At 41.7% G+C, this 71336-nt stretch overlaps 3 protein-coding genes across 14 annotated transcripts in view; 1 reads left to right on the forward strand and 2 right to left on the reverse strand.

The window, feature by feature from the left end:
* Positions 1 to 12640: 12640 nt before the first annotated feature.
* CASP2 (caspase 2) lies at positions 12641 to 31163 on the reverse strand. Its single transcript, XM_041469486.1, has 10 exons — positions 30872 to 31163; positions 25347 to 25514; positions 23778 to 23853; positions 22329 to 22423; positions 20748 to 20924; positions 19507 to 19635; positions 18989 to 19079; positions 15360 to 15509; positions 15158 to 15267; positions 12641 to 14546 (listed from the first exon to the last, which is right to left on the reverse strand). Exons 1-10 carry the CDS (start codon positions 31019 to 31021, stop codon positions 14412 to 14414), a joined length of 1281 nt encoding a protein of 426 aa, XP_041325420.1. The 5' UTR covers positions 31022 to 31163; the 3' UTR covers positions 12641 to 14411.
* A 1486-nt stretch (positions 31164 to 32649) lies between these two features.
* Positions 32650 to 37431, reverse strand: TMEM139 (transmembrane protein 139). Of its 2 annotated transcripts, XM_041469488.1 has the most exons (4): positions 37335 to 37431; positions 36934 to 37019; positions 35679 to 35987; positions 32650 to 34367 (listed from the first exon to the last, which is right to left on the reverse strand). In XM_041469488.1, the coding sequence occupies exons 3-4, from the start codon at positions 35924 to 35926 to the stop codon at positions 33893 to 33895; spliced, it is 723 nt and encodes a 240-aa protein (XP_041325422.1). In that variant the 5' UTR covers positions 35927 to 35987; positions 36934 to 37019; positions 37335 to 37431; the 3' UTR covers positions 32650 to 33892. The 2 variants fall into 2 exon arrangements, with proteins under 2 accessions (XP_041325422.1, XP_041325421.1); XM_041469487.1 differs by lacking the exon at positions 37335 to 37431 and having other exon boundaries at positions 36934 to 37284.
* Positions 37432 to 55027: 17596 nt separating this feature from the next.
* LOC121354691 (rap1 GTPase-activating protein 1-like) overlaps positions 55028 to 71336 on the forward strand; it is a 41791-nt gene continuing 25482 nt past the window's right edge. For all 11 annotated transcript variants that reach the window (XR_005955320.1, XM_041469467.1, XM_041469469.1 and 8 more), the window contains exons 1-6: positions 55028 to 55206; positions 60352 to 60445; positions 60899 to 60934; positions 66116 to 66163; positions 67281 to 67319; positions 67439 to 67630. Coding sequence is in view for 10 of the 11 variants with exons in the window: in XM_041469467.1 (XP_041325401.1) it covers positions 55163 to 55206; positions 60352 to 60445; positions 60899 to 60934; positions 66116 to 66163; positions 67281 to 67319; positions 67439 to 67630 (453 nt within the window). In the remaining variant the exon portion in view is untranslated. The remainder of the gene's footprint in view (positions 55207 to 60351; positions 60446 to 60898; positions 60935 to 66115; positions 66164 to 67280; positions 67320 to 67438; positions 67631 to 71336) is intronic.

Below are 71336 nucleotides of genomic sequence, written 5' to 3' on the forward strand. Positions count from 1 at the left end.
CTGAAGTCAAACTCCTTGGAATTTAGATGCAGGCAAACAGTGTTAATTTGCTTTTCTGTAATAGAAGTAAATGCCAGTTTTGTGTGAGTCATTTAACAACAAGGGTAGATAAGAGAGTTCATTACAGACAAAGAATTAAAAATACATTCTGTGTCATATTTAGAAGACAATAATCTTGTAGACCAGTAGGTAATTTGCACTGCTGTTCTTCTGAGTACTTAAGTTAATCACAGAATTACAGAATATTTGAGCTTTGGATGGGACACCTGCTGTTTTGTCCAATGCCATGTTCAAGCTTTGTCAGCAGGAGAAAGTTGCCTTGGACTGTGTCCAGACAGCTTTTGGAAGTCTCCAAGGTTGCAACAATCACTCCAGGCAAACCTGTGGCAGTGCTCAGTCATGCAAAAGCCTCTTTCTTTATGACTAGACAGAAATTCCTGTGTTTCAATTTGTGCCCATTCCATCTTGTCCTGTGACTGGGCTCTGCTGAGAAGAGAATGGCTCCACCATCTTCAGTCTTCCATCAGATAATAAGACCTCCCCTGAGCCTTTGCTGAACAATCCCACCTCTTTCAGCCTTTCCTCAGATGTGAGATGCTCCTGTCCTTTCATCATCACTGTGGCCTTTTGCAGAACCCTCTCCAGTAACTCCATGGGTTTTATGAACTGGGAGCTCAGACTTGGGCACAGGACTCCAGGTTTACCCTCACCACAGCTAAGCAGAAGGATGTGCTGCTGATCACAACCTTTGGAGCCCTGCAGTTCATCCAGTTTTCAATCCACTCCAAGGTCCACTTGTCCAGCCTGTACTTAATCAGCTTACTATGAGGATGTGGTGGGAGACAAAAGCATTGCTAAAATAAACATAGTCCACTGCTCTTCCTTCATCCACCAGGCTGTCTCATCTGATCACTGAACTGTATGTTGGTTAAATGTGATTTTCCCTTCACAATTCCATGCTGGCCACTCCCAATCATCTTTCTGTCCTTCATGTGTTTGGAAATGGTTCTCAAGATGAGTTGCTCTATCGCCTTTACGGGCATTGAGCTGAAGTGGGTCAGCCTGCAGCGTGCTGAACTTCTTGCTCCTTTTGAAGATAGGAGTGACATTTGTTTTCTTCCTGTCCTCAATTACCACTCTGAATCCCTATGACCTTTGAAAGATCAAACAGAGAGTGGCCTTGCAATGAGATTGACCAACTCCCTCATGCTGGTAGGTGCATCCCATCAGGTTCCACTGACATCTGTGCATGCCCAATTTGTTTAAATGTTCTCTGACCTCATCCTCCTCCAGTGAGGGTCCTTGCTCTCCATCATCTTCTTTAGACTCAATTTGCCTTGATTCTTTAGAACAGGGCCCATGTTTTCTATTGCCTTAATTTTGCTGCTGATACACCTGTAGAAGCCTTTCTTGTTGTCCTTCATGTCCCTCACCAGTTTAAACTCCAGATGAGCTTTGGTTTTCTTAATCTCATTCTTTAACACATGGCTGGTGTCCCTAGATTCCTCCCAGGTCACCTGTCTGAGTTTAGTCAGGACCTCCTTCCTGATTTATGCAGGCCTCCAGCTGCCTTTGCTTGATTTCCTGCTCATAAGGATGGATCATTCCTGAGCTTGGAAGAGATGATCCCTGTACAACAACCAGCTCTCTCATAGCCCTCTTCCCTCCAGGGACATTTCATATGGGATTCTTCCAAGAAGATCCCCGAAGAGTAAAAGACTTCTCTCCTGAACTCAAGGATTGAGCCCTCCTCAGGTCCAGAAGCTGTCCTGGATGTTCAGGACATCCTAAACTTCCTCCTGTCCTTCCTCCTTTGTAAGTATCAGGTTCAGCAGAGCACCTCCTCTTGCTGTCTCTTTGATTATCTTGTTATGAACTTGTTGGCAATGCACTCCAGAAACCTTCTGGATTGCTTGTGCCCTGCTCTTAATGTTGCAGCAGGGACTATGAACATGACCTCTTCCAATGGTCTGAAGAAAGCATCATCTAATTCTGAAATCTGTTTGCAGGTCTGTGGTCAGTCCTGGGCTGACCACACACTCAAAAATGGATAGTTATTTTTCTGTAGCTGTTGAAAGCAGTGTACTCCTCCTCACAGTTAAATACTTTGTCAGCCTCTGTGACTGGTCTTCAGGCAAATTCTCTTCTCTTCAGTGTCCCAGTAGAGATGTGGGTAACTCCAAGCCTCAGGATATGGACATCCATAGTCACTCTAGTAGTTTACACGTAATCAAAGGATGTGTGTGCTAGACTATGCACAGGTAAGACTACTTGGACAAACATCCATCTGAAACAAACTTGGAGGTGCACAGAGTAATGTTTCCTCATGGCACCAAATCAGAAAACAACATACTGCATGTAATTTGTCAGACTTTTTAGAGCTACAGGTATTTGACTTCCTTTGAAAAAGTGTAAGTGCCACTCACACAATAGCACTGTGCAGTAGATGAAGGTGCTTTGTATTTTTAAGTGCTTCTACAATCCACTCTCAGTGCTGATAGATGATGGGCAAACATTCCTGATCCATGACCTTTTACAAATATATCATGGAAGTGGATGACTGTCAATCCCAACATCCACTTGGCTCCCTGACTAACAAGTAAGAATCAATTTCTTCACCAAGAGGCAGGAATTTGTTGAAGAGATAAATGCCTGCGTTTTAAAAACATGAGCAAATCCTTTAACCCCAACTATGTCCTTATCAAGGTCCAAAGACCAAAGTGTTTGTTGCAGTCACAATGGGTGGAGAATCTCTTTGCTGCCTCTATGTTCAGTACTGAGAATTGCCTGATTAACAAATGCAAAAACATGATATGCCTTCCCATGCAAAGAAACAGCAATGAAATCTGGTTCCACCAAGGAATTCTATGTCACTTAATAGTAAATATGAACACTTAAAATAAGCAGGTTCCAAGAAGGTAGTGTCCAGCATTATTAAACTTCTGTATTTCCTGCCTCTGCATTAACAAGTGAACAGTGATCATTTTATCTTACAGGTACATGGAAGCTGTTCCATCAATATTGACAGCAGCAACTGCCTGCTCCTTTGCTAAAGTAAACATTGACAAAATAACTTATTTTTTTGTCATGTTTACTGCCAGCTTCTCTTCTGCATGCCCAGTTCTCTGCTGTGATTTTGTGGAGATTCACAACAGTAGTTGACTTTACCTTGAGGATTTTTATTTGCTGTGCATTCCTGTATTGATGAATTATATCTACCATACTTTGTATGCCACCTGCTGTACAGCTGGGGCACAAATCTCTGTATTCCAGTTACACCTCTACTGCCATTGAACTATACTAGCAACAGGTCTGTCTTTTTTTAATGTCTGGAATTCTTGTACAAAGTCTTCCCACACATACCCCAAACTTGCCTGAAATAATTTAATCTGCTATATTGCCAAAGCAGTACACACCAGATATCAAAGCAATCATGTATTTTCTTTGTCCATATAAGAAAAGTTTATAGCATGCAGGTACCCTATTAGGTTTCACACAAATGTGGGATACCCCCATGTGCCATTTACACATGAACAAGGTTTTTTACATTTTACAGCACAAGATCAATGGCACATTTAGACTGATTGGCATGCTGCCAGCCATTAGAATTTATTTCTTTGAGCAGGAGATCTATACAATCCATGGAAATATAATTCTGGACACCTTCACAACAGAGCCCAATACCTGAATGATATTGGAAATGGGTTTTAAAAAATACTTTTCTGCAAGTAGCAGAAAAGGCCCCTTGCCCTCTCTGCCAGGATGGTGCAATCCAGGGTATGGTGTCTGCAGGTAACCTGCTCCTGTGGGGCTCTAACTGCTCCTGTAACCCAGTACCAGGACAATGTGGACAACATCCAGGCAAAGCAAAGCCTTTGGTACCATTTCTGTTGCATGCGCTACTGTTAAAGCCAGCTTTCTCCATGGGAAAGGTGTTTAAGTCAGGAATATACAGCACGGGTGTGCAGCTCAGGTGGGTGTCACCTCAGGAAGTCTTGCCTGGATGGTTGATTGGAGAAGCCGAAGGAGCAGAGCAGAGGCTGATTCACCCCAGAGAAGAGGCTGATTTGCAAACAGCAAACGCAAATACACCCAGAGGGAGGGTATAGACAAGGCAGCACCAGGCTCTCCTCTGAGAGGCACGAGGAAGATGCAAGAGGTAACAGCCATGACTTGAAACAAGGGAAATTCATAACCAAGCAGGAGGCTGGACAGGATGCTGCCTATGTTCCCTTCCATTCTAGATCCTTCTGTGATTCTTGGGTTTTTGCTTTGATGGCAACAAAACCAAAATACTGGCAGGCAAACTTCAATTATTAATAGAACGATGGAGACCAGGCCTGTTAGCAATGTAAATTGGAAATGAGAAAATTTCCTCAAGAAGCTGCTAGTTCTCACAGCAGAGCTTAAGACCACAGCAAAATATAGCAAAAATTCCTATCCCCATCTTCTAAACAGGTGGGGTAGCCCTGAACATCTCTCCCATGCAGAGGTAGACTGAAGAAAGAATTCCTTTTTTTTCTTTTCCATTGACATTGTCAGAAGCCTACGTCTTGCCACGTACAGCTTGGCCCCATGATCATCTGCATCTTTTGTCCTCTCCAGCTTTGGAATTGGCAATACAAATCTGCACAAGTGATCTTTTTCATGACCTCAGTTTCCCAGGTCTCTTCTACCTCCTAACATTACTTTCTGTATGATTGACAACACCTACAAAAATAAAAAGAGGAGAGGGGAGCTGGGGAGAATCCCCCCTCTGCCTTGGGACAGCACAGGGAAAGGGTCACATGGGATATTTTTAGAACAGAATCCAATGGCAGTGATGTGAGGAAGGCACAGAGAAAAACACAGCTGTGAAACCTAACACTTGGCCTCATGTGTACTGAGAGCAAGAGGAGCAGAGAAACAAATTGAGGAGGCCAGCAGAGCACAAGAGTGAGGAGAAGGTATGTGAGAGCAACAAGGGAATGGTAAAAGAGTAAATGACTAAGAGGCATGAACACCTGGGAAAGAAATAGTTAAAAGAAATTACTGGAAATGAAAAAAAAAAAAAAAACGAAAAGAAAAGAAAAAAAAAGAAAAAAAGCCAGGAGCAGAAAAAATTAGTAAGGTGGCCACAGTATATAAACAAACACAGATACTTCAATCATAGAAGGGATTTAAGGACAAGAAATGGTCAGCATTGACTCATCAGCACTCTCATGTGGATGGTTTGTGACCTTGAAGGCTGACCAGCAGCTACCTCATCTACCATCTCTCCTCATCCCAAGATATACAGGCTTCATAAGTGACTTCGCCCTTCGCCCATGGATTGTGACACTGCAATAGATTTTCTAAATCAGAGGAAAATAGCAGTCAGTCCTACAGTCTTTGGAGCCAGGCAATGACCTACTGTCTTGTCTTTTATGACCAACCACCATGCCCAGAGAGCAGCGGTAGCTTTATGTCTGAAAACTGATGTGTGCAGCATTAGTTCAGAAGCGCTCTCTGCTTCTGTTCACCCGCTAAACAAGAAGGAGCTAACATGACTGAGTACATGGAGTGAACAGATGTAATGCTGATATTTGAGAGGAGCCTGCTCCTAAAGATAGCATTTTAAGGTGTAAATTGCTAAGATACTCAAGTCCTGAGAGTGTCTGGCAAAAACACTTGAGGCAACAACATCCAGAATTACAGTCCTTTTTTCATTTGCTACATAATCCTTATAAATGTTCTTAATTTTGCTTGTTTTGAGAATTAATTTATCTTCAGTTGAGATTGGTGATTCAGTGCCTTCTTAGCACTAACGCCTGGATTAGATCCAGCAAACAGTTGCTCCAGTAACTAGCTGCTACTCTGCCTATGATCCCTAAAGACTCAAGTATACATGGTCATTCTCAAAGCATTCCTAACTTTAGAGTCATCTCTAATGAAACAGGTCCTAGCATTGCTGCCTCCTTATCATAAAGCTTATCAGGGATGGGGATGACTTGAGTTCAACAAAGAACTAGTCATTTGGGGTTTACCTATGCAGGTACTCAAGGAATCAGATATAATTTATTACACAATCCTGTCCCGTACAGAAACCTAGAAGAGCTCTCAGAGGTAAATATTTGGGATATATTTATTAATAAAACAATATAATGCAATGCATTATATTTCTTTCTCTCACAAATAGCTATTTAGTAATGGACAAAAATATTGTCAAAGATTTGCTTTAGCTCAGGTTATACAAATCATGCTCTTTGAACTCAAGAAATCTGGTGTTAGTTGTGTCTTCCCACAAGAATTCAAGAAAACTCTCCTTAGTCTATTTACTCTGACTAGTCTAATTTTACATTAAGAACCTAAAACTGAAAATTGTAGACATCCATGAGTTTGTTATAGCTGCAGAAGAAATATAGCCATTTTATCCAAGTAGCACACTCACTCCTTCTGCATCTTGTGCTGGTTCATGCTCTCTTCCTCACCACTGCTTTTGTTTGGGTTTGTAGTATTTCCTTACAGTTCAGTACCTCATGCCATCATTACTTGTCGGTTTATAGTGCAAACAGGTCATGGCAATCCCTTTATGTCCTATATTAGGCTCAGCCTTGATGCCTTACTGTTGATACTACTCACTTCTGACATGAGGATGTTTCTTTTTTATATTTGAATGCAGAAAATCAGACCAAGAGAGAGGAAATACATTCTAATCCTTCCACTGTACTGATTGGCTCCTTTGGCAATGTAAATAGTATGTGATAAATAGCATTCTCAATAAACCACTGTTGAGTTGAGGGTGTGTGCTTGTGATGTGCCTACGTGGATCACCAAGAAGTTTACATTCATTGTGCAAGTCTGGATTTGAAATTAAGATTTCAGTCATAAAGGGCTATATGGTCACACTGAATGAAGATCATGCAGTCTTCATTCATCTCTAAGGTACTCTGTCATACACACGAGCAGTATTCAGCAGCAGAATATATTTGACTGAAAGCCACTCTCCAGTTCTTCACCTCAGCCTACTGCTCCCAAAGACCATACCTTCCTCCTTCTTACCTTCTCCTTACTAAACTAGGTGCTCTAGAAAAAAAAACAAAAAACAAAAAACAACCAGAATGTGTGGCAACAGCCTGCATCCAAATACCTATAAAACACAGCAGTGCAAGACCCTACTCAGATGTGGTCAAGAGATGCCATAAAGCAGCAGGTTAAAGAGTCTCCATCTTTCTTTGCAGTAGCTCAAAGATGAGATTTATTTTTTTTCCTCAGCCCCAATAGAGTCTTACTTCTCTCTAAACACTGCTACCAAAACTTTGCATGCTCAGGCACAAAGAGGCTGCTATTCATTTTTAAAGGCTGAGATTTCATTCATTTTGTTCCTTAGGCAATCTGGACTGTATGATGCTATTTCTCACTTCAGGGACCAAAGCAAGAGGCTTTTCAGGCACAGGACAAACTTCTACCTCCACTTGTCCAGGAAAGTGTGAGGACTCACAGACATGCAATGAATCTCATTTCTGCTAGTTAACTCTTTAAAGTAGCTAAAGCAGAAAGAGGCTCAACAGTCTGCATCCAAATCCCTATGAAACAAAGCAGTGCAAGACCCCACTGGGATGGTCCCAAAGGATGCCACAGAGCAACATGCTCCATGTTCTCACAGCACCTGTAGGGACACCACTATGGCAGAATCCTAACTGCTTCTCGTGGGAGCTGTAACAAAGGGCAGGGAATGGTTTCAGTGCCTTATCTGTGGTTGTCTTGTTAAGAGAAACCTATTCACAACCAGCAGTTGCCTTTCTGTGTAGCTCTGCAGACTCAGCTCTGACTCATGCCAGCATTTTTTAACCTGCCTGCTGTTGTAAATTTTTCATCCATGGAGATTAGGAATTCAAGGAGAACATGGCCACATTCTCTCTTGAAGGAAGCCACTACTGGAGCATGTGCTCAGACAGACAGCCCAGGGAGTTTGTCTAATGCAAACAGGGAAGTATATTTGTAGGCAAAGAAAGTTTTCAGCCCCTTAAGCAGAGGAGGGAAGGCAGCTCTCAGGCAGGAAACATTCTGTGCTGCTGCAGGTATTGTACTCACCAGAGTTTCTTGGTACCGGAACGCTTTTGTTGGAGAGGCATCCCCAGTCATATCCCCAGAGACAACGTCCGGTGGAGCAGGGCTTGTTCAGGCCAATGTCTTCCCTTCTGCCCTCCCCAGCAAAATCATGGAGTGAAACAGGCACAAGGCTTCAGCTGAAGTCCCTCAGAGCACCCTGAGAGAGAAGGTTACTGGTGAGGGAAAGACACAGAGGGAGAGTGTAACCAGAGACTCCCTGCCCCCTCCTGTTCCGTCTGCTTCCCTGCTTTAATCTCTCTCTGCTGTCCTGGCAATGGGACAGCTCAGTAAATTAACAGGAGGTAACGTTTCCTCCTCCTCTCTCAGGCAGTGTCATTCTTCACTCCATTTGGAAAGGGTGGGGAGCCACAGAAAGAAGAGGTTCTGATGGCAGAGAGAGAGTAAGGAAGAAAAGCATGGAAATGACAAATTACCAAAATCAGAGACAAGAGAACCATCCTGCAACTTTGAAGAGGATTATTTCCACAACCTGTTTCAGGTACAATTTTGTGAAGTGTCAGCATCTGAGAGAGGAAGTTCTCTAGCAGGCCTTGGAAGACTATTCCTCATATGAATTACTGTTATGCTGTCCTCACATTTAACATCATTTTTCTTCAAGCATACCCATTATTCCTGGTTACCTCACCACAAATAAGCAGCCCTCCCTGCAGTCTTCATATCTTCATGGGTCTTCATCCACTGGCATGGCTAACACTCAGGATCTTTTATATACAGAATCACAGAATGGCTGATCTTGGAAGGGAGTCCTGGAAGTAATCTGGCCCAATGTCCCTGCTCAGCCAGCGCCTTCCATAGCCAGTTGCTCAGGACCACATTCAGATGGCTTCTGAGTATCTCCAAGCATGGAGACTCTGCAGCCTCTGGGCAACCTCCTCCAGTTCTCAGGCACCCTCATGGTAAAAAAGTGTTTCCTGATGTTCAGATGGAGCCTCCTGGGTTTCAGTTTGTGCCTTAACCTAATTTCTTACACATAAAACAAATTAAAGCTGCTCAACAGCATTGTCAGGAAGGGTTTGTGGGCTGTTGAGGATCCTGGAACATCTGCAGGGGTGCAAAGTATAGGGGGCAGGTGCCCCCTGCCCTTCTGTGTGTCCTGGGCCTTTGCCACAAGAAAAGCAAGGAGGAACTAACAGTGTAGAAAGGATAAAATCAGGGTGCTGCTGTGGGTTACTGCCTTGAGAAACGGAGCACTGAGCAGCTGTGGCAACAGCTACGTCCTCAGCTGAGTCACAGCTACTGTCTGCTGTACCCTGAGGCAGCAGCAAGCACAGAAGTTTGTGGGGAATGGAGCAGATAATATAGACCACAGTTCTTTTCACAGACAACTGCCTTTTTTTTTTTTTTTGTTTTTTTTTGTTTTTTTTTCCCTTCATCTGATATCTGTAAAGCTTTCATTGAGGGAAAAAGAAAAATTCTGTATTTACAAAGCGGTTACTTAGCACAACATCATCACTTCCTAAGCTGTTTCTCCCACTAAATAAAAATGAGTTATGTAAGAGCACATGAAAGGTGAAAGTGTTGCCTTTATTAAGGTTATCCAGTCAGGGAGCTTTTCAACGCAGAAGATGGGAAGCCAGAAATAAAACCACCCAGAACTCAGGGACCATGGGGGGCAGAGATCATGCAAAAAGCCAAATGTCTACAGTCATTGTTGGACAGGCCATTAAGAAAGTACATTCACAGCTTTGGAGAGGGCCAGCTTGGAGTTTGTAACTATTACAAAGGGGGAAACAAGGAACATAAGGATTTGAGCTACGTCTGTGGGACTATGCAAAACTTGTTAGGGAAGATGGCTGGGGAGGAATAATGAGGGAAATAGATGGAAAAGGACAGTTTTCATGAAAACCAAGGCTGGTCAGTGTCTGTCCTATCTTCATATTAAACGCTTTCTTCTTAACTATCTTTCCATGAAATCTCATTATCCCACGTATGTGAGTGGTGTAAGTTTGAGGTGCCAGCAGCTGTGAGAATGGCATGAGTGACTTTGGCCCAGCAATTGCAGCCAGATTGGGGTGCAGATTGGGGACGGGAGCTGAAGCAAGTGTGGCCTCAGCAACAGTAGCTGGAGCAGCCACAGCTCTCCAGACCAACTAAACGAGCATCTGGCATGCTGCAGTTCAGACCTGTGTGAGGGGACTTGGCACTAGGAACTGGTCACACCAGGGGTGTTGGCACCCTGGTCTTAAAAACAGGAGTGGAGGAGTGTCTGCTCCAGCCCTTAGGTTGGGACCAGCACATGTCCTGAGTCAGCTGCTAAGGCATGGAGCCCAGGGTTTCTGGGCTGGGCAGGAGGAATAACCAAGCCCGACTTGCAAGAGGCAGTGGCAGTTTATAAAATTCCTTAAGTGTTTATTTCTGTGTGAATCCATTTAGAAAACTCAAGCCTGTGCTCAGTGTGACCTTTCCCTCTCATCCTTTAAGTCACTTTACAAGTGACCGAATACCAACAGTTCGTGTTTTTCTTTACCACCTGTACCTAACAAATCCAAATCCAAGTATTTTATCAATGCAGTGTGAACTTTACCTTTGTCCAAACATGGTTTCTATGGAAGGTGTTACCGTTGCTCCTTTTTTTTTTTTGCAAATAAAAACTTAAAAACTTCTAGGAGTGCCAAAGAAAAATTAAAAATAAAATAAAAAATATCAGCCTAAACCACAGCAGTTCCAGCTACTTTTCTAAGTCAGAGAAATCTGAGTGCAACTCTGAGCTCTTTGAAATATGAAGTAAATTACACAGATGTCATCTTAAGAATTTGTGCATGCAGGCAAAACGGTTTGTGCGAAAATACAGTCTGAAGACCAAGTTATACATAGCAGTCCCACAAACAAATAACAAATGCAGATGAATGGAAACAAAAGAATATCAGACTTCAACAGAAAAAAATTCTATGAGAAGCAGCAAAATCAGCAACAGCAGGCCAAACAGCACTGAGTAGGACATAGCTCTCATTCCAAGTGAAACAGACTCACCAAAGCTGCTGATCCTGTGACAACGGTTGATTGTAACTTCCCTGGAGATTTCCATTTCATTCCCTTCCTTTTAAAGAAACTGTTCTCTGTATGCATACGCTGATGACATAATCTATTACATAACAGTATCTTCTTGCATTTCCTTCTCCTAACTTAATAATGTACTATTGTGATGTAGTGAAGAATTCTCATACCCTGAGGGGTAAGAGCAAATTATACAAGACAGGTACAGTCCATGTCAGGAGTCTCAGCTTGGCATAAATTTTATACGATGTATTACAGATGTTTAACCAAACCTTTTGATATTTTGGAAGCATATGCTCTCTTTCAATACCATTCTGTACAGCCTAATTTTTAAGGGGACCAATGACTATTTGTACAAAATCAAATCCTTTGACTATCTGTAGGTAGTCACAGATAGGGAAACAAAACCAGTTTAGAATTAAAATTGTATTAATTAACTGAATTGTTCTGTTAAGAAATGTGATTCTCATGCAACTCAAGATTTTTAGGATACATTGGGTTCACTGTTTTCACTCCCCATCTCAAACAAAACTCTTGACCTTATTCTTCTGGTTTCCAGATAAAATGTGAACCTGTTAACATTGCCCTGCTATCCTAGCTATAAAAAGTAATTCCTTAAACTATGCTAGTAGCTCTAAACTTATCTATGAAAATGCAAACATCTCGGTTGTTTCATCTTCTGGCCTACTAGAATCACTTTCTGCACGGGTAGATGTTGTTCATTCCAGTGCTAATATCATACTAGATTTCCTGTATCAGAATTCTATATTTTTAATAAACCAATGTACTCTTTCACTAAAAAGAGATCACAGAAGACAGAAAATAACTCTTCAAGGTGTCATGGATGAAACAGGGTAAATGGCAACCTCTAGTGGATCTGGAAGCTGGGGATTATTTTAAGAGCTTACAAGAAAAGAGCTTCTACCTTCTTATTTCACACTGACTTTCCCACAGGTGCATTACTTTGATTTTAGCTTCCCTGCCCAGCAGTAAGATCATGACTCGTTAGTGAAGGTGGAATAGAAAATTCTGTGTTGTACAGCTGCTCCTAGTTACAAGCCTTGGGCTTTATGCATCAAACTTCTAAGCATTCCCTGGGATTCCTTCCCATACAGCTCTCTGATCCCCTGGACCTTCTTCCACTTCCAGAATCTCTCTCTGACTGATGGTATCTTCACTTTCTTTTCAGTCTCTTCCTCAAAGACTCCTTTTTTCCAGGAACCGTTCATTTTTACATCAACTTTTCCTTCAAAAACACCAAGCCCAAAATTTTCCCAACGTCAGTATTTCATCTGCTGAAGCACAACATCAGCTCCTACTTGGTGGTTCTGCCTCATGTCTCTTTATTAATGTATCAGTTTTTGTTTGGCCCAGAAGTTACCAAAATTTACAAGCAGCTCATAGTGGTTGCAGCTTTAAGTAGCAGGCTTCTGCCTGAGAGTTCAAAACCCCCTCTGGGATGTGCTATCTCAAGAAATGACAAAATTCTGTTTATGTAAAGCCTCCATTTCTGCAGAGGTCTAATTCTACAAATGGAAGACACCGCACAGATTAATCAAACAAAAATTCTTTATTTTGACACCTCAAGGCAGTAAAATACAAGTGTACAAAAAGACATACAAAAGTGGCAGTGATAATGCAACTTGATGCAATCCTACAGAAATTTAATCCATCAGAATGGACTGCTTCATCAACAAACCTATCTGTAAAATATTGCACCACTTTGTAGAGGGAGCACTCAGGAAGACAGTGTTTATGCTCCAGGGAGGTACACGAGCCCCTAAACTGGTATTTTAGACTTCAGAGTAAGGCACCAATTGGCAAGTATGATTCTTGTTCTGTACATCACATTGTGTGTAGGACAAACACAAGACACATGTTAATGCTGCACCTTTGTCAGCTGGAGGAAACACAGCCTTCATTTACTAGGCAGAATAATAAAAAGAGCACATGCCTAGTTTTCCAGCCTCCCTCCATTTACCTTTGTGCTTCCCATTTATAATTCTATCCTGAAAAATATATTTTAAAAGCCATACTTACATTAAAAAAAAAAAAAGCCAGAAACTATGTCAACTTAGTGCTACCAAATGGAGAGACTGAGACTGAAGTGAGCCACCTGTAGTCCACATGTAATCCAGTATCTCAGTATTTAGGCTCTACCACAAAAAGAGAACAATGCCCATCTCCCACGTCACATCAAGTGGGAGTAACTGCAGTTGGACACAGCAAGACACAAATTACAGCATGAAGAGACTGTGGTAGAAATTTCCAAAAGAAGTGATAGATTATGCTTTTAAATGATCAAGGATTAAGAAAGAAAACGCACAGAACAGGATAATTATGTAAAACTCTTCCCTCTCATTTAAAACGGGAAAAAAAACTGCAGTGATAAATAATCCAAGCAACATGCTTAGACTGTGAAGAGCTGCCTTGAATATTTTTAATTAAAAAGACAAAAAGTCCTCTTGTACAAGGCTGTAGAGTTTCAGGGCTTCAGATGTACAGTGCAATTTATACAGTCCTGAGAAGTTGGAGTGAATGTCTGTTGCGACATGTAAATACTACGGCAAACAAATTCCTCAAAAGGAATATTCCATGCAGTTTCTCACTCTTGGGACTAAGGGAAGTTAATCTAGAATTTCTAGATTCAAAATATTTCTGGGGCATTTTATGCAGGCATATCTGTCTGGGGTTTGCTGATAATCTGGGATATCTTGTAATTCTCTTGATAACTGGGCTACAGAAGGAATATAGAAAAATAGACTTTTAAGTGATTAAAATGGAAAGTGTTGAGTACTGAGAACAATACCTTCCATTTTAGAGGGGGGAAAGATTCTCCTTCATAAGGAGCCCTTTTCTAATGCGCACAGGTATTGACTGTGCTGTATGAATAACCATGCAGAAAGTACTTAAAATTGTTGAAGTACAAGCACAAGGTAAGTAGCATCTTTTGACTGATTTTCCTTTCAAAAAGGCTTAACATAAAAATGGTAGTAGTAGTCCATTTCCATTTTCACATTCACTTTGTTCACAAATGTCCTTATGTCTCCTTCCAAAGGATGTTCCCACTTCTTTCCAGTTCCAGTGCTGATCCTCTTTCCATCACTTTCTATACATACAGAGCCAACCAGGATATTAGAATTTTAAACCCTGAACTGAGTCAGATTACAAGCAGAGTTGCCAGTTTATTTTAGAAAAGGACATAAAGAATTAGACTGGCACTCCTTGCTTGCACATCTGATGTCACAGCTCATAAGGGTGAAAACAGATATCCACAGTCAAAGTTCAGCTTTGGCAGTATCTCTCTTCAAAGAGAGCTGGCAAGGTTATTTTCCTGGTAGATAGCCAGGAAACAGGTAAAGGTCCCGGCAGAGCGTGCTACAATACTCTGACATTTCCTTGCAGCGGTGAAATTCGGTGCCCGGGGCATAACCTTCTCGTTGCTTGATTTGCCTGTTCACCTAGATGTGAGATCAAAAAAAAATTAAAGTAACTGGAAGGATTAAAGAGACTGAAGGAAGAAAAATGTAATTTTTTTCTGTACTCACAGATTTTTCTGGTTAATTCATTAAGTAGTCCCCTAATTATAAGAAGGATAGAGAACTAGGGTTCAGTTCCAAAGCAGCTCTAGTTGCTGTGGTCACACTGCTTTTTTTCACTCCCTCTTCCTCCACTTTCTCAAACTTTACCTTACATGAACACTGGTGCTTTTGCAGCTGTGTTGTGTGCATGTTCAGGGAATGAATTCCCCTGAAAAAAAAGCTATTTCTATAGAAGAAAAGTAATTCTTGGCAAGCAATGTGAACTCTACTCGCAAGTTCACCATGCGACCACACCAATGAAACAGAAGGAGTCAAAGAAACAGCATCATTACTTGGTTAAACTGCTATGGAAATGTATATAAATAAGTAACTAAGGAGGAAAGACTTTTCATTTTACTACAAGCAAGGCAAGAGTAAGTGCTTTAATAGTACTAGAGCAGTCTGAGCATTCTGAAGCAATGGAAGGCCTTTCAAAAACCAGGTAGGAGTGGGAGAATAAATGCCCTTTGAGGAGAAGAAATGCCCTTTACCTTCACCAGCATGTCAGCCACGTGGGTGTGTCGGGAGTCCTCTGCAAACACCGAGGTGAGCGCCTCGACGTACCAGGAGCCGCGCTTGGTGTTCCGCATGGCCGCGGTGCCTGCCGAGAGAGCGTCTGCCATGAAGGCTTTTGGGGAACACAGACACATGAAGCCTCCTTATGCCCAAACAATTAGGGGCCCAAACAATTACCTTTCAGACAGGCGTATCCACAGATCATATCCGAGCACGTCGGCAGCCGCAGCTTCAGGCTTTCCTCCTTGTTCGCATCGCTTTGCTCACAGCCTGGAGAATCTGACCATCCCTTGCCATCTCTCTGATCCACTCCCCGGTCCAACTCATCTGTGGTGGCAATAAATGAGGAGAGGGAGAAAGGGAGAAGAAATGATCCTGAATTACTGGATGTAGCATTCCTGTATTTAGTTTTGTGGTCTGCAATGCCACAATTACTGTCAAGCAGAAGGTTTTTGCATTAACTTGAGGCTTTCTCAGCTGTTCTAAACTCATCTGAAAGCTCTTCTGCACAAACTAATGCAGATACCAACAACTGCTGCACTTGCTTAACCTAACCTGACATGGTCTGAATGCTGATTTCTGCTCCCACCTCTTCCTGCAGAGATCATGGGATAACCATGAAAGCAGGGAAGTTTCTGGTAGTTCTCCACCATTCATGGAGGGATTTGATGCCTACCCATGAAGTTCTTATCTTCCGCTCATACCTACCTCAGAAATATCCAAAAATGTCTAGTGCACTTTGCAATGCTAACTGTCTATTTACTGCAGAACTCAAACAAGAGCTCTAATTTTGGTTGCTAAGATCTACACTCAGGACATGTAGAAAACCTGGACCACATATCTCACCTGTTTCTAAAACCTGATTACAATACTGCTTGTTTCAATTAAAAGCATAAATTGTGCAGCAGAAAAATGCAAAATAATCCGAACCCAAACATGAGAGAGACCTACAGTCTATGGAGATTAGTTTAAAACCTGGAGAGCATTTAACACCCTTTCAGGATTCATTAGTGTGAATTATGCACGTGTAGATATTCTCAATTGGTGCTCTAAATGATGCAGAATTTCCATTATAATCTCAACTAATTGCTTAGTGGTGGTAACTTGGATAGTCCAGCTGTGTTGCAAGAAAATTACAATTACATTTCACAAATTTTCCATATAATTTTGCTTTTTTGTTTTCTTTTGTTCTAAGATGAGAATCTATTATTCTTACTTCCTAACAGCAAAATCAGAGTCTAGTGTTACGAGGCTTAAGTGTCCACATCAGAGGCCTTCCTCCTAAGAGGTTTCTCAGTTTTTATTGCTAGCTCATGCCTAAATAATACATTTGGATTTCTAACCCTTTACCAGGCAGTGGCACAGGTGGCATCTCATAATTATGCTCAGAAAGCGGTCAGCTCATAAGTCAGCAACACTGTTCTTTTCCTCTAAGAAGAAAACAGCAGTGGGAGGGGTGTGATTGTCTGAAACAGCCTAGAATTCAAGTCTCCATAGCTCAGAATTTCATAATGGCTTCCATTAAGTTCCTTTCTCATCTCTTTAGGGTAGCAATGCATATTTTTTTCATTTTTAACCACACTTTTTTCATGTCTTTTATCACTTCTCCAAATCCTTCCAGTTCTGTCTCTTTAAAAATTTAGTGTACTGTTCACTGTGCACTTTATTTCAGAAGACTCAGGTAATTTTGCTGTCAACTCTATTATTCACACTGTCATCACCCCATTACGTATAAAATCAAAACTTTTTTGATTAAAGCTTCAGAATTACACATCTTCCTCATGCATATCTTCAAACACCACTCCAATCAACTTAACTAAAATGTGCAAAGCACTAACCCTTTGCATACTTAACCTCTAATTTACAGAAGCACTGCCAGAGATTGATCTAGTCTGTTTAAATTGTACTGAAGCTCCCAGACAGCTGTTCTGCCAATTAATTTAAGTAACTGCTAACCACCCAGTTGTTAGCATAATTTTTCACTCTTTTGAACTGAGTACATTAAACACAGATTCTAAGCAACTTCAAAGTTTCATTTTATGTCACACTGAAAATCTTCCCGTTGTTTTCTGTTGCCACTGGTTTTTGATCCATGACTGTAGGTGGACTACTTAACTTCTTTAGTAGGCTCCTGCCAAAAGCTCATTGGGAATTAGGACTGTACCAATATTTCTTTATCTACATTTTAAAAATGTGTCACTAATAGAAGATAGAGCAGGCCTACAATGTAAGAAGAATAACTTATGTATTTCTCATCTTGTTTCAACTAGTTCCAGCTAACTTGCATGGTACAGATAGATTGACTACTATTTCAAAGTTGACAATACTATTTATACAGCCCTTTTAAGGCTGTCTAAAGGATACACGTTTTTGTTGACAGCTCAATGACTTTGTAACTGCTTTCCCCTCCAACTATTAATCAAGGTTTAAAAGAGGTTAGACAAGGTAGGGGTTTGCCTTCTTTGCTGTTTTTGTATTAAACTGAGTTTTTTCTTCCAGTTTTTCAAGTATCTTAATCCTTTGACTATTGCAATATCCTAGTTCTAAAGCATTGTGCATAGCAAGCTTTACCACTCTTCCTTAACGGCAATTTTTTGGGGAATACAAAGGCCAAGCTTGATTTGTTAGTCTCAACAGACTCATTTTGGTAAAATTACAGTCAAATAAACATAATTACCTAATAAGGTCAGCTGAAAATTCTGGCTTATTACACTTAGTTCCACCCTGAGTCTGCACATTCACATTTATTCAAGAGTATCTAAATGTGCACTCACATAAGGAAAGCAATCAGATGCAATTCATATTGTAAACATGCATGTTACAATAGTCCCAAATGCTTAAAAGGATCAAGTATTTCTGATCACTGAAATACTTCATGTAGACTTTGGGCTTTTCCCTGCACTGGGATTAAAGAAGAGTAGAGACCAGAGGACAAACTGTAAAGCTTGCTAAAAGTGAGAAAGAAGGGAGACAACTGTGAGGAACAAGGGAAAAGCGGGGAAAAAAGCATACACATGAGGAAAACTCCTCTATCACAACGGGAAAAAAAGAAACTGTAAGACAGAGTTTCACTTTGGAATATCTGCAATTTCACAGACTCCAAACACTTGAGGGGAAAATGTGGTCATTAGCAGATCTGAAAGGTAGTTAGTTACAGATGTGTTTGTTAAGTTACAAAAGGAAGGAAAAGGAATAGCAGAATTAAAAAAAAGGTACACAAAGCACAGAAGAGGAAGAAATCTATAAGAATCTTCTGTACAACAGCATGTAAGAATTCAACAACAGTACCTGGAAAAGGGTACAAGGAAAGGTCATTTGAGGCTGAAAACAGGCTAAGTTAAAGGAAAAAGACAAAACCCTAAAAATAATTGGAACCAACTCTGACAGCTCAAGAGACCACCACACATCGAGGACCTAGAGGAAGACAGGACCTCAGCAAGACTCCAGTGCTAGTGTACTGCTCCATGCTGTGCTGCTATTTGTGCATCGTGTGCCCCACTCCCCCTACTGCAGGCACAGCACGAGGGAGCCTCGGGGTACGAGTGGGATATGACAGAGCTTGGTGTCACTGAGGTGCTCTGGGGTCTGCAAGGCAATGCACACACCTCATGCAGAGCTAAAGACACTTACAGAGCAACAGATGCAGTGGCAGCAGCAGGGCAGAGGGAGGTGAATATGGGTCCCACTTACACCTGAGAGAAGCAAAGAGGAAAGTTGACAGCAAGTTGAATGTGAGGGTGTGCATGTGTGCAAAATGAGCCTTAATGGCATGCCAAGTACATGGCTTTCAGTGTTTGGGCACTCACCTCCCCGGCAGGCCTGAATAAAGAACATTTTGGGCTTATTCTGGAGATTTGGGCAGTTTGCATTATCAAAGAGCCGGAAAGCCTCCTGCAACTGAGAGAAGAAAGAGAGGAAATTTCTTCACTGCAGCACTCTGTAAGCCAAACTCAGTCTCACCTTGCTTCCCTGTCTTTTGCTTATTACCTCACCAGTCTTGGTAATCCTCTCCTTTATCTGCAAACTCAGTGTGTGACGAACACATCCCTTCTCCACCCTCTCCCCAGGTTCATAAACTCATGCTTGGGTTCATGAACTCTACCCAGTATTTATACAGAGAGATAATTTCTCCTACTTGCCATTTTTCATTTTCTAGACCTCTCACAGATAGCCCCCTGCCCTTTTCTTCCCTCCAGCCCTTATTTTTTTCTGTTTTGAAATATGTGAATCCTCAGTCTTGCACAATTTTTTTTTTTTTTCTTTTTGAAGATGGTTTCTTTCCTAGAGATAACCTACAACAAGAGATCAGGACTCAGCAACACACCTGTAGTAGTTTGCCATCACTGCCATAAACCCCACCCTCCACACCATGGGAAAGCAGAGCTATAATGCAGGAATCCACATCTCGATGATCTCGCAGCTTGGAGAATCTCTCCAATGCATTCTGCATCTCCTAGAACAAGAAAAAAAAAATTCAATGCTTTCCAGACTTCCATAGGGAAAGTGAATCAATTTTCTGGGAAGAACACAAATGGCCCTCCCTGTTACAAAGAAAACCCCCACACACCTCAAATTTACATGAAGAAGACGTGTACTATTAAAAAAAAAAAAGGTAAAATATTCTTGCTATTTTATGCAATAGTCAGTCCTAAATATAACACTGTGAAGCAGGAATCACTTAGGCCACCAGAGGAAACCAAGTGATATTTTGCAGAGGTTTTACACTGACACTGGAATCTGGCTGGGACGTTGGAGCAACTTAACAGATACATACTCTGGGACTTCAGGCATTCAGACACTAGTGGTCAATTCAAAATTTAAACTGGAAAACTTCAGGAACTCTGACAATATGGCAGATGAAAATATCTTCTATCAAAGTTGGAAAAGCTCTGTTCTTGAATAAAACACTCTTTAAAAGGTCCTGTATCACTTGAATTCATAGGAATTTAAAAGGACTGAGGTCGAAAGATGCTGGAGAAGACAGCAACTGCATTCCTAGGGAGAGTGGCTTGATTAAGTTAGTCATGGAACACAACCAATTTTCCTAAGTGAAACACATACACATTTTTAGCAAAGACTGAAAGCATGGAACCGAACTGCATGGATAGACAGATGTATCGGATGCCAAGTGACTTCAATAGTGAAAGAACATGAAAACCTCACAATAGCAAAGACTACATCAAATATTTGCAAAGTTTAACTTTCAACAGAGTAGAACACTTGGAAAATCTACCTCGAGTAAATTGGAGACTTAATTCATTTGTGTTTTTAACACACATGCCAGGTGTGGTCTCTAAAGTCCTCCCTTGCACTAGGGTCAGACTAGAGTAGAACCTCTTGCAGTCCTTTGTGATACTACTATCCACTGGAAGAGCTCAGCCTTCCAAGCTTTCTCGTGTTGATTAGTATGAGAGCAGACATCATCATGTTCAGCCTCATTTTCTACTCTTAAGTGATAATTCATATCTTCAAAGCTCAGCTGTGTACCAAAGGGAACCTCTTGAGACAATTATGACACAAACTCGGATGCACACCAGTTGTGAAATACTGGGATCACCCCCTTACCTGTGCAGTTTGATCATGAAAAACAGTGACTTGATACCCGAGGTGCCTGAAGAGCATCTCCAGGGAAGCACAGTCCACATCTCCCCCTGAGCGATATTCCAGGTCCTTCTCGCTGCTGAAACGGACATTGCTGAGGATCAGCGCTAAGCCGCGGGGCTCTGATGTCAGCTTGTATGCCTGAAAGGAAGATTAAAAATGGGTAAATTTAGACTACACAAGGAAATACTGGTGTGTTAGAATAGAACAGCAATCATTCCACACCAACTTGATATGCCTGTGCTTGCCAGCCTCCACAACTGACAACGCCACACCACTATTATTAATCAGTTAGACTGCCTTGCCTTGTTCCTCATTGCAAAAGAAACACACCTTATCCATTTCAAACTGTGAATTAGATATTGCTAACTTGTTCCCCTTTCCTCACCCCAGCAAGGCCCCATATATTTGTGTCACCCCCATCAAAGGACACTATGCAAAATTTAGGTAATATTTCTTAATTGCCGTTGGGAGCACATAGACACGTAAAATAGCAATCAGTGTCATTGCAACAGCAGGGACTGTCTGGCATTGATCTTCAAAACTGTGCAACTGGCAAAAGAGGCTAATAGGAAAAGTACTAATTTAAGAGGGGTGCCTTCAGATTAAGTTCCCTCTCTGTCCCTATCACTCTAACAACAACAACAACAAATCAATAGTAATTCACTTACTAACACTCCTGTAAATTGGAAGTAAAATTTAATACCAAAGGAGAATATCAAATAAGGTGTATCCAGCACAGATATAAAAGGAGCCTAGTCAAGCTCACATTGGCACTGGTTATTAATCAAGTCATCCCCATAGACTATTCCAAAAAACCCCACAACAACAACCCCCCAAAACCAACACACAAGCAAAAACCAACACACAAAACCTGTTTCGTTATCCATAGAGCCTGACATTGCATAACCCTAATGAAGTGTTTATCCCACAACACAAACTAATCTTTCCTTAAGCCCACCCCACCACAATCTATTTACAGACAGAATCAACAAAAATTAGATGGCATATATAACTTCAAACACTGCAGCAGAAGATTAAAAATTCAGATTGTTCTACCCACAGGTAGAATTCTAGCACATCATCCTGATCTGGTTCTTAAGCCTAAGGATTCTATTACGTACAGCTGGCAATTAAAACAGGCAACTTACTAGCTGAAAACACAGTTCTACTATCTTACAGTCATTTAGAGGGTTTGTCATCTTACAGAAAATGAGGACATAGAAAAATAAACTTGAGACAATAATACTGACAGCACACAGAGAGCAATCAATAGTAGAGAAGTCATTCCACCAAGCTCTTCACGATCAAAAAAACCAGAAGCAGAGATTTGTTTAGAGTTACAGAAGTTCTCGGGATTTCTTGACACTTGTAAATGAGAACCACATCAAATGGAGCACGACTGGTAACACCTTTCAGTTACACAAATAGCACAAGTCTGATCTGCACCCCAGTGAAGCATTTCAACTCAATTTTAAGTGGCACATGTTCAGCTGATAGATCCAAACATCTCACATCTTAAGACTTTCTCTGCCAACAACTTACCAAGTGCTGATGATTGTGATAAAATTCAGGAGTGCAATATTTCACTGGAGGAATTGAGGGACCATCTCCGTTATCCAAGGAATGTTCCATTGGTTCTGTGTAAAACCAAATATATCAATAAAAATAAAAAAATTCAGACAAAGCCTCTGCATTAAGGTAGTAACTTGCGAATTCTGAACTATAGTCATTTATGCATATTTCATACCTTCAAAAATTTTGTTTGATCAGGGTCTACTGACACAAAATGAAACACAGAAGAGAAAAAAGTAATGGCATACTTGTTTTATTTATTTTAACTGACAGCTTTTATTTTTGCTTTTTTGTGGGTTAGCCTTATCTAAGGCCTAGTCTACAGAGTATGAAAACAGAATTCTCATCTAATTTAACATCCTTGTGCTTTCTGCTGTTTTGCACAGTATGTTCTTACTTTCAGACTTTGGCTGACAAAGTGTTGCTAGAAAATTTCAAACAGAATAGTTCTTTCCTGTCATAAAAGGCCTCCCATACTGAACACATGCATAAGTGATCAAACGAGACAATTTTAACTTTCATAAAGTGCAAAGCCCTTTTCTTTTTTTAATCTGCCTCTGAACACTTTCCTCTGGATAACAGCAGATGAGGGGAATGACAATCAACTATTTGCCATTAGCAGACAAACACTCACTCCTCTGTACCGAAGAAACTGAGCTAATGACATTCACGATCTCTTCTGAAATCCTCTTTCAGCCTTTTGAGGCATGGCTCTCCTGGTTGGAGTAACATATGCTCTAAAAAAATCAAAACAACCCAACCTAAAACCCTTGCACATAAATAAAAAAAGTTTCCAAAAATTAGACACTTGTTCTTTAACACCAGAGAGAGCTCCCAGTAACCAGCATAAGGGTAAACCTGTGGTTAGGGAAAAAGTACTCCAGGCAACATAAAACCCAGCAAGGAGACTCATTCCAACCAACGTTTATTAGACCAGTCCCCTGGTCTAAGTTGGAAATGTGTGTTAAGGAAAAAGTGATTTCCTGCACTTGATAGAAGCTGAAGAAAAGCAAGTTGGACCCAGATAATGCACATAAGGCCTTAAACTAACTTTTTAAGAAGGAAGTCTTGGTTAAGGAATACTGCCTGAAGTCAGAATCTGATCAGAGTGCTAGCTCAATGGAATTCTATTACAGATCTTAGAGAAAATCTCTGCAAAATCTAGAATTTTACTGACATGTACTGTTTTAAGCAACAAGGTGTCCCTTAAGAATAAATGAAGCTAACAAGAAACACGTATTGGTTATCTCTTCCCATACGCTATGAAGCACCCTCTTTGATCATAATATAGTCATTTTACTGTCAAGTTTGCATTCCTGGGATGAGCAAAGTGGTGGCAAGCTTATTTCTACAATCAAATTAAGGCAGTATTAAGAAATTGGCAGGAGCCAACCAGGTAGCAAATCGTGCGCAACTCACCAAGCCAACGGGGTCTCTTTGAATTACAGGACTCACTGGCAGGGTATGGAAGATCTGACTCATGACAGTGTTCAAGCTACAAGACATCAATAAATCCATGAAAAAGAGTAGCACAAAATAGCTTTTTTTTTTCTCTACAGTACAAAGCTGAAGGTATAATGGAAGAAAAGATACATGCATTTATATACACACATAAAAATGACTGAAATATAATATTATGGTCACTTCCAAAAGAAACATCATGGCAAGACAGCAGCAGCACTTTCTCTCAATGCAAGACTCCTCCCCTTCTTTGATCATCTGCACTTCTACCCAAATCCTCAGTTTAGAATCTTTACACTGGGGTCATCTTAGATTTCTCAATTTTAATAAAAATTTGATTGTCTAGTGATTCCTGTATTTTTGTTTGCTGTCAACATTTCCTTGTTTGTATAGTAAAGAAAAATTGAAAACAAAAAATTAAAAGGGTAGTCTGATAAATTTTACATTTTAATAAGGGAACACTTGTTCAGAAGTATTTGGTCTCCCTTCCTTCGTATAAAATATGTTTACTGAGATTTTCCATCCTTGCCAATGCATTAAGAACATGGAATCTTTCCAAAACTCTTCCTTTAGTACAACACTAACTACATATAGTGAAAAGGTGAAAAAAATAACAAAACAAAGAAGTACAAATATTTGTTTCCTTAAGAGTCTACTCAGACAATCACTGAAAACTAAACCAAAAAAGTTCAAGAAAAAAATACTTTCCTTTCAATTTCTGGATTATTGATTACACATCCATTAAGAACTTGTTGGATGCAAGAACAGTGCAGGAACCTTGTACAGTTCAACAAAAAGAAATGCAAGGTCCTGTTCCTGGGGTACCAATATATCCTGGGGGCCACCCAGCTGGGAAGCAGCCTGGCAGGAAAGGACTTGGGTGTTGCCAAGCCAAAGAGGAGCCAGCAATGTACCCTTGGCACAAGGGCAGCTGGTACCCTGGGCTGCCTTAGGAGGAGGGATGCCAGCAGAAGAGATGAAGGCAGGTGATCCCCCATCCCCCTCAAGGGGAATTTATCAATGTGCAGGAATACCTGAAAGGAGGACGCAAAGAGGACAGAGCCAGGCTCTTTTCTGTGGTGCCCAGTGACAGACCCAGAGGCCATGGGCACAAACACAAGAGACTCCCTCCTGAACACCAGGAAATGCTTTTTTATTGGGAGGTGCCTGAGCACTGGAGGAGGTTGCCCAGAGAGGCTGCAGTCTCCATCCCTGCAGATATTCAGAAGCTGCCCAGATGTGACCCTGGAAGCCTACTGAAGGTAATACTTAAGCAGGGAAGTTGGAAGAGATGACTTCCAGAGGCCCTTTCCAACCTCTAACACCTTGTGATTTTTATAAAAATTCTCTTCTTCCCAAGTTTCTTCCTCTCTGCTTTCACTAAGGCTACTACAAATTTCAACTTGCAACAAAACCATTCTATCTTATGTAAACAATTGAGTTTTTCCCATTTGATAAAGCTCCTTTTGTGCCCAAACCCAATCTGAAATGCAAACCATCCGCCCTATTTTTTTAAAAGTGCTGTACCCTTGCAATCTCATGGCTCAGGCTGGACATTGTCTTCAGGATCATTGCCTCCAGATGCTGCTGTTGGGTTTCTCGCAGAGCTTCACAGAAGGCTGAGAAGGCATTAGGGCCTCTCTTGGGCAGCAGATTGAGGAATTCCACATTTCGGTCGAAGCTCCCAGACTTGGCCTGAACCCAGAGGAAAAATAAACCAAAATCCATAACCAATAACACCCGACATAATTAACTTTCAATGAATCATCAGAACAACTTTCTTTTTTTTTTCATTTCAGAAAAACATTCCACCACTATGCTTAGCTGTGCTAGAACCACTATTATACTCTTCCTAGTTGATTTCATTCACACTCCTCTGCTCCTATTTGCTCAAGAGTGTATGACAACACAACAAGGCAACAATTCATACATGACCACAGACAGTAATACTCCATACTCTCTCTAAAATTTTACTTCCAGTTACTGCTGGAATAGTATCTACTTCTCCTCACTGAATACACAAAGTCAAAAATGTGCTTCCACTACTACCCAATAGTTTATGGTCTCACGCAGACAGTCAAATCCTCCAGAAAACATTAAGTAAAATACTACATACAGTCAGTTCCAGAATGGTGTTTTCTATGTACAGAAGAATACTTAGACCAATGAAGCAATATACACTAATATATGTGGAAAAGTAACCATCAAAAAAATGAAACAGTGTCAAGAAGTTCTAACTGTTAAAATATTAACAGGTATTTGCCAACAAAATGTATAATTTATACAATAATACCCTTCCCTGTGAAATCTAAACCACACCAAAAATCACGTACCAAAACACCAGGTATCAGAAATAAATTTTATTTATTTCTAATTAATCCTATATTGTTTTAATTATCACTTAGATTCGAGATCTCTCCTTTTGGTGGACAATTGGGAACAGCTGATGAGTTACACACAATTAAGGCTTAAAAATACAGCAACCACAGGAAAATCAGGGAATAAAAAGAAGCCTTGAGTGACAAACGTGTGAATCTTCTGCTACAGAAGACATCATATCATCTGGTTTCATTCATAATTATCAAGCTCAGTGTCAAACATAGTTTGGTTTTTGCCCCAACACATTGTTTGGGAGGATATTGCAAAATCTTGTTGATCCAATATTTATGAACCTATTTAGAATTTCAGAGCTACATTCATTCATTCATGACTAAAAGCATTTATTTTTAACAATGATGTTCCTTCACTTCAGTGTGCTGTCCTTTCCCTTATTCATCAAATTTCTTTCTATAAACTGGTCTTGATTTGCTACAGGAAACAAGTCACTTTCATCCATAAATAGCCTCTTTCCCTTAACAGTGTATGTACCTTTTCCTATTCCCACAGGATCCTGAATTCTCACAATACTATTGACTAGAATTGTCAATAATAATGTCTTACTTGTGTCTTCCCAGAAGAATGAAGGTTCCTTTCTCCTGGTAACACTGCTCCATTAGTCCAACAAAAATAATCACCTCCATAGATTTGTATCTTGCTGTAAGCTCGCTGAATTTTATTGTAACTAATAAAGTAAGCTGAGACTTGATTTCTTAAGTATCTAATGAATTTTTCTTCCTTTCTGCAGCTGCTTTGAGACAAGCTAAAGGTCATTCATCTTTTTCACAGTCTGTGACTCTAAGCCATGAATTATAGTTAAGAATACAAGCTGATCTCCAGAACCAGAACGTTAGTTTTACTGAAAAGTTAAGAGATTTCCAGAATGTTCATATTCTGCACTTTGTATGCACAGCAGTCAGCTTTTGGCAGACTTCTTCCTTAATGCTTCCTTAAACACTCAAAGGGCTGTGCTTCCTGGTATGACTTCATCTTCAACATCACATTTAGGTTATGCTAAATAATAGGCAGCAAACATTCAGAAGTTAGTAAGACACATTTTATTTCCCAATACATCCTAATTTATTTCTTTCTCCTCACAGATGAGTTTGATAATCTGCATAACAGCAATTAATTGGAAATAAATTCTGAAGTCCTGTCAAAATTCCATATTAGTCTTATTATACACCTGCAGAATCCATAGAAGAAGCATATAAAATTGACAAACATCCTAATCAAATTTATGTCACTTGTCAAAACCAGTGATCCCTTCATTACTGTCTAGTGATAACAGAGTATTTAAATCTCTGTATATATACAATCTCAGTCTTTGATTACAGTACTGAGCACAACTTGTTTAAAAAGCAAGAAAGCTCTTGCTACCATATCTGCAATTTCAAAAGTCCATCCCAGAGCTCTGGAAGAACATGTGATGCTCCAACACGAAGGCATTTATGCAAGTAGATGCTGGAGCTTGCCTTAAAAACAGCTGTTTCCACTGTCCCACTTTATTTCCACAATAATTTTTCCCCTGAGTTTTAAACCCCGGTCTTCTGGGTTTTCACCTAGATAATTGTAACATCATTTTCACTACAAAGTACACACAATTTATTTTTTTTTTTTTACACCTTATTGAAAATGTATACTGTGGAAAAAACTCACATGGTTTAATATCTTTCTGAAAGACCCAATTTAAATTCAATGCTGTCAGATCCTACTATCTCCCCACATTTCAGACATCAAAGGAAGCAGCTTCTATTTGCTAATTCTTCTCCAATGTTGTACACCTATAAACTCTCTACTTAATCTCTGTATTTCTTGTGAGCTCCTCATCCAGTTCAACCATCTTTGCCTTCAGTGGCTGTACCTGGAACACACTCCCCCTCCCATCTTTTCCTTACTTGGGGTAAAGTTTCAGTACTGGTTTGACACCTCACACTTGGAAAAAATGTCATGGTTCATCTCCCTGAGCTCCTTGATTTATTTCACTTTCCTTAGATTACAGAAATTTATTTAAGCTCTCTATTTCCAGAACCATTTTCTTATTTTGTTTAGCTTAAATAAAGCCAACAGGACCAGAGTAACTGTTGTCTTTTTAAGAAAAGATTATTTAGAACATAACTATTTATCCAGATCTTGGTTTCCTGACTTATTGGGGGTGCAGGAGGATATATATAGAGCCAGTCAGTTATAATATCCAGCAGAATCTATTCTCTTTCATCAGACAATGGCATTTGGCTCCTCCTGTTTCCATTAAGGTACCTGGCAATCAGCATCACAATACATTTACAATAACAGGCTACTTAACAGCACTTCTAAGACCTGTACTCACATTTGCCAGAGACAGGAAGAATATTAAAAATTCACAGACCTACTACAGGAAGATCAAAGATAAGACAAAGTGTTCTCCACTCGAGTGATTTTTTTAAAATGCACTTTACTTTTTCTCCATAGCACTGTTATGTCTAGGACTATTCAGTAAACATTCCCTTCATTTTTATCCTTCTAGTACAATGCATATTCTGCAGATCCAGCTTTCCTTCTACCTCTGCCATATTTCTATTTTTGTTGCAATTTCCAGATCAATGCCCTGCAACAGTAGTTCAAGTCACTCTGTTCTCTTGCTCAGGCTACTACTGCTATTTATACACATTTAAGCACTTAGTCAGGTGTGCTTATTGTATTAGACATAATTTTTCCACTAGGCTATTACTCTTTACCTGACTTATCCATCATAACACCTTTCTCCTTACTGGTAATCCATTACTAAGTATTGTTGCATTCCCTTTTACTCAATTACATCTGGAGGGGAAGATTCCTTTAGGCTTCTTCCTTTCTGTCTCAGTTTAATACTTTTTACCTACAACAGCACCTTGCTGAAAAGAGTACTTTCTCTGTCATAACCTTATGTTTGAGAGGATTTTTTTTCCCTTTTCTTCCCTTCTCCCCCTTAGTGACAAAGTGCAGGCCATCAAAAGCCCACCCCTACTCACCCTTCACACTTCAGCAATGCTGTTGCTTAACCCCTGTGGGCTGCTAAGCATCAGACACTGTTACCTCCTCCCCAAGTGGAATGGCAGGGAGAATCCAAAGAATAAAAGTAAGAAAAGTAGAGATAAATATGGTTTAATAGGTAAAGCCACACACAAAAAGCAAACCTGGCAGGCAGGAATTCAGCCATTCCAGGGACAGCAGGGCTCCATCACTCACAGCGGTGACTTAGACTCACGGAATATTCTGAGTGGGAAGGGACCCACAAGGACCATTGAGTCCAACTCTGAAGTGAATGGCCCATACAGGGATTAACCCAAGACCGTGGCATCATCAGCACCATGCTCTGTCACTCAGAGTTTCCCCTTCCTTCTCCTTCCCCTACCTTTACATGCTGACCATGACACAAACAGAGTGGGATATTCCTTGGGTCACTTGGGGTCAGCTGTCTTGGATGTGGCCTCTCCCAACTTCCTGTGCCCCTCCAGCATTGCTGGTGGGGTGGTGTGAGAAGAAAAGGCCCTGGATCTGGGTCAGCACTGCTCAACAATAACTAAAACGCCTCGACATTAACCACACTGCTTCCAGCACAAATCCAAAACACAGCCCCATACCAGCTACTATGAAGAAATTAACTACTCCAGCCCAGACCTGGAGAAGTCCTTGATTCATTCTCTGGCTTGCACTGTTTAATGGTATCTTTGCTCTCTTCCATTAGGGATTGGAGCTATTTCAGGTGAGACTGCCTGGAGCTCCCACAGTTCAGCACTGAGATCCCTGACAGGCCCCATGAGGCATCTAATATTATCTTTGACACTGCGTCAAAGTATGCAAAGTGATTCACATTATCTTTGACAATGACTCAAAATTAATCAGGAAGTTATCTTTTCACTGCTATCAAAACCTTATCAGTCTGAGGTTTACATTTTCTACACTCATACCCAGAATATAGCTCATAATCCTATTTTTCAGTATCCGTTCTTTATTACGGGTCCATGAACTTTGCTAGGGGACTATAAACTCCCTCAGTTCCTTACTTGAGCCCTGACACACACTTGATGTGCAATTTCAACCACTTCCCTTCCAGCCTGCTTTCTCTGAAGACCTGCAGTTCATCCTGCACAGTGTTCTGTGCATTACCATCCCTCTGGCAGAAATCCCAAGCTATTTTCAATGACTTCTCTCCACAGAACCCACTGCACGTGGGAAGTAACACAAGCCTACAAACAGCATTTGTTATTTGTTAGACAGTGAGCCTTGAAATGCAATCCACAAAAACATACAGGAAGCACCAATCCTTTATGCAAAAGGTGCCACAACAAACTGGTATATAACATATTCATTTACTTATGTTCTCAGTATTAGAAGTACATATTACTCCTGCTTCTAGGCATGGAAGGAAAAAGACAAGCACAAAATTACAATTTACCACCCGATGCACTAAGTGCAGCCTGCTGCAACTGCACACCAGAACACAGGGAAGTCTTCAGAGGAAATGCACTTTTCCTTTCTACGAAAGCACCTCATGGCTGTCCTGCACGCTGCAACCAAAGCCCTGCGGGTCCTGGGAGCGCAATCCCACTGAAAGGTGCAGGTAACAGGTGAGTTTTTTCCACGCTGCCACTGCAAGGAAGGACACCGAGCTCAGCCAGGGACAAAGCTCAGGGCGCAGGCGACAAGCCGCGTACCTGGATCATTTCCACCATCTCCGCGGTGATGATGTCTTTCTCTACCATGTGCTCCACCAGCACATTCAACACCAGCTGCTTGGCCAGCATCACCCGGTTTTTCTTGAGCGCTTCCTGGTGGCACCGCTGCATGCCGCACGCCGCCAGCATCCTGGGAGGAGCGGGGACACCACGGGCGAGCGCCGCGCCAAGGAGCCAGCCGTGCCCTCTCCCGACTTTCGGCTCGGGAGGAACCGCCGGGACCCCTCGGGCCCGGCCGCCGCCTGACGACGGGCGGGCGGAAAGGAATGCCCCTCCCGCCTTCTCCCGGCGGCCCCCGCGATTCAAACGGCGGGACGCGCTTCCCGCCGTCACGTGACCGCCGCTGGAGCGGGAGCGCTTTCCCGCCTCTTCCTGCGCGCTCTGGCGGGCGGCCCCTCAGGCGTGCGGAGGAGCCGGGGCTACCGGGCGGAGTAGCGGGGCTGCGGCATTCCTGAGAGGCGTACCGACTCTGGGCTTTTAAAAAATCTTTTCTTTTTAACCTCTTGTAGTTTCTCTGCCTGTGCTGAGATGGGTTTCTGCGGCAGTCAGCTGCAGTCAGATATGATAACGTGCTGCAATTAACAGGGAGGGAGGAATGGTGCGGAGAAACACGCAGGGAAATACGAAGGGAGAATCAAGTGAGCACCCTAGCGAAAGCAAATTCGCAGCTCTCGTTACAGAATCACAGAATCAATTGGAAAAATCAGTTGGAAAAGACCTCTGAGATCACCAAGTCCAACCTTTGACCAAACAGCACCATGGCAACTAGACCATAGCACTGAGTGCCACGTCCAGCCTTCCCTCAAACACCTCCAGGGACGGTGACTCCACCACCTCTCTGGGCAGCCCATTCCAATGCTGGACAACCCTCCCGAGAAGAAACTCCTCCTGGTATCCAGCCTGAGCCTCCCCTGGCACAGCTTGAGGTCAATTCCTCTGGCCCTGTCGCTGTTTGCCTAGGAGAAGAGCCCAAACCCCACCTGGCTACCATCTGCTTTCAGGGAGTTGTAGAGAGTGATAAGGTCTCCCCTGAGCCTTCTCCAGGTTAAACAACCCCACCTCCCACAGCTGCTCCCTATACAACTTATAAAAAAGTCACTTAAAGCTTCAGATGGCTTCTGCACATTATTCTTTAGCACATAGATTTCCTGTGTCCTGGTGCACAGGAATTCTATCTGCTAAAGCTTAGCACAACTCCAAAGGCTTGACAAGCTTTACAAATGTTGAAAATAAAATTGTACTGATCACAACTGGTGACATTTTTGGTCTTTGTTTTGGCTAGTTTTTCCTCTGTGCCGGTCACCTGAATTTTTTCCTGACTCCTGGAAATTTGGTGCACTCAAGGCAAGTCCCAAGTTGCCCTTTTTAAGACTTAAAGTTTCTACGCCTGCGTCATACACCTGTGACACCTTTTGGTGAGGTTTCTTTCTTTTCTGTTAGCAGATACAGGAGGGAAATGCAAGTAGTGATAGACATTAAAGAAATCACATTGCCTTGATCAGCAAGTTTGTCTCTCCTAATACTTGCGTGATAGAGGTATCATAATTGCTTCTTCAATGATGATAATAAAGTGATTCAGCTGTTGATTCAGAAATGAAGCTCCTCTCTCTTTTCTAAGCCAAGATTATCAAATAAGCAGAATGCAAGCAAAAGCATGGCTTTGTGGAGTGTTTCTTTTGAGAGGAAAAATTAATGATGCCACCAGGAATTTTTAATGCAGTCCTATTTATTTATAAACAACATAAAAGGTTTATTTTTTCTCCTTTGAACTATAAAGAATCAAACAGTAAGAAATAATTTATTTGCTTCTAGCCTATGGTTTAATGGTTCCTCGTATGAATTAAAGATGCAGTCATGAGCATGGCTGGGATGATTGTGGCTCTCCTTCACAGGAGATTCGGACCACCATTTTTATTTTTTAATTTGGACATTAACCAGATGCAAATGCATCTCTTTGCATACTGCAGAGCCGATCAGTTTAGCTCACCCTTTTAAAAAGGCACAGCATCACTGATCAGTGAGAGCTAGGACCTGCCTATAGCCTAGAACCGTCACGATGAAGGCCAAACGTGTCTTGGGACTGTTGTCCTCCGGCGCTCGGCTGCCTTGCCAGACAGACTGGACCTTTCCAGAGCCCACAGAGAACTGGAGGAGCTTTGGCCTTTCTGTGCATGATGACAGTAAAATGTCTCAGGCCATCTGTTAGAGTACACCTGTAACACAGCAGACATAAACCCTGCTGTAGAGCTGTCAAGTCCAAGCAGAGGATGCTTACATGTGTATGTATCCCATCGCTGGCCTCTCTTGCAGGGGGAAAACTTATCTCCCTCTTGTCCACCACTGGCTGTGTGGGATGAGAACTTTGTGAACGACAGAAGTCATTTGATGCATACTATTAGCTTTTCAACCCTAAGTGACAGGTATCAGGTGGTACCAGCTTCCAGATGCAGTCAGACGCTCCACCCTCAGTCACACTCCCATGTAGCACAGTTGAGGATGTGGAGCAGGTGTGGCAGAGGGATAGTAACAAACAGTTCAGACTATAAATTTGTGTTGCTGCAAAACAGCAAGGTGGGGAGCACAGGTTTGTTCTCTCTGGAGAGATTTCAGGGTGGCTGAAGTCACACAGCGCTCAGCAATATTGCTGTTTGCAATGCACAGGCAGAATATGCTTAGTGTTGTTTCTATTCCTCCCCTTTTCCAGGCAGATTCTTCTGGCTGCATCCTACAGTCCTTCTTCAGGGTTTTTCTGGCAATCTTATCTCTTCTCAGGATTTACTTCTCCTCTCCCATAAAGGGGTATCTCCACTTTGAGAATGTTGCCTAATAACACAGCTTTCCTCACAGTGGTTTTATTTATCTGCCAAGTTAAAACAGCGTGGTATTGCATTGATTTCTATTTTGTGCAAAAATATTCTGGTAACATCAGAAGCTGTGTCTGTAGTTCAATTCTAGTTCAAAGAATAGTGAGACAAATGTTTAGGCAAAACATTACCAGCTCTAGGAACATCCTGTATTGGGGTGAGGGTTTGGTTCTGTATTCATGGAAGGTGAAATCAGTCCTAACACAGAGGGCTGGTGAGTATTTGCAAAGACCTCATCACTGATGGCAGTCTCATAAGCAGGTGGTGGAGTGAGTGGCTCCAGTGGTTCAAACCTTTCTTCAACGTCTTTGTCCTCATGGATGTCCGAAACAAAGCGCTGCAGTCGCGGGGGCAGCACCAGCTGCAGCTGCGTCCTGGAGCCCGTGTCTGTCTCAGAGGTGTGCACTGTGTCGGGTGGCACAGGCCCCCGGAGAGCCTCCACCATCATCTCTTGTTGGGCAGAGGATTCAATAACCACGTTGTACGGGGGAGGCTCGCTCAGCGGCGAGGGCACGGAGCCTGGGTTGGATGTAATTGTCCATATTGCCGGAGCTGGAGCTGACATGGTCATCACCTCCTCATAGGTGGGAGCTTCATAGGCAGCATTCACCCTGTGCCAGAGAGCAATGCCAGACACACTCGTTATTTTAGCGCATAATTTATGTTTATAGTACGCATCATGGACTATAAGGGACCATGCTACAACCAAGAAATGGGACTGAGACAGGGTACCTCACGTGGTATTGCTGTGTAGGATATTCTGCCCCTGGATCAGCTCACCTCTCCAGCCAACTGAATGTCTTTCTTACTGGTATACAAAATAGCTCGTCTGACCATTTCCCACACTCCCCAGAGTTAGGGAAGCTACCCACACTGTTCAGTTCGGTGTCCTAGGCTTAACCCGGTGTCCTCCTACAGTTGAAATTTATCACTAAGGATTGCTAACTACTAGTTATCTCATGGAATAAAGAACCTAAAACAGGACCTGTTTTTTTTTAATATATTAGCTCAATGTCCATCCATTTTTAAGAAGTGGAGAAAATTAAGTTGTTTCATTTAGTTTAAACAAGGACTATATATTCCTTGTTTAAAATAACTGTCTGCAAAGAAAAAAATGTTGCACTGGAGACATTTTCCTTTTCAGGTTGTACTTTTAAATAAAAGCATACTACTTTTCTGTAAGTATGCCCTCAAACTAGCAAGGCCCAATATAGACTTCTTTTTTAATATAGTCTTTCTAAAAATAAACATTGTATTTGGGAACGTCAAGTCATTTATGCAAGTGGATAATGATTATCTCGATTATACAAGGGAGCAAGGCTACAAATGGAGTTAACCTCTTCAATGACAGCAAGAAAACGGGGGTTAAATTAGGTGATGCTGAGAACCTGCAAATGAACGTGAAGCCAAGAAAACGTGGTAGTATTCAGAGTCTCTAAAAACCAGGGGTTTTATTAGTGTCAAGCAGGAATTTTAAGAGTGGAAACACACCCAGTTACAGGTTTCTCTTAAAGTTTGCCAAGAAACTGTTGCTCTAGAGATAAGGTTTATAGAGCTAAACCCAAATAAGATTTGGTATTGCTTCAACATTTTTTTCTTTTTCCTTGTCTGACTCATTGTTTGGCAAGCCTCGATTACTCAAAGAAAAATAAAATGGGCCGGGATTGGTTTAACATTGGCAAGTTTTAGTGGATCAGTTCCCAGGGGGAAAAAAATATGTATTATAAAAGGTACAGGACATGCATGGCATTGACATTTGCAACCTCCACATCCGTAATGAGGGAAAACAATCTGAAAAGAACTTTCATCTTTGGGAACCAAGTCTATGTTTGGTGCCTCAGGGGAAGGGCAGCAAAAGAGTGTTTAAAATGGCCATGAGTGAGCTGAGAGAGTTAAAGAGGAGCAACCGGGTTGCTGCTTACCCTGCTTGGCTTTGCCTGTTTGGAGGTATTTCATTTGCGTCACGCCGGTGTTGATTCCTCAGGTAACACTCGACAAACACACTCAGCAAATAGCCGACCAGGCACACTCCCCCTACCCCGAGGAAGAAATAGCCTACTGGGTTGATGTTAGAGGAGATGGCCAGCATGGTGACCCCGATGAGAAGAGCAGCGGTGAAGAGCAGCAGCAAGGTTTGGCGGATGTTCTTCCAGCGTGTCTCTAACAACATGGCAGAAGGGATGGTGGTGGCAGGCACTTGAGAACAGATGGGCACTTGAAGGGACAGACATCTGTGGAAGATGGAGCAGTTTTTTCAACGTGAAACATGAGCATATAAACACATTTCTAAGTATTGTGACCAAAGTAAAAACACAGACACTCGAGTATGTGCACGTACATAACAAGCCTGGGAAATCTGTGCACACCAATGTAAACATATTAGAATTCCCTGTGTGCGTGCATATTGAATATTTGGAATACTTGGACACAGTTGCAAAACATAAAATGAATAAATGGACCATCAGTACTTATTACCAGACGTATCTAAAAAGGCCTGGCTTAACAGGAATGCAGATTGAGGTTACTGCAAAAGCAAGACACGGAATAACTATAAGGGTTAATTCTAGGACATTTGTGCCTTGCATAATCAACATTCAAATACTCGTTCAAATCCCGGAAGAAAAGCAGCATTATTTAATAGGCCTGTCTGCCCCGGTAAATTGAGCATCTTACTTCAGTGTAGCACTAGAACAGTAATGTAACTTTAGGTTCTGGATGTAGCTAGGGTATGTGTGCTTTTGTAAAATGTAGGTGTTTATTTCATTATTTGCCTGTATTGTCAGTTCTTTCTCGATTGATGTGCTTTTTTTTTTTCTGTTCTCAGACATGAGTCTTTCCTGTCCCCCATTCCAAACCCCATTTCTGTGAAAGAGACAGCAGTTGTCACTGTGTGCAGTCAATACGGAATGAATACCAGGGATCTGTGGTATTCAAGAATACCATAATTAAGGAGCTGTCTTGCCCATGTTATACTAACTTACTAACTTATCTATCCCACTGTTTTGGTGAAGACCTCTTTGAAGGAAAAAAGCATGACACAATGGGCATAATCTTTATGAATACGCTTCTCCAAACAAATAAACAGTTTTATATAGATCCATGTTACATTGTGTGCTTTCCCCTTATTAAAGCAGAAATATACGCAAAAGAAACATAATTGTTTTAGCATCTACTTACCAGAAAGGGGTTTCGGTAGGTACAAGCAGTCATGTTTTAACTTCTCTCTTCATCACAAGGAAAAATGTGCACTGCTGCTTTCCGTTCTGACCCGAGAATAGAACACCAGTTAAAACTCTCCCTTCCTCCTTTTGACTTTTTTGGTAGGGAAACTATGAAGATTTCTTTTGAAAATAAAAGTCAGAAACTAGTGAATATGGGAAGATAGCAATTGATGGGAAGATCCCATTGTACAAGTTTTGGATGGGAAAGTAGAATCTCTGTTTTCCAGGTTCTGAATCTAAAGCAGTTTCTAGACGGTCACACACCTTCTACTCTTTTGCAGCTCTTCTCGGTCTGTCCCACAAAAGCAGGAAACTCATTAGGAAAGAGGGCGGAGTGAGCAGTGGGGGAGTGCTTACCTGCGTCGAATCTCTTTGGTCTGCTTCACTTCAATGAGAGAAACTGCCCTGAAATTTCTGGGTTTTTCCCCACGCAGCAAAGGAATCTTGATCTCTGCCTCACAAAGCAGGAACAACTGCCTGCCCAGCCCACATCACGTGGCCCACATATAAATCTATTTATGACTTCTGTAAAATGTAAATTCATACATTTGTCCTGATCGAGTTCTGTTTGTCAAATGTTGTTTTATGTCCTCTTTGATTTTACAAACAGAAGGGGAAAAAAAGGGGGTAAAAGGTTATTGTTTCACAGAGGGTTGAGTTAAAAACATTTTTACTCCCAGATATATCTGGGAATGGAATGAGAGGTAATGATAAGAAACAGAACTGAATTAGGCACTGAATTACTTCTGTTATCTGAAGCTTTAGTGTGTGTCTGAAAACTGGAATGGAATAGAATAGAATAGAATAGAATAGAATAGAATAGAATAGAATAATTTCAGTTGGAAGGGACCTACACCTTCCCCAACTCCCCACCTGCTTCAGGGCTGACCAGAAGCTAAAGCATGTTATTAAGGCCATTGTCCAAATGCCTTTTAAACACTGACAGACAATCAAGGGGTGGGATTATTCTGAGCAGCACTTGTCAGGACACACATGAAATATTGTGTACAGTTTTGGTCCCCCTAGTTTCAATGTGCTCTGAAAAACTGGATATGGTCTGGTGAATGCCTTGAGGGTTGGAGAACTTTGACAGCTTAAGAGGCTGGATTCATACAGCTGAGAAGAGAGAAGGCTTGGGCAGGTGGTGAGTGTCTACTCAGTTTTCCAGTAGCAGTAGCTAGTTACAGCTAGGAGGGAGGGAGCTTTCCTGAGGGTACATGGTGACAGGATAAGAGGCAGCAGGAAAAAGGGTAAGTGCCTCTAGATATAACCAAAACAGTCTTTAATGTGAAAACAGCAAAATGCTATTACTTGCTCAGAGAAATGGAGGAATCCTCTTGGCTGGAAATATTCAAGACACAGCTGAGTTCAGGGCCCAGTTTTCAGTAAGAGGTTGGACCAGATCATCTGCTCTTCCAGCCTAGACTTGTCAATGTTTCTGCGTTTTGAATATTTTCTCCGTATAATTGCCCTTCTGGCTGCTGACAGATAAAGAACTTTAAGCTTTGATTGTTATCCATTCTTTGCTTTCAAGAGAATTCTTTTGAATATGGCAGACTAAACACCCACATAAAGAGGAGAAAGTCAGGATTCTGTTGTGTAGCATGTCATTTTGCAAGGCTACTATTTAGATTGAAAATATGACCTGCATTTTGGGGTTGCCTGGTGTTGAGAACACCTTAACTGCTAAGGAAGATTTGAGAAAACTGTTTTGACAGCCTCTTTACACAGGCATCATGACTGACCCATGGTGGAATCTGCACATGTCAGTACAAACAGCAACTACTTTCTAACCAGTGTAGCTGGTGGTTGTTAGAACCATTCCTCAGAGATAAGATTTACATCCCACTGATTTGAGGAGGTAATTAAAATTATCCTCCTCTCTGTTCTCAATTTCCTCCTGTCTTCCTTGCAGTGACTCAGTGCTCAGGTGATCTCTTGCTGAACTAGCCCAGCTGTCTCAGTGGGAAAGTACTTACATTTTTCTAAAGTGAATTTAGTGGGCTTAATCTAATCCCTAGTGTATCATCTAACCATTAGTTCTCCATTAAAGGGAAGCAATAGGAATGCAGAGCCAGAGTGGTGGTGGAGAAGGGAGGAAGAGTGGGAATAATTTCCAAGGCTGTAGTGGCTGTCATTTGATTGACTTGGCCCAAACCATTGGAGCACAAGGAAATTCTTCCTTCTTTGATGGAGTAAGCCCCACAGAAAGGTGTAGAAATAATCTAAGACCCATTTTTTTTACTCAGCACAGCCTGTTAGATATACCATGGATTACCAGCTCAGCCTGATGACTTTAGACAACTCCCAGCTCTGGTATGTACACTGACTACTGTCCAAAGGCCTCAACAATTTGACCATTGTTGAATCCCCCTTGTAAGTTCTTACAGACTGTACTTCAGCTGTGTGGAGAGAGCTGTGGCATGTTGCTTATCTGCACATTCTCCTGTTCAGATTCTCCCCAACTGCTTTGGGGCTAAAACTTTTTGCCAAGTTAGCAGAAAGTCAGAAAGGTGAAAAAATTCTTCATTTTTTGCTGGAGAACTACTTCTGTGATTGGAAATGCTGTATTTGATTTGTGGATAGATAGAAAGATGTTTGTTTTTGCTGAAAATCTGTATAGCAGTTTTGATTGGTGCACCATTTTGTAAAATAGTCTTAGGCATAGTTATGAAATATCGGGATGAAAAAGGCTAGAAATGGTAGGTCTGTGTTGAATTGGTTGTTGCTTGTATTGATTGCATCAGTTTATTTCTGCTGAAGTTCAGGGTTCAGTAAGTCCTGTAGATTTTACCCATGCAGTTCATTAATGACTCTGGTGAATCTTTAGGAATTATTTTTATTAATTTACAAGCACAGATAAAACAACAATACTTCATGATGCAGCTGTCAGTACATTAGTTGAACATGTTTATGAATGTGATACATACTGCTTTCTGAGTATAAGGATACAAAGCAGGATGAATTTCTATGAACTAACCTTTTAAATATGTTTTCTAGCAGAAAAGTGCTTCTACATGAGGCCTTTTAGCATTTCTGAAGGACTTCTAAAATTTTTGTCTCTGCTGTTTTGGTTCTCTCCACAGTCTGGTTCAGACTGTCACTGGCATCCATAACAAAGAAAAATTGATCACAAGCTGCATCAAGAAGTTTTTGGTGATTAAAAGGTGCAGAAAATGCAGTGGGGCTTGGGTAAGGCCTGAGAGATATCACTCTGCGGGGCTTGTTAAACAAGATGTTGAAGCCTGGGAGAGTAAACAAGCACATTTATCCTGCCATGCTAAACTGTCTCCCTTTCCTGTGCAGTAGAGATTTTCTTTTTTACAGAAAGCTTTCTGTTCTCTGTTGTTCAGTCATACTGTGGGAACCTTCATTTAACAGTATATTTCTTTAGTTAGGACTGTGAATTTCCTTTTGTTTTTAGTTCTTTCTTTGTTTCTTCCCGTATCTCGTTGTCAGCCTCTAGGAAGCATTTCACCTTTCCCCTGTTTCATCTCACTATCTACTCAACCTTCTGCCCCGACTGCTACTAATTAACTTAGTACCTACAGTAAGCTCAGTTATCAGCTCGGTATGCAGAGAAGCTTGCTTTATTCCCAAGGGCTTGTGACGTGCACACCATGGCACGATTAATCTGTCCGTAATCACCAAGTCTATTCTTCCCCATAACCTCGTCCTGAAGCAATTTCTGAGCAAGTACCGGGGACAAAATGTTACTGAATCACCTTTTCCAGTCTTGTCTGCCTCTCCTTTTGTCCCCTAAGTTTTGCACAGTCACTTTTGTGACTAAGCAAATTGCATCACTGCATTTTATCTACAGATCATGGGGCAATGATGAGTTCTGCTTGATGTTTCTGGTCAGTATAATGTTCTAGGCAGGAGAAGGCAAAACCCCAAGTGAAATGCCTATGCTTGGATATTCAAAATATGTGTGTACCTTTGGGAAAATTATCTGTGTTTGACCTGCCAGAGCTTAATGGTCCTACATTTCTTGGGAACTGGCAATCTCTGTTTCCTTCCAGCTTATTCCAGTTCTTACAGGACAATGGTTGGAAGTTATATGTGTAGTCACTGTAGGGTGGATTTTTTTGGCACGTCTGTCTTCTACCTGTAGTGGCTTTTCTCCGTAGATCAGGGCTGAGATGTGGTGACAGAAGGACTGGTACTACACAAAGAGCTTCTACTGATACTCTTAATTCTTCTGTCTGAAGGATGCCTGAAAATCATAAAGAGACATTTGTTATGTTGTGCAAAACTAAGGGATTGCTCTTTTCTGAGAGTGGGGAGTCACATTCAAGATGTGAATTGTTTTTCAGGTCTGTCTGCACACCTGAAGTTCCTAAGTATTTAAAATTAACAAAGCAGCATCTCCTTTTCCTGCCAGGAGAGGAACAGTAAAATAGCAAGCATTTACCAAGATGGTATGAGGGGGTTTATATCCTCTTATAGACTTTTAAATTCACATACATCATGTTTTGCTTTTTGTCTGGGGGGAAAAAAGAAAGTGAAGGTTAGAAGCTTCCTCATCTTTTTATTCTGAGTTCTCCTTAGGGCAAGCATTTAAAATTTGTGAGGTTTCATTAGCATAGGTAAAACTTTCTGCAGCTGATTTATTTTCATGATAGAGCCCAGCTTGGTCTAAATTATTTACTTTTTGCTGGAAGATTTTCTTCACTTGTGAAGAATCTCTGCACACTGCAGTACTTCTACTGAGATGTTATTCTTTGTGGGATGTAAATTAGTAGTATGCACTTCTCTGAAGAAATCCACCTTGGTGACTGAAATGCTACTAAATGGGATAATACAGTGACCTCTCCTCTTTTGCTAATTTAGAGTTCCTCACTTGGATTAGACAGAGGAGGAGACAGCCGTGACTAAATGTGAAGAAGGAGAGCAGTTAAGATCCTACTGCCAGAATATGATGAAAGAATCACATGAAACACTGTGGAAATGTGGAAAGAGCAAATAAGCAGAAAGAAATAGTTTTAAGATGAAACTAAGGACTCAGTTGAGAATAGTTGAAAGAAAACAGGAAGATAATTTGCTGTCATTCTAGACTGTGCTAGGTGTCTCTGGAAAAAAGAGAAAAGCAGACCTGTGTATGCTGAGCAGCTTTACTATGAAACATTCCTTTTCTCCAGACATAATTTCACCATTCTAAAATAGGAAACTTTTCAGCCAAGGGACATGAGATGCAGTGAGAAAAGTTAATGTATAATTGCCACAGAGTTTCTGTTCCTTATCTTCCTCCCTGGTCCTAGCGATATATTCTTGCTGCTTATGTTGCCAAACCTGTTATACACTGGAGCCCTCCCTGACATGTCCTGAATGGTTAACAGGGCATAAACAAGTAAAAAGGAAAAAAGTGCTATTTTCTCTTGTGTTAATACACTAACAGTCACAGAACCATGCAGGAAGCACCGTATGGCCACAGGAGAGGAGAAAGGACCTCATAGCCTATTTCTGCATTGAAGAAAGGGGGATGCCCTTTTCCTTTCAACAGCACTAGGTGGTTTTGCTAGGGAACCACACCTGAAATAGCACACAACAGTAAAATACAGCCTACTTGGGTTGGAATTCAGCAACTGTGCAATTCACTGTGGACTAAAATGTAAGAGATGTGAGAAGATGAGAAAGAAGTTGAAGTGCCTGTTGCAGAATATAGATTCCTGAGCAGGAATTTAGCATTGTTTCCTGCTACTGGTGGGGCCTACAATGTTTCTCCATAAGGTGCTCCTGCATTCCTACTGTATAACATTGCACTTTCTTCAAATTCTTTCAGTACATAGTGGGGTGGGAGAATGGGAAAATGTTGCCAGAGAAATCACTTGACCATTTTATTGATGAGCTGTGCTCTGAAGAAGAAGAGGACACTGCTGTTATTGGTACTGGTCCTTCTGTGAGTGCTGTGCTTTGTAGCAAGCGAAGCACAGAATCCCACAAGCTCCTTGATGCCTGTTCTCAGCATAAGGTGCTCATAAGTCTAAAGCAAGTGTCACAAAGCCACAAAGTAATTTAGCTATGGAAGACCAGAGATAGATAACTGAGTATGAAAAGAAACTCTAAGAAAGAAAAGAAAAATGAGTAAAATTTATTTTAGTAAATATACATTTTGCCTGAAAACTAGATCTGTAACTGGGATCCTCTTTTTTCCTTTGTTAGATGTTCTCCACTCAAAGCAACACTGTTTCAGCCTAGTTTTACCCTTAGTTTTTGCTCCAGCCACGTGCCATAAAGGCAGCACACCTCAGAGGGAGGAAACTCAATCTGGTTCCTTTTTCTGCCTCAGGAAAAATGGGTGTTATATTTCAGTTACATCCCTGCAAATAGGCATTCACAGGGGTCAGTGAAAGAGCAAATATGTTATTTTATGAAAGCAAATAGTCACATGAGCTGAAAAGAATGTAGTTTTTATCTTGGCATGGTTCCTCAGTCTGAGATGTCAGTTTATTTAGTGATACAGACAGGTTTTGTCCAGTTCTGGCATGGATTTGCATTCCTAATGGTCACTGCCAAATTAGCAAGAGCACATCATAATGCATTTCTGGTATGTGCCATTGTCATGCCTCGTAGTGTTGCAGTTTGTATGGCATCTGCATTGTCATTCTGGTACATTCTAGAATGTCATCGTGACGATGTTTCGGATGTTTGTTCCTGTGGGGGCAAATGACTGCTTCCAAGGTCAGCCACCAGCTGCAGGGACAGTGTCAGGAAAGCACCACACCACATCCCTGCCAGCCCAGCCTGCTCCTTGTAAACAAGCACTGTGAAAGCGATACACCACCTTCTGCTTTCTCCTGAGGCGGCAGCAGTAGTGACACTGCAACTCCTATTGTTTGTGAAGGGGAACTCTGCGTTATCAGGGCTTCTGTTGCTGAGAGATAGCTTTTTGTTCACTGTAGGCAACAAAAAACCAGGACACTCAATATGTGGGATTAACTGCATATCTGGTTGAACTGACGGCTTTGAGAATTTATTAATGGTGATGACTGTGCAAGTTTGCTTGTTCCACACTGTACCTGTTTCAAGATGAAGTGTTGACTGGTTGCAAAGGGTCTTACTGTGAAAATTAGAAGGTTGCCATTGAAGGGAGAATTTCAGGGTAGAGTGGTCATAGTATGTGGACATTTGTGTTGAACTGAAGTCATATTTGATGCTGAAGATGATCCTTGTGATAGTGCCTCCGTTTCTTGAGAAGAGTTTTTAAGTTTACTCACTACTGGCAACCTCTGATTCATTGAATTGTTCCGTGAAATCCCTTGCAGATGATGAAAGATGTCAGAGTGATTCATGAGAAGGTGTTAATTATTTGAAAAGCTCTCATTGACGCTTGGGGCATGAGAGATCATAGTCTTGGCTGAAGAGATTTCTTTTGACTATATTGGAAGTAGTGATGAGGTATATATTCTTGTCCACTGCCTCCTCTCTTCCTCCCCGCTTCCTCCAAATATTGTCTTCCTTGATTAAAAAAAGAGACAGAGAATAGTCTTTTATCAGAATTGCCACTATATGACCTTTTCTTCTCACACCTGTGTGTGTGGCAGTATGCAACACCCAGAGCTCTCACAAGTTTCCAGTCTACACCTGCTTGAGATCCGTTGATATTGACAAAGTCCCTGGGTCCTATTAATATTGATGAAGTTTCCAAGTCTCTGATATATGGTGTTGCTCCTTTTAGCCCGATTCTCCTGCTCATGAAGCTACTCAGCAACAACTTTGACCATCACCAAGATTTCCTGAATTTGTACTTCAAGCACTGTTATGGCACGAACATTTGGCCATCTGAAGAAAAGATATAGGGCCTCGCTGATGACAGGTGACTCCTCTGTCTCCTTGGCAGTATTTTGTTCACCTGCTGTTTTTAAATGATATTTGCAAAGTTGGGGTTGGGGTGGAATGAGAACTGTATGGAGGTGAACTGATTTTCAATTTCCTATGACCACTGTAAAGACCAGGTGGTTTTTATCTATGCAAAATCCCTGACAATTGTTTCCTTGTATTGAGGACTACAGCTTTCTGCATGTCTTGCTTCTGTTTGCTGCTTTCCTCTTGCAATCCTACCCTGAAGTGTAGTTCCATGGCAGCCCAGCTATGGTGAACTTTGTTAAGCCTGTCTCTCAGTTTCTAAAATTCTGAACATCAAGTACACAAAAAAGTTGTGTTGAAACTCATAGGTCAAACAAGCAGTGTGGAATTTGGCTGTAAGCATGTTTCCAAGCAAAAACCAGACAAAAACAAGGCTTCTTGTGAATTGTGGCTCTCTAAATGGAGGAGTTTTGACTAGAAATTACCATCGTAAGAGGTTTTTGTGGTAGGTCAGTAAGAGACAATGGAAGTGGTACAGCTTGAAGAACATAGCCAAAATGGTGAAAAAAAATCAAACCTGACATCCTCCAGATTAATACTGGATGTAGGCTCTTGAATGAGTCAAAGGGAAAAGAAATTACTGTTTTGGGGTCATAGATGAGATACTGATATTATAAGTAACAAGGCTGTGGTTAGATGATTCCCCACATTTGACGTGCCTATGCAAAACTCTTCAGGATGAGGGAGTTGTTGTTGCTGATCCTAAACTCTCTGGTTTAACTGTTGACCCTTCTGAGTTATCTCCGTAGCATTCACACCAAGCCAGCTGGGCTGGTTAGTTGAGCACTGAGAAAGTGTAAATATTTACTGCCTAACAAATCTAACTTCTCTCACTTTGGTAGAGTCCCATGATTGATTACAGCTCTGCCTTTCATTCTGCAAATATATTGACATCAGTTATATAAATACAGTTATCAATTCTTAATATTCTTTGAGAAGGAAGTAAACATCGTGCCCTCCCTTCATTGCATTTTAGTTTGTGCAGCTCTACTTGTTCTTAAAAGATTGCTGGATTTTCCCTGTTCCCCATTTTATGTCATCAAAGTATTGCTAGCATTCTTTATTTCAGGTCTACAATTATTCCTGAGAATGCTGGGATACTTTTTATCTCATGCTGTGCTGGTTTTGGCTGTGGTAGAGTTAATTTTCTTCAAAGTAACCACGACACATGATGGAGCCCGACTGTCCTGGGAATGGTTGAACACCTGCTTGCCCATGGAAAGTGGTGAATGATTCCTTGTTTTGCTTTGCTTGTGTATGCAGACTCTTCTTTACCTATTAACTATCTTTATCACAACCCATGTGTTTTCTCACTCTTACCCTTTTGATTCTCTCCCCCATCCTACCACAGGGAAGTAAGTGAGCCAATTTCACTGCAATTGAATAGAATTTTTGATTTTACTGTAGCAGTTCAACTCCCTGCAGTCTGGGAATTATACTGGATTGTTACTAACCCAGGTGCTCTATGCAGGCTGATTTTCCAATGGTGCTTGTCCTCTTAGTGCTATCCAGGCCACTGAGGTGTTTAATAAACTTGCCATAAAATAATTTATCATTTTTTGTGATTTAAGTTTAATGTGGAAACACTGTTTTGTGAGACGTATTGTTTGATAGTACTCCAAAACGTTTAGTGAGCACTTCTCTGTAACAAATAAACTTGAAGCCATAGATTCCATTTTAACTGCATGTCTGATACATAGAATATATGTATTTGATAGATGTGTGTGCACCTATAATGCACAGCCCACACATGCCACAAAGAACTGTATGTAGTGTGCAATGTGCAAACACATCAGGACATATTTAGTCATTCACAGAAGCAAAATGTTTTCCACATTCTTCATTAACAGATTTTCTAGATATTCAGGGTTAGTGTATAGTTCCTAAGTGGTAGACACCATCTTACTGAATGTCATGAAGTGATTCTTTTTAAGTTTTTTTATATGCCAAGTATTTGTCAAAGCAAGTATCCGCTGTTCTCTGCTGTTATACATGCTTACACTATGGAACCCTCCCTATTCTCTATGTGTCCTTATTGATTAACAAATAAATGATCCACTATTTTGTCTCCTCATGTTCCACATAACCCACCCTTACCGCTTTCCAGGTGGCCTGGTTGATGTGGAATAATTGCTAGGTGTTTTCCAATTAAATTCTGTTGAGTACTTAATTGTGAGCAGTCTGCACGTTGTTTGCTTAACTGTCCTGATTCCTGTAAGTAAGAGTGTCCTTGTCTTGCCCTGACTGGAGGAAGGCACTGCTGTATCGCAGGTGGGAAGGAAGAGGGAAACAAGGAGACTGTTCCTGTAACTGGCATTGACTTCTGATTTGGGTCATCTCAGATCAAATTCCAGTTACTACAAAGCCTTCAGCCGTGACTTTAACCAAATCCTTTCGTTCACTGCAGGTCCCTCAGAGAATGCACTTTTTTAGTATGGGGGCTGACTCTTATTTTGTGCCTTGGAAACAGGGACAAGATTTTCCTGAGCTAGCTTGCATCCTCCTTCAATTAAACGAAAAAAAAAAAAATTAGCAATATTTCACTGGAGTACAAATACTTCACCGAAACAGATAATTTCACGGTATTTCAGGTGTTGATCATGTCTGAGAAACTGCCAGCACGACCCCCGGCCTGTATCAATAAGCCCTGTTAAGCGTCCCTAACACGCTCCGGGCACAGCAGCCTGTTGGCGGGCGGGCGGGCGTCCCGCTCCCCGCTGCCTGCTCCCGCTCCTTTCTCCCGCTCCGCAGTGGATCGTGCCGTCCACACTAATCAGCACCGGCTCCCGTTATTAAAGGGGCCGCCGCACCGTTCTCATTTCCCTGAGGAGGGGCCCGGCAATTCGGTCCCCGGGGATTCCGCGGCTCGATACGGTCTGACCGGGGCCGCTCCGCCACCCTTTGTGCTGCAGGCTGCTTTAACCCCTTCTGCGCCCTTCGGAGTTGCAGCAGAGGTTTGTAGGGAATAATCCCAGCTGGTCCAGATTATCTGGACGGAAGGAAATTGCAAGAACCTTTATCCCTAATTCTGCAAAAGAAATTAACTTGTCCGATTGCCTTTTCATCCACACGTTGTCCTTATCTGCACGGTATCTAGTTCTGACCTCCCTTCCTTCTCCCATGTATCTTTCTAGCAGCCAGTGCCACAAAAAAATCCTTGCGTGTGCTTCCTGTCCTTCTGTTTGGATTAAGCAGCTATTATTCCCCTTGTTTGAATAACATTTCATTACTGCAAATTGTTAAACTTGTTGATCCAGCCTAGGCAAGGCCCATATCTTCACCGTTGTGCTTTTCAACCTTTCCTCAGCCTAATGACTCGCCTCTCTGCTGTTCATCCATCCGTTTTTACATGACCCTGGTAATCCTTTCCCTTCCCTGCCTTGGTTTCACATGTAATTCATGGATGCAAACTGGCTTTGTATATTCATATAACACTGCTTTTAAAGGATTATGTTTACTGAGAGTGTAGAGAGTTTTCCTTTGTTAAAATCATTCGTTAAAGCCCATTATGAAGGTAATGGTGCAGTAAAGCCTAGAAACTAAGTCCTTTCTCTTAAGCATGATTATTATATAGGTAATGCAGTACTGTTTGCAAAATATGGTCTTTAATTAGAGGGTCTTCCTCTGCTAGAGCTGTCCTCACAGTTTGTGTTTTCCATCTGAGTTATCCTCTTGTTGAGCCCCTGTGATATATGGCCGGCCAAGACTTGCCCTGGACTTTGCTGGATGATACAAACTCTGATTTTCCAAGTACTTTCACATATGCCAAGAAAATTCTTACCTGCTGAATGATTAGAGAACTTGATTTCTGGGTGGAAACCATCAGTGAAGAATTTTGTCTTGGTTATGATCTGATACATTGCAGATTTTGAAGCTTTTATATATTATGCTGAAATTATGAACTTTGACCTTTTGAACATTTCATGCCATGGATTTTCTAACATGCAGTGAATAAAACCATAGAATAAATTAGTATAAAAAGGTCTCACTTAGGTCAACTACTGTGCATTAGATGGCCAACTTCAAAGCTAGAAGGGCCTTGTATATGTATCTTCTAAAGATCTCCAAGAATTATATTACTCAGTCTCTCCTGGCACTTCTTAGTACTGAATCATCCTCATAGAAAGAACAACTTTTTTCTTGAATATAGCTGAATTTTTCCTTGGAGTAACCTGAATGTTGTGAATGTTGTCACTTGTCCTTTTGCTGTGCCTATACTGATGAACCTAGATGTCACTTCTGTGGAGGAGCTGCTTCATCTTTTCTGAATCATGGCCATTTCAGTCATCTCTGAAATTAGCAAGCAATCTCATCATTTCCTTCCTAATGAATTTTCCCTGTTGACAAATATCCAAAGTTATACTATCAAAATCCCCCCATTTCCCCAATTCATACAGTACTGACAGACAGATAAATTGATAAATATGTCTCATAAAATTAAGTTTTACTAGCAGACAATTTTGGTCAAAGCTTGAAAGTAAACTGAGTTGTTATCTAAGAGCCCTGCTGAGAGATTGATGCTGCACTGATGTCATGGGCTAGTTTAAAATTCAGTTGTTTGCAAAGGAGTCCTGCCATATCCCTTTCCCATCAGCCACTTGTTCCAGTCCCCTTCATTGCGCCAGCACTGGCATTCAGGATGTCACCTGGAGCCACTGGCTGATCTGAGTGGGGCCCTCCTGTGTCAGCATGGTATGGAGGCATCTCAAGCTGTTTGTACAACTGTACTGATGGACTCAGAGCTCTGTCTCCTTTCTGTGACCCTGGGAGATAGTGAGGGTTAGTATCTCTGTCCCAGTTTATCCTTATGTGGAGCAGTGGTAATAACAGGAACCAATATCAGTAATGCATTGTGAGATATGCAAATAAAGGTGGCAAGGAAGTGGGAAGTGCTCGTATTTATATGGAAACAATTTCTTCTACAGTCTTTACAGACACATGGGAAGACCCAGTCAGTTTATAATCTCAGGGTGATTTAAAAACTTATATAAAGGGCAGGATGTTATAATTGTATTGATCAGGTTATGAGTAATACTAATTTTAGTATATAATATTAAATTGTATGTAGTATATGAATTGTATATATACTATATAATATGAATAATACTAAATTGTAAAATACCAAAATAGTCATACAATTAGTCCAGTAAGAGTTTAATATTCTGAAAAAAAAGCATAAATCTATGCTCCTATATCTGTAGGTAGATGCACAGGTATTGATATTTGCTGCTAACTGAAAAGCCAAAAACGATTGTTTTCTAATATTTATAATGCTGATTTTCTTACTGTTATTGAGTTTTACCATGTCTTGTTCTTAGTCTGCTTTTCTAGAAATAAAACTTACTTTAGACAGTCTGTGCCTATATACCATTATTCCTTTGTAACCTCTGGAACAGCTCTCTTTTACCAAAATTAGGGTATCAAGGTCTCAAAGATAATTTGTTTGATTTGATGATTTTCTTAAAATTATGTTCTGATAACTTGATAATTATCACTTTGATAATTATCTCAAAGAGCCTTTTTTCTGTTATCTCGGAGAAAAGGCTCCTTTAAATTTAATTAAAACGGCCAACCAGGAAAAAAGATCCAAAAGAGGGAAAGGTTTCCACGTGAACCTCATCAAAGATCCAGCACAAGAGAAGGGTCTTGTAAATGCTCCAGCAGACTCAACTACAGTTCTTGGACCTGGAGCAACTGCACAAAACAAATCTTTGGAAAATTTGTTGTTATTCCATCCATAGAACTTGGTGGTTCCAATGCTCACATGAAAACAAAAAGGTGATGACTCTTTCTTAATTTAAATTAAAACTTTTCCAACCTTCAGAATTGTGGAGAAATGCTTGACAAAGCTTGATCTGTAAAGTTTTGAAAACAAGAAGATAATTGAAAACAATCAGAGTACCCTCTTAAAAGAGTTGCTGATTTTCAGGAGTTTTACTCATAACTGTAGTTGCAATACCAATGTTTTCTATTAGGCATTTTATTTTTAATGTAATTTCAGGAAACTCTTCACTACTTCTGGTAAAATTCCTGCAGACATATTTTTCAAAAGATGGGAAAAGTTAAATAGGGCAGAAAAGTTATGATGATCTACTGTTTGAGCACTCTAGTACGGTGGGGTTTGTATTTGTCTCTGTGGTGACTCTGGCACAGATGTGGTCATGGGAAGAATTAAGAGAACAAATTACTGTAATGTTTGAGATGACACAGCAGGAGGGTCCCCAGCAAACTAGTGGGACTGGGATGATTCAGGGTGAATTACTCCAGTGCAAAATGGAACAGTTAATTTGTCCTGGGATTTCAACCTAATTTTGCTGTGAGGCAGATCTAGAACACTCACCCCGTTGTGGGTAGTAGCCCTCTGCAGAGGCAAAATGCTTTAAATGCCTTGACCCAGGTCTGCCAGAATTCATTTTACCTTTGCCTAAGACTGCTACCACGTAAGAATCCTTTAATTATCTACACAAATTGTGACTGAAGAATCATTCCAACCCACAGGTCAGTCTCATGACTCATGATTACCAAAAGCATTTACAGAAAGTACAATGTCATCCTGTCCCCTTAAATTATCCTCTCCCCGTGCCTTTGCTATGGGACTAAATCAGTACTACATAATCATGTTTCAGATTTTTCCAGTCTTCTACTTTCCCTTCCTACTCTGATCTATACACATGAATTTGCATGACCTAGTTCACTGTCACCAAACAACTGTCATTATACTTGAAAGGACTAGAAAAATGTTCTTTTCTGTAGTTAAAAAAACCCCAACAAAACAAAACCAAAAAACCCTCTTTCATTTTTAAAGGTCATCCCTGCAGGTCTGAGATTAGAAGCACAGGGAGCAGGATGTGGATGTACAGAGCTGCCTGTCTTCCACCTCTGGAGCTGCCAGTCTGTCCCCTTCTGCCAGGGCAAATCTTCTCTGCTTAAGAGCACAGCTGCTCCACAGGCTGGCTGTTCAATCGACAATGATCTCTAGTTTCAAGTGTGACAGCACCGACCTGCTCGATCTCCATTCAGCTGCAGGTGGGGGCAGCGGAAGAGAAAGGGAGGGAGGGAGAGGGAGGACACTGCAACCTACGTGAATAATTGATAGTGCAAGGAAAGGAGAGCAGCTGGGTTCCCTGTCTCCATCTGCTCACCAGCTGGGGATGAGAGATCCTTGCTCAGGTAGGGGATGAACAGCTTAGCTGCTTTTATTCTCGTCTTGCTTGCAATGCCAATTAAAAATATTTTGCATCTAGAAGGAATGGGAGCAAAGACAGGTGGGGGAGGGTTGATCCAGATCTTCTCTGCTGCTTGTGTGGCGTTGTGTAATGGATAGAGTTTGGGGCAGTTTCAGCCTCATCAGGGAAAGCATGTGTGCTTTTTAAAAGACATTGTGCTATTCTGCATTGTGTAGAGAAGCAGTTGCAGAGAGAGAAAGGGAGAGTGGAGGTGGGGGGAGCGGATGTCTGTGTAAGAAATGAAACAAACTGAAAGGATGGAGGGGCATGAGAGAGGGTCTGCCCAGACTCAAAAGGATCCCACCCTGATTATGTCAGTCCTGGACATATAATGAGGAGTCCAAGTGCGCTGCGGGAGGTGCTGTCTGTGCACACCCGGTGCTATATTTAGAAGCTGTGTGCATAGATCTGTGGAAACAGCTGATGTGAGAACATGTGTGTTTCTGTCTGTGGATGCAGCTATGAGTTTATGTAATATTGAAGTAAAACTTAAAAACATACCGGTTTTGCCCTGCAGTTTACCCTTGAAGGATATACTGCTGTGTTTATGTGGTACTGCGCAGCTTCCGTGGAGCTGCTGATGTTCTGACAATGACTCAATTAACAGAATTGCAGGGACCAGTTTCTGTGTTACAGCTAATACAGACTTCTCCTACGTGAGCAAGATCAAATGCTAATAAAATGAAACACACTGAAAAAATCTGCTAACAAAAACTGGGAAAATACATAGCAAAAGCTACAGACACCAATTACTGTAATACATCTATTAATGTGCCTACAAGGATACCTGAAAGAACAAAAACTTTTATGCCAGTCCCTAAACCACGCCATAACTATAAAATGCATAATGATCCATGCAAGTATGGACACATATAGGGATTAAAATCTGAGACCGTAAGTACAATGTATTAGTCATATAAGAACACAAGTATTAATAGGAGCTGAATCTACTTACTACAACAGAAGGCTTATAATAGGGAATATTTTTGCATCAGCAGGGTAAACAGTAACAATCGCTAGCTTGATTGTAAGTTGAGGAACAGAAAGCGGTCCTGTGATTTGCTTACATGTGATTTATTCATATTGCTATTGCTAAAGGAAGTTAATTAGAACAGTAATTAGGGTATTTAATAATTGTTTGCTGTTTTGCTTATGATGTTGAGGGCTTTGTACACAACTTGAGTTACACTGAAGGTTAGGTAAAGCTGTGAGGCCGCTAAATGAAAGCTGAGTTCAGTGTGGTTTTGTATGTGAACAAAGTTGGCTCTTGTCTGTAGTGGCAAGCTGCCGAAGAACAAGAATGGCAGAAGGACCTGAGCCTCTCTGTATGCTTTGCTTTCACCGTGGCCAGGCTTGATAGCACTGCTGATAATGACCCTGGGATGGGGGAGGGCAGTAGTTACTGCTGGCAGCCCTCTCCAACAGCAAAAAATAATGTCTCTTCCTCCTTCCTAGATGCAGCAGAAATGGCAAGCTTGGCTCTTTGCCTTGGTCCAGTCACATCTCTACTCAGAGATTCAGGTGAATGAGTAAGACCTGCTTGTGCAGAGAGCAGCTGCTCTATTCAGTGCCCTGGGTCCATTTAGGAGGCATTTGAGTTGGAGTGAGGATGTATGAATTGGCCCATGCTCCAGCATCAGATCTTCTGGGGAATTACAAGACGTAGACAAAAGGAAATTGAGTCACCTTGGCTCCATGCAAGTTACTAAAATCAGCCAGTGGACCCTTTCTTTGTCCATTCAAAGTCGTCACCTATCTTGATTCCTTACTCCTTACAGTCTCTTTGCCCACCCACAGATCCTTGAAGACCCAGTAATCATTTCTATCCAGGTCTTTAAAGAGTAGAATTTATAGGAAGCATTAGGATGAAAATGGTGCATTAATACTCAAAACTTTGATGTAACTCATTGCTCTCTGCATTTTTCTTTTTTTTCCCCCATCTCTATCTGCTAGCTCATATTTTCTGCCTGGTCTGTCTGCATACTGTTTGCACATTTCCTTTACATCTTTTCCTAGCTCTCTGGCAAATTCTGTCTCTTGTTCTGTGTTTCCTGATGTCCTCCTCATTACTTAGAAAAAACCCAGTGTGAGGCTGACATTTGGTGTAAGGTTGTAGCTGCTGCTTGTATAGGTCTTGATGTAAAGAGAATAAATGACATCATCCTGTGGAATGAAAGTGAGAAGCACAGAAAAAACATACGTGTCCAGAAGAACTCTGTGTTCTCATTTAAACACAGGTATATTCATATTCTTTCTATAGCAGACCATGTTCTCATGCTCAGTTGTTTTGTTTTTTTTTTAATCAGGAATGACAATCTGTTGATGAGTGAATCTGTTGATGAGTGAACGGAAATACATGTGGTTAAGGCATATGTGACCCCTGAAAAATTGAGCTTCCCTAGTTTACACATTGCATCAATGAGCTATTTCATAAGGGGTGCAGAGCCAAATCTCTGCGGTACTTGATGTATGTCAGGTCCAAATGACACGGAACTGGATTTAGTGGATACAGCATCTTCCTAGACTTCCCTTTAAAAGAATGGCAATTTGTGGAGAACTGCTTTGATGCTCACTTTCCTCACTGGATACTGAGAGCCTCAAGAGGTGATCTTGTTCTACAGCAGAGTTGACCAAGTGAAACCCCTCTGCTGTCCCTGTCTAACGCTGTGCTTGTGTTACCCTCCCGGACAACCCGGAGGGCAGCGTCCCCGGCTCGGCTGTCCCAGCAGCTGCTCCTGCACGCTCTGCTCCATCCATGGGCTCCCACAGCGGGGGGCTCCAGGGGAGCCGCTCTGCCACAGCGGAGGAGGGGCAGAAGCCATCACCCCATCCCCCCTTGTCTCCATCCCTCCTCCTCCTCCTTCCCTCCGTGCTCTCCGGGGCCGCTGCCCGCCGGGCCCGGTCCCGGCCGTGCGGGTCTCTCTCCCGTCTATCCGGTGAATCCCGGCCCGAGAGGAAGAGGAGGGGTGGGGGCGGGAGCCGCGGCTTCGCAGGGGGCCTGGAGGGAGCCTGTGCCCTTCTTCATGGCGAGGCCGGGGGAGAGCAAGCTCCCGAGGAGGGAACCCGGGAGCTGACTCAGCGGAGCAGTCCAGCATGTTTTCCCAGGAGCACGGCTTCCCTGCCGGAGCCAGCGGAGGGTAGGTACCGGCACCGGGACCGGTGCCGGCGGCAGTGGGGCCTGGGCCCTGCCTTTCCCGGGCAGCCCGGCGACGGGGCAGGGCAGCGGCTGCCGGCGCTGGGATCGCAGTGCTGGAGCAGCAGGAAGAGCCCTCGCGGGTTGGCTGGAAGGGCGGAGAACCGGGGAGGGGGAAGGCGATGGCCGTGCCCAGCCCGGCAGGTCCGGGTCTGGCTGTGGGCCCGGCCCTCGCTCCCTCCCTCCGGCCCTCCCGGCCCCGCTCCGGCCGGGGGAGGCGGGCCGTGGGGCGGCCGCGGGTGCCCCTCTCCCTGGAAGGAAAGAGGGAGGCTCGGTAGTCTTTCTGCTGCCGTCCTGGGAGCGGGGGACCTCTCCTGTTGGGACTTCTAAGGAGGTGGGAGTGCGGGTTGGATGACAAGATTAATTTCCCCCTGGAGTTCTCCTTTCTCCTGCCCCTCAAGGAGAGCAGGCGGGGAGAGTTCTCCGCTCCCCTGCCCACCTCGCTGTGGGTGCACGAAGTCCTGGGCACGGGGCTGCCCACGAGTGGGAGCCGTGCCCTCCACGGGAGCTGCCCAGCAGCCAGAGGGGAGCGCGGGTGGGAGAGAGGTTCCTTACTGGAAGTCAGAGTCTGTGGGCAGAAAGTTTGTGGCCAGCTGAGAGCAAAGCACCTCTCATCTGTAGTGGTAGCTTCCTTTTCCTAGTTCTGCTTCAGTAGTTCCTTCTCTTGAGCTCTCGGAATCCATGCGTAAGCAAATTTCAAAGCTGCACAGGTGTTGTGAGAGTAGGGCTATTCGTGTCATGTTTTCAGCTGTTTCCACTGAATAGCTGACAATTGTATGTGGTGAAGCAAATGCACCTCTCTAAGGCAGAAATAAGGGAGTAAAACAGCAGAAGCTGTTACTCAAGAGAAGTGGTTGCCCAGAGTTTTCCTTATGAGCATTTCAGGCCTGTACTTGTCTCACATTACCTTTAGTTCTTCTGAATTGCCTGTCCCTTCTATTGAGGGATTTAAAAAACATATTAGTGTCTCCCTGCAAGAAGTTCTTACCAGGCTGGGACACCAGTTATCATACTGACTGTTGTTCCACAGATAGCTGGAAACTGTGCTGCGGTGTTTCTCCTATTGGAAGGCTTCCAGATGAGCAGAACTATTTACAGCAGCTGTACACCTGCTTCCCTGTGAACTTTTAGGAAAACAGTTATCTGAGGATTTGTGGCACTTGCCTTTTGAGTGCAACAAATCCCTACTTGCTCTGGAATATCTATGAAAGTGTGTATGAAATTCTGTCCAATTTGTGTTTTTCTTAGAGCAAATACTTGCATTGACTTGGTTATTGAACTGGCTCAGCTACAGCAGATAGCAATGATTTTGAAAGCTGGGTAGAGAGATCCTATGACTGAAATAGCAGAGGATGCTGCAAGACAGGAATATAAGGCATGAACACAGTTGTAGTGGCTTAGAGATTTCAGAGATCCTTCTTGCTCCATTTCAGAATTGCGACTGGAATTTATCAGTGAATCAGGAGTACCTACATTTAGTTTGCCTGCTTGTAGTAGCTACATTTAGACTGCCTGCTTGAAATTATTGTACTGGTTACTGTCACTAACAAAATCCCAGCTTAGCCTTCAGCATTTTCTAGGCCCTATGCTTCCCCTTACTGCCATTTTCTAGGAATAAAGCTTCAGCAAGTATATATTTGCACATAAACATTCCTCTCCCAATCTGCAGAATTGCTTTCCTTTATCAGAAGTATGATGTTCTTCTTTTCTGTGGTCAAATAGTTTGAAGTTCCAATTTGAAAAGAAGTATGTTCTCTTTTTATAATACAGTCTAGTGCTTTCCATTCCAGAAGTTCAAAGTTCCAGAAATTGAATGTGGACTTTAAAGCGATAATTATAATAGCCCCAAATTTTTGTGATATTTTAAAAGAGATAATATCAAATCTAATGCATTCTCTTGGGTTTTCAAAGGCCTGTGGAGTATTCCTAATTTGGGATAATTAGAGAATTGTGAACATGTCTGAATATACAGTAAGGCTGGTGATTTTGGCATCTACTGGACTCATTTAGGCAATAGAACTGTGCTAGGATTCAATGGTAAAGAACAGTTTCTGCCTAAAGTTTTCCAGTCAGTCCAAAGTGTTGAGATGAATTTATGTTCAGGGGACAGAGGCAGGACTGGCCGCATTGGCCATGTAGGAGCTGCCAGATTTCCATGATGCAGGTGTGTATTTAACTCCTCTGAATGATTCAGCATTCACCTCAGTGACATGCCAAAGAAAACACTAGCATGCAGCAAGGCCCCAGGACATCCAGTTGCACAAAAGGTTCTATTGTTACACTTCTTTCTGAAAATGAGAATGTATCAAATTAAACTCGTGCCTTTTTAGAGCTTACAGAACAGAAACTTCAGATTTTTAAGAGACAGGGAAAATGTACTGCCTTGGACATAAATTTTGCTCATCCCAAACATTCTTCAAGTAAATGAATAAGATTATAAATAAAACATGCATTAGTATAGTATTAATATTAATTTTAAATACATTTGCCATTGAACTATTTCAATATTTATTTGAGGTTGTCAAGACTAACTCCTACATCTTCCCGCCCAGACATGTTATGGCATTAATTTCTAGATGCATTATACAGATCTCTCTCATTTGAATTTCAGGAGAAAATTGTGGGATGGAAGCATTGTGTGATTTTGTGATGATGAGCCTATATGCAAGTTACATTATGCCATTGGGCCACTAAAATGAATTGTGAATTGTCAGAGAACTGGTGAGCATTAGGATTCTTGGAGCTTGTGACAGAGTAGTTTCAAGGTTACAGAAATATACAAGAGGGAATGTAGCCACTGCTTTCAAAGCAAGGGTCTGCATGGCCACTCTCAGCATGGAAGCAGCAGCAGTCGTGCATCTAGTAGCTACAGGACAGCAATTCTTGATTGCCTTTTAGGATTATTGTATGCCTTGTACGATGGTTGTATGGCCAGTGATGAGTGGTGTCTCTCGGGCTCTGTCTGGGGACTGGTGATCTTTAATATCTTTATCAATGATGCAGGCGGTGGGACTGAGTGCACCCTCAGCAGGTTTGCAGACGACACAGAGCGGAGGGGTGTGGTTGACACAACAGAAGAAGGGACCATCCAGAGACCTGGACAAGCTTGAGGAGGGGTGGTCCCATGAGAATCTCGTGAAGTTCAACAAGTCCAAGTGCACTTGGTTTGGGGCAATCCCAGACATGGGCACAGACTGGGAGATGAACTCATTGAGAACAGCCCTGTGGAGAAGGATCTTTAATATCTTTATCAATGATGCAGGCGGTGGGACTGAGTGCACCCTCAGCAGGTTTGCAGACGACACAGAGCGGAGGGGTGTGGTTGACACAACAGAAGAAGGGACCATCCAGAGACCTGGACAAGCTTGAGAAGTGGTGGTCCCATGAGAATCTTGTGAAGTTCAGCAAGTCCAAGTGCACTTGGTTTGGGGCAATCCCAGACATGGGCACAGACTGGGAGATGAACTCATTGAGAACAGCCCTGTGGAGAAGGTCTTGTTGGTTCTGGTAGAGAAAAAGCTGGATATGAGCCTACAGTGTGTGCTTACAGCCCAGAAAACCAAACATACTGCATCACAAGAGGAGGGGCCAGCAGGTTGAGAGAGGTGATTTTCCCTCTCTGCTCTGCTCTTGTGAGACCACATGTGGTATACTGCATCCAGCTCTGGGGTCCCCAGCACAAGAGAGATGTGAACCTGCTGGAGTAGGTCTAGAGGAGGCCACAAAGATGTTCTAGGGCTGGAGCTCCTCTCCTACAAATATAGGCTGAGAGAGTTTGGGTTGTTCAGCATGGAGAAAAGAATCTAGTACTTAGAAGGGGCTTATTTAAAAGGAAGAGTGACTTTTTACAGGGCACGTAGTAACAGGACAATGGGAAATGGTTTTAAACTAAAAGAGAAGAGATTTATATTACATGTTAGGAAGAAATTCTTTACTCAGAGGATAGCAAGGCAGTAGAACAGGCTGCCCAGAGAAGCTATGGATGCCCCACCCCTAGAAGTGTTCAAGGCCAGGTTGGATGGGGCCCTGAGCAACCTGATGTAGTAGGTGACTTGTGGTAGAGGGGTTGGGACTAGGTGATCTTTAAGATCACTTCCAACCCAAACCGTTCTGTGATTCTATGACCCCTAACAATCATATTCATGATTTCATTACAAAGTGGATGAGTCCTGTCTCCTGTAAACCTGTGCTTAGTTCCCAGCCCCACCTATGTGGCCTTCACCAAGACTTAACCCCATTTGTGACTGCTAGTAAAAGCTGTGAGAGGTGTGGAATGTTTATAACGTAACAGCAGGAGAGGTGCAGCTGGCAGTGAGACTGTCTGTAGTGCTGTGGGCAATATGTCTTCTAAACTACAGTGTAGTGCTTGTGTTGCTTTTTGTTTTCTATGAAATCTAATAAAGTCCTGCCACTGTTTGTACCCACTGCTGCTCCGGCAGGGACCATAGTAATAATACATTTTCCATAGCAGATGTGCAGACAAAAGCTCACATAATCTCCATGCTGGCTGTACCAGCAGTGGTAACACAGATCGGTGCCTGCATCTCTGCAGGGTGTTACCGGTTCTGTTCTGGTGCCATCTCTGTTATGCTCCTGTCTTTGAGATTAATACCCAGGCTGTGGCAGCTGAGGCTGTCCTTTTGGTGCTGATTTCAGTGGTGGTTCAGAACTACTTTTATCCTGTTTAATACAGTTCTGTTTTGAGATCTGTTACAAAACTTCTTGTGAGACATGCCTTAATTCTGCTCCAAATCCATGATGGAAGAGGAACTTGGCAAAGAAAAATCATTCAGCACTTCCATGACAGTTGTGAGGAAAATATTGTATGTGAGCAGAGACAGAGCAGTCAGAAGCCAGAAAATTTTTGCTGTCACATCCAGGATGTTTGAAAGTGGCAAGTGGTAAGTTCAGCCACCTCAGGGATTCTCACAGGTAATGACAGCTTCCTTGTAGGCAAGAAATGGCCTGGGGAGAGGAGTAGTATGCAGAAGGCAAAGGAGGCACTGCAGGCAAGCACTGACATCTTGAATTCTCTTAAGAGTTAATTTTTTCTATTTTTTTTTTTCTCTTCTGCCTCTGTCTGTTGCAGGAGGTCTGAGGAGGCGGTGCAGGGTTTTAGTGATGTTATAGACTCTCCCACTGAAGGCTTTCCATGTGTCCTCACTCCTGCTGTCCCCAACAAGGTAAAAGCAGTCCATGTTTGGCTCAGGGTTGGTGTATGCTTTTAGTTATGTGTGCAGAAGAATTGTCTGAAATCAAGTTTGTGTGCTTGTATGTCTTACAGCTATAGTTGCCTCCTTGTGTGAGAATCCTAAACTTGCTATTTTGACCAGTTCTTATGCCATACTATCTCAAGTCAATCTGACCCATTGAAAGAGAGGCATTCCTGATACCTGACTGACCAGGTTTCAGGTCAAGCTTTAGCAACACAAGCAGAACACCATTTGGCCAGTTGTTTTGTCCATGCTACCAATTAAGGAAGAACAATTCCATTCTGTCTTCAGCAAGCAAGTAGTTTCTTCGCCAAAATATGGAGGGAGCTGTTGGCTCCTTCAATATCTGGGTTACCACAGAAGATAATGTTAGCTTCTGCAAATGTCAAAATATTTTTCTCTGTTGTCTTTTCCTTTTCACAGACTGCAGACTTGTTTGAGATGATTGAAAAAATGCAGGTAAGGAGAAGTAATTCTGTCAGACTTTGGGGTCTGTTAATTTTTTGTAGCAAACAAATAATCAGCTTCTATTTGTCCTATTGCTTCACTCACAATATCCTTTATTGTGGGTTTACAGAATGTTTAGGGCCTCTAGGCTCAATCTCTTACTCTTCAATGGATTTCAAAAGCATTTTTCTGTGTTCGTTTTTCCAGTCAGCATGATGGAAGCAATAGACACAGGTTATTATAATTCTGCTTGTCCTTTGCGGAAGTGTGATTCTGAGAGAAAATCCAAGTTGCAGTAAGTTATCTCTGGCATCTTCTTCAGGAAACTGTTCTGCTGGGTAGCAGATATAATGACAGGTGATTAATGGGATGTTAACCTAACTGCATTTAGCAAGGTCAGACAGTTTAATGAATAACTACTGTAGGTCCTGTCTTTAACTTGTGCAAGAAGGAAGGACTCTGGCTTAATTCTTACACAGAAATACGTGCATTTAGCTGCATTTATTTTGTTGTAAACTTAAAACAGGGCAGAGCTGAGTTTTTCCCCCTTTTACTGTATCAGGTAAAGAAACAGTAATATGTTATATGTATTAAATATCTAACAATGAAGTTTTCAAATATTCAGATTATGTGTTCTCAGAGCATCCTTGCAGGTTACCAGTATTTTCCCTGAGGGGTGCCTCTTCTTTAAAGTGCTGTGGTTAACTTTGACCTAACAGAACACATAGCATGGCACATAACTCCTGACTTTTATTACGTACAGGAATTAAACTTATCAAACCCATTTAACTTATTTTCTGGAATTTGGGTGATCATATTATGAATATGAGGAAGCTGCCAGAATTTAGTGAGACTACAAAGGTGAGGAGGTGGAAGGTAGCAGGAAAATGCTGAATTTAGAGTTATGAGGCTGAAGTACTTTTTGGCAGGTGGGAGAGGAGGAGTGTGGGAGGGAGGGGCTGAAGGTGTATCTGCCATATATTCATGTGCAGACAGACATAGACCTTGCAACCACTGTACTGACATCCAAACTATGTTTGGGATGTGTTCCCAGTGCTTTAGAGTAGCAAGCCCTGTAAGTGTGCCTGGCTCATTCAACTGCAGGAAAGTAAGCTTGAGCAAGCAGTGCTGCTTTAGTTCAAGCACATGTTCAAAGGTTGTGACAGTCCTTCCCAGGCCTTTTGAAATATGGATAAGGAAGAGTCACTACCAGGTGTCCTTCAGTGAAAGACTGGTTCTTAAGATTGTCAGTGTTTCTCAGCTCCCAGTTTACCATATGGAAAGTCTGACTGGATGTGCATCTCTTCAGAGAGATAGCAAGGAGCTGATTGGAATCTCCAAGGCATGCAGACTGCCTAATTTTGCATCTATGGTGTTTTCTTAGCTGCCCATTATCAAGACTTTATAGCTTTTTTTTCTATTTGAGCTTGTCACCTCAAGCACTAGGTTTTGTCACCTGACATGCACTAGGAGAATCAATAACTGCCGTTCCAGTATAACAGATTTTTTTGAAAGTTAAGTGTTTTCCAAAAGGAAGAAATATTTTTTTCTAATACTTTAAATGATATTTGTTTAGATTTTTGCTAATACTTTATTCTCTTTTGTTTGTTTTTGCTTTCCCTTTCCTTCCATTTGACTGTGACTATCCTTTAGATTTGTTGGATCATACTTGTAAACAAAATCTGGGATTTTCCTTAGCAGTCAAAGTGAGTGAAAACCAAAGCAGGAGACTTGAACATTTCTTCTGTAAAATAACAACAAAAAAGCCTCAGGATAGAATTGATTATTGAGTACTATACCATTGGATTGGAATATAATTGTTGGACTGAAAATTAGGATAGCCATTTCACATTCTGTGTGGTAAATTAACAGATAAAGTTGTACTCTCTTTTTACACTGAAACTAATCCCAAGATCTGGGAAAGAAGTTTACCTTTTTTCTTTTTCTTTCATGTTTTCTTTTTGTTTTTGTCTTCAATTTTATTAATCATTTCTTGGAAATTAATGGGCTACTGGCCACTTCATTCTTACCAATCTAGTGAAGTCACAGTATACACTCTGTTAAGGACACTTAGTAATATGTTGTTCCTAGATTGCTTTGCAGTGCAGGCATTTCAAAACCAAATAAATTTTATTTCATCCAATAAGCTCAGATATTTCAGGTCTTCGTATGTTTGCTAACCAGTCCTTCACTTGACTACTTTATTCACTCCCTCTGTCCTGCATTCTTACAGTTTCTGCATATTTAATTTTATTTTCTCACAAGTACTTTCATGGGTTTTTTTCCTGTGTCCTCTTTTCTATCCAAGTTGCCTGTTTTGAATTAGTCCCCTCAAGGCACTGCTCTTTCCCCATAAAATATGTGTATTATCATAGTATTGTTATGCCACGTTGGACCCTGACTCTGGGTCTGGACATGTTTTTCTCTGTTATTCGTTCTTTCATCCTGCTCAGGCCAGGTGTTTCCCCTGTACAAGACCTTAGGAATATGAGATTCCCGGGCTGATATGAGATTCCCAGAGTGATGCTGTCTCCACTTAGCTACCCAGGGAAACTGGCAGTGCTGGAAGCCAAACCAGATCAAACCAGAAGGATGTCTCAAGGGGTGGCTGAGACTGCTGCAGTTTATTCCTCTCCCTTTTGAGGAATGACAGTGATCATCAAGCAGTTGTTCTGCCCACGCTTTTATGCTTCAACAACTTACGCTGCACGTTTTTTGTGGTCCTGTTTACCCTTTGAAATAAAGCTTTGGACTGTACAGCCCAGGGTTGCATTATTCTTACCTTAAGCTTCACTCTAGAGGAAAGGCTGGTAGATTTAAACTTGTCTTCTGCTTCCAGGCTATCAAGAGCTTCCTTAACAGTGCAGAGTCCTGGAATGTGCTGGTACATTCCTTTGCTCTCTGTAGAGGTTCTGATACAGAGCTCCTTTACAGCAGCTCAGAAAGTTTTCCCTCAGGCTTGCTGAGATACTGGTCTCCTACCAGGACCTCCTTTGAAACTGGAAAATTCTTGCAGTTATCAGATCTGGCAAAAATGCTAAGGAAGGAGAGAGAAATATTAGAAGATTGCAGTTTCCCAATCTCCATTTCTGTCCCAGTACTCCCCACAGTTGCGGAAGTCTGTGGCTGTTTTGTACCTGTGTGTCCGTCATGCCTCAGCCCTGTTTGACAGTGCACAGGACTTTCTGTTAGTGACAGGACTTTCTGTCTCTTTTCCACATCCCTGTTTCCGAACCTTGTCTTCCTTGTGAACCTCAGCTCAGCAGGTTGACAACTGAAACTGGAGACCACATCAACAAAACACTTTTTAGCGCTTACATTCCATGAACTCAACTTTATCACCTTTACAACTTCCCTAAATGCAAAATGGTTACTAACTACTTCTGCAAAAGATAAAGATCACTTGTCAGCCTGTGTTCCATCTTAATTTCACAACTCACCACATCCTGGTAATTGGTTATTCATTTTGTCAATGCTGTGTACTGACAGCACAATTCAAAACATATATTGTAAAGTTTTCCTATGAAGAATGTTTTTAGGCTGGTATTTGTTTAGTCTCCATTGTTGAAAATACAAAAGGAAAACAGTTTTTTTGGGGAAGATGTGTAACTGTCTTGAAACTCAGCTTTTGTAGTTTGATCTTTTGTCACCCTGTAGGTAACGTGAAGTTTCTTTCTTCTAGTAGAGCTAAATAAAATAATTTGGTTTTTTGTTATCTGCTCATTGTTCCTCACTCACTTTACTGTGTTCCTATATTTAACCAATTAAAATTTGTTGTTACTGCTACTTTTTGTGATTAAACTCAACTTCAGACTTCTGAAGAATGACCTCATGCATCTACTGTTAGTCTCCCTTACCCTGGAGTGTGGTCATACTGTTTTATTTCTGATGTTTCTAAGAGTATTTTAAAGATATTAAGCATTTGTTGTGTACTCAAGGTCTGGCTCCTCATGATTTCATGAACGTTTAAATTTTTTTATGGCTCCTTCATGGGTTCTTTTAATAAACTTTCTCATTTTCCTAAAATCTTGTTTTTATGTGAAGTAGATGTGTTGGTTTTTTTATTTCCTTTTTTTTTCTTTTGTTGCTCCTGCAAAGAGCATTCTGATTATTATGAATCCTCAGTAGTAAGGTTGCTGTTGCTCAGTGTTAGTGGTACTATACTAGCAGTTTTTGCACCCTGTACAGCTGGAGCATTGCCTAAAACTTTTGTTCCTGAGCTTCCTAAGTGTCCACTGTAAATCTCCTCTGAGATTTACCTATTTCTACCAGAATCAGTTGACAGGCTAGTTCCACTGTAGAATGTGTGCACAGGCATGGCTGTTATAAATCCAGTCCTTATTTTCACTTAACAAAGTCAAGAGCTGCTTATCCTGTCTGGAATCCGTGATTAGCCATGCCAGTCACTGCTGGTATATAAAAATGTAGTTTCAGCATCATGTTCCAGCGTGAGAGTTACAAGATTTAGGTGACAGTAGTTGAATACTCATGTACTGTGTGTAAGAGAAACCTACATTTTAAATCCTGGTCCTCACCTTCCTATCTGATCATGCAAATTCTGCTTCTTACTCCTCTGTCTGTGATGCCCACTTGGACAATGGCCTGTTGACCCTCATATCTTCTGCTCTGGGCCTGTACTCAGTCTGTGTTGGGACTCTCCTCACTAAAACTGTCCTATTCTTGTGCGCTTCTGCTGCAGAGGTGTGGTGGAAGTGAGCTACTTTGCTGTGGTGAGAAGACAGCGGATGGAATAAACTTAAGGAGGAGATTTAAGTCTGGGTGCCAGCTCCTGATTGAGGAGGAATCTAGGCAGCCAGTAGCCTTTTGCCGTGTTATTCTAACCCAACTTGTAGTCATTCCATTTCTTCTTTTTATTGCTTAGCATAGGAAGGAAGGTAGCTAGAACAGATTAGAGAATTAGTTTAGGAGGTTGTTTTTAATATCTGCCAGTTGTCTGCTTTTTAAGAGATGTAAGCTTGAGGGTAGCTTTTCAGTTTTAATGCCAGATTAGGGGACTGGCCAAGTTCTAGCTTCACTATTCTTTTTTGTTCTAATCTTCCAAAGTTGCTTAAAATGGTAGATTTTATGGAGGGACAAAATATGCATATTGAGGATATGGAGAAGGACACAGAGGGTAAGTGAAACAGACATGCTGAAATACAGGATTCACTGTCTGTGACTTTATGTTTCCAGGGGAGTCGTCTGGATGAGCAAAGATGTTCCCTTCCAGCTCCTCTCAAGGTCAGACCAAGTTGTTGTTGCCTCCTAAATTGCTGAGAATGACAGATAATTACTGACCTGGCTTGCAGTGTACTTTTGTACTGGAATGAACAGGGAGTCTGCAAACATCCCGAAAACACACGCTCGCCTTTTTTCTTTTCTTTTTTTCCCTAGTTGCTGCACAAGAGGGTGAAACTGTGTAGCTGAAATAGAATTAACTTTTCTTTTTTTCTAATTTAAGTGGCTCCAATAAGAGTTTATTATTATTAAAAGTGTTAGTTTTGACTAAGTAATTTCTTAAATTTATTCAATTTGAGAGCTGTAATAATATTTATGAAACCACATAGCATTTATTTCAGTAGTCTGCTTGATGACTCATAGAGATGCTACTAGAAAGTTGATCTGTTTTGCCCAATATTAAGGCAATAAGAACAGATTCCTATCTTTAAATCCTCAAGTTGTGTATTAAACTCCACTTCTTCAGTATCCATTCAGGCCTACTAACCTTAAAATCAAACCTGACCTTGACTTTTATCTTGGGATGACCTGTAAAAAAGCCACATCGAGAATTGACACAGCCTTATTCTGACAGATAGTCAGTGCTCTTTGTGGTGGTGGAGGGGGCATGCAGCTGCCATAAATTGGCTCAGATACGGCCTCTGTTCTCTGAGTCACACCTCGGCACTGCTCGGATGCATACCACAGACCAGCCAAGGAGATGACACAGCCTCAGTCTCACTGTAAATAGCAGCACCGTTTCTACCATTCCTACTGTTATCCGTGTCAGCAGAAGGACAGCAGCTGTCTAACACTGTGTGGAAGGAAAGCAGAGAGGCTGAGACTCCTAACCACATCACGTTTGCCTCTAGTTTGGCTACTTCCTCATTTTGCATGCCTGTATTCCCTGTACTTTGGAGGAGGAGGGTGGGTAGAATCTGACTCCTAAGTTTATTGTTCTCAGTGTTCTTTATTATAATGCTGAGACCTTGGAAATGAAGTCTAGCCTTAAGTCCTGAAGTAAAACTCTAAGGATGACCTTGGGCAGAATAGAAGCTGAGGGCGCAGCTTGCACAGTCATGACAGCATAACACTTTAAAAGATGTCACATGTTTTTGCTAATGGCCTGTTCTGATTTCAGACAGAAGAGGAGTATATTCCTTATCCCAGCATCCATGAGGTGAGTTAGTACTGCTCTTTCCTCTCCCTGTTTGTCCTTGGATTTCATTGGTTTTCCAGCTTATTAGCCTTCCAGCTTACAGACCTGTCAGCTTTAATGCTTTCTGTCCTTCTGAATAGGTATTACAGAAAGGGTGGCCATATCCTCTCATTATCCTACCCCAGTTTGGGGGCTACTGGATTGAAGGGACCAGCCACAACCTCTCCAGCTTGAGTCCAACTCTGTCTGATGTACCCTTTTCCTGGAGTGGTAAAGTGAAACTGGAAAGTGACCCTACAGCCAAGCTGTACCGCAAACATTTTCTGGGAAAGGTAAGGGTGACCTTCAGAGCCTTCTTTGCCCACCCAGCCACAAGGCTGAAATGTTTCTCAAGCTTTTTCTAGTGGACTTAAAAATGTCTGCACTGCTGCTGCATTTCAGTTCCTTATGATGCCTTGAACTAATGTAAATGAGGCACATACTAAGATATGGGCTGTAGTGTTTTAAATTTGTCATGTCCTCTTGTGAAATGTGCATCATGCTGCGTATTAATAGAAAGATTTGCAAAGGAAATACTTTTGTTTAGTTAAGACGGTCTTTTGAGGCTCCTGTACAGATACCAACCTTGGGATAACAAGTGGACAAAAGTGTAATAGTATTGGAAGTGAAAATGGCATTATTTTTAGAGGGGACTTCAGCACTGACCAGCTCTTCAGAGTGCAAGCTCTTCAGTAGGAAGCAGAACAGTCCATTTCCCTCACTGTATGGTCATTACAGAATGTATATGATGAAACCACACCATGTGTTTTATAGTTGTTGATTTAAGTAAGTTTGGTGCTAAATGTTCCATGAATTTAAAAATTCCAGTTTGACACATAGGGAAACAGAGCTAGGCCTCATAAAGTGAATGTTTGCTGGCCAGCCATGAAGGTCCATCTGGGTGGGCCTGTTTAGGGAATTGGCTGAATCCCAGGATAATGTTATCCATAAAGAACAAGTGAGAAAAACCCATCATCTTTTCTGAGATTTGGTATATGGCATAAGGAGATAAGAAAGCTTGACAAGTATGCTCACACTGCATCTTATTCAGTGGTCTCTCTCAGCGACTGCTGAATAAGTTCAAAACCAGGAATAGGTGGTGCTTTGTACAGTGCTGGGGACCTGTTCTGCAGTAGTTATGCTTGTCAGAGTGATCTTCTGTAGTGAATCTTGTTCCACACCACTGGAAAATTATATTAATATGATTTATAAATAATTAGGGAAAAAAAGGAAGCTTTCCTGGAGGCTTCCCCTCAAGACGTAATAGATCTGCTGTGCAATCTGTTAATGGACATTTATCCTGTAACCTTCTGGAAGCTTTCAGTATGCCAACTGTAATTATTTTTCTGTCATGGTAAATTTAGGGTTGTGCTTGAAGGCTTCCAGAGTCAGACAGGACGAGAGGCAAATTTGGACATGATGTTTTCAGTCCAATTGTAGGATTCACTGCTGACCTGATATCACAAAACAGTTGAGGTTGGAAGGGGCCTCTGGACCTGATCTTGTCCAGACTCCTGCTCAAGCAAGGCCATGTCATCATTGTTCCTTCCAAGTGAGATCCAGGACTTCCTCTGTTGTGGAGCTTTGCATTTGCAAAGTGTCCAACCATTGGTGCCTCTGTACTACAGAAGAACTCTCTCCTGTATTCTTCCTTTTCTGGTGTCCATTGTTTTATTCTTTGCCTTAACTGACATGAATGTGTGTCCATGTTCAGTTAAACATGCAAGTTTTTGAGCAAGCCAGTGTCAGAAAAGATCAAGGTGAACAGGACTCTTGTGTCACTGAAAACTCTACCCACTGCTAGAAAACTTTCTCATGGTTTAAAAACTTAGTTAAGGAGAGAGCTCAAAGCTTTTCCACCAGAAGAGTATTTCTTCAGTGCAAAGTTACCAGTGATTTTGGTGCTGTGTTGGATGTTTTCCTTGTTGGTAACATGGGAAGGTTATTTCAGCAATGGCAGGAGAGGTCTCTTTCATGCTTTGAATAACAGCAAACAGTTCTTAGCTGAAGAAGAGTCTGAAAGCATAACATGGTGGGAGAGGCATAGCCAGTGGTTTAGGGAATATCCTTTAGCAAGACAGGAGATAAAAGTATTGTGTGGTACTACAAACTTAATGTGCTACTACAAACTTAATGTGCTACTACAAACTTAATGTGCATGTCTGTGTTGTGGATGTGTGTATGTAGATTGCTCAAACTTGAACAATTCTGTGATACGTTTTACAGAATATCTTACAGCAGACTCTATAAAACAACCACCAAAAAAAGTGCTAGAACATTCAAGCCGTAGCTTAGTTCCTTTTCCTTGCCTCATGATCTGTATTTTATATGACAATTACACAGTAAGATTTATTCAGCCTTTAGGATAAAGGCTGTAAAGTCTTATGTCTTATACTGGGAATTATTTTATGTCTATGTTGTTTTTCAAGTCTGTAATAAAGAGAAATAGCCTGAAACCAGGAAGGATTTAATGAAGATGTACATTGTAACTGCCAGTCAAGTAAACTTAGGGTCCAGTTTCTCAAGCGCTTGAAGCTCTTAGTGCTGAGGGAGGAGCTTTCTTGCTATGTATTCATAAGTAATCATGTATTTCTCCTTTATGCTGTCCTTTCTTTGTGCTGGTTAAAGTTGCTGCACATGGCAGATGTCTTACTAGCTTTATAACTTTTTAGGCAAACTGTCAGCATTTCTTGTGTTTTCTGTTAGTCTTTTCCCTTGGCCCATGGAAGATACTTAATTGTTTTTAGAGAGATCTATTTGACATCCAGAACTACCTTTCAGACTATATTAAATGTTACAGAAACTGCTTCTGTGGCTGAAAAAATTTGTACTTAATACATAGGTCATCTTAGCTCCAGGGTATCTTGTCATCACTGACTTGCAATCTTCAGTATCAACTGCAAAAGCTTTTGATGGTTCATCTCTAACTTCAGGACAGCTAACAATAAAGGCTGCTGTCCACTGAAGGAATCTGAGTCTGATGTATGTTGCCTATGTGTTTTTACAGAGAAAGAAAATCATAAGGAGTAAATTATAGGTTTATTCATACATATGATTGATTAAATCTCAGTTTAAACCTCAGGCTTACGTTCAGGGTCAAGCTACACAGTCAGAGTGGCTTTTATAAAAATTCAGTTGTTTTAAGATCTCCACCAATTCTGGTACCCATTCCCCTGTGAGGACTGCAGCCATTTGTGCAGCTCTGCCTAGCTATGTCAGCTGCAGAGCTGATAGCCCAGTCTCCAAAGCAATTGAGATCCCCCTGTATTGCATCTGCTGGGGTCTGGCTTAGAAGTCTCATCAAAAGGCATCTTAATTTCTGGTCTTTGCAACTCAGTGTTACTTTTAGCCACAGCTAACCTCAGGCTTTGGCTCCTCTTCCTTGCTTTGCCTTCTAGTTCTGATTTTTGTTGGCATTATGCCATCTTTTCCCTTAACAGCCTGTCTTAGCCATCCAGCCTGGCATTTGACTTCTCTGGCTTAAAGATTTTGATTCTAGACTTCAGCTGACCTTGGAACATGGTCTTGCTTTGTTTCTTGAATCTGTCTGTTCCTCAGCTACTCTGTCTTTCTGCCCTTGGTCACAGTGACTTACTGCACCTGATTCTTGTTCACATCCCAAAAATCCATTAGTATCCTGAAACTCATGGTCAGGAGAAACTAACTGTCCTTTGTGGCTTCCTTTGATTTCAGCTTTTTTCCCCCATGTACTGTCACTGACCAGTGTGACAGATCACAATGCACTTCTGTGATTTGAACACTGCAGCTAGAGGCCATATTATTTTGTTTGTCTCTTGGCTGCTCTTAGACCTTACCTTTTTCAGACTGCCTTGTTTGATCAGCCATGGAACCTTCTGCCCAGTATCGGGGCAGTTCTGGGTGTTGTGTGTTTTCTGTCTCAAAGAGGAGGTGAGGACAATAACATCTTTAATACTTCAAAAAGTTAGATAGCTGCATCTTCACATTATGGTTTAGGGTAGTGACTAAATCATAGTTTTG

Source organism: Pyrgilauda ruficollis, unplaced genomic scaffold, assembly GCF_017590135.1.
Source record: "Pyrgilauda ruficollis isolate IOZ18807 unplaced genomic scaffold, ASM1759013v1 scaffold235, whole genome shotgun sequence".
In the NCBI taxonomy this organism is placed as follows: domain Eukaryota; kingdom Metazoa; phylum Chordata; class Aves; order Passeriformes; family Passeridae; genus Pyrgilauda; species Pyrgilauda ruficollis.

Excerpts from the sequence above, each read along its gene's own strand:
- CASP2 (XM_041469486.1), bottom strand. The coding sequence starts at position 31,021 with ATGCTGGCGGCGTGCGGCATGCAGCGGTGCCACCAGGAAGCGCTCAAG. Across the intron at positions 25,515-30,871 it reads AGATGGTGGAAATGATCCAG|GCCAAGTCTGGGAGCTTCGA; the intron begins GTACGCGGCTTG and ends CTCTGGGTTCAG. Across the intron at positions 19,636-20,747 it reads TTCATGATCAAACTGCACAG|GAGATGCAGAATGCATTGGA; the intron begins GTAAGGGGGTGA and ends TTCTTGTTCTAG.
- TMEM139 (XM_041469488.1), bottom strand. The coding sequence starts at position 35,926 with ATGTTGTTAGAGACACGCTGGAAGAACATCCGCCAAACCTTGCTGCTG. Across the intron at positions 34,368-35,678 it reads AACAGGCAAAGCCAAGCAGG|GGTGAATGCTGCCTATGAAG; the intron begins GTAAGCAGCAAC and ends TCTCTGGCACAG.